We start from the raw sequence: 72,089 nt of genomic DNA, 5'->3' as shown, positions 1-72,089 counted from the left end.
ACTAGCAGGATGTGTAACTGCTAGTTACACATCCTAGGATATAAAGTTTATGTTCTATATTTGCAGGTTCTTATGAAAAGGTATATCATGAATATTGGAATGACTAGATAACATTGGTTGTAAGTTGCTTTATGGCCATCTTGTTCTTAGTAAAGGGCCATCATTCAGTTTGGATGATGATCTAGCAGTAACTAGCAGGATGTGTTACTAGCAGTTACACATCCTGGGATATAAAGTTTATGTTCTATATATTGAAGGTTCTTATGAAAAGGGATATCATAAGAAACTAAGTGGATGCGTAACTTCTAGTTACACAAGCTATATAGATAAGATAATTGTTGCTTACCTTCTAGGTACACAAACTAAGTGGATGCGTAAATTCTAATTACACAAGCTAAATAGATGTGTAATTTCTAGTTACACATGCTAATTAGATGTGTGATTTCGAGCTACACATGCTAATTAGATGTGTAACTTTTACTTACACATACTGATTTTGGGTACACATACTAATATGAATGTGTAACTCCTAATTACACATGTTATATGCATGTGTAACTCTCAGTTACATAATTCAGATGCATGTGTAACTGCAAGCTACACTAGTCAGATGCTTGTGAAACTGAATATACATTGTTGTATGCACTGTTCATTTTAATATTATAAATACTGATTGCTTGTTGTTATATTTAAGGTTTCAGATAATTTCATAAAAGCTAATTGCTTAAACGTGGTAATGGTCTCGCAGGAACTGGAGTTGACGCTGAATACACAAGTCAGATGCATGTGTAACTCTCAATTACACTAGATAGACACATATGTAACTCTCAATTACACTAGATAGATGAATGTGTATCTCCTAGCTACACTAGCCAGATGAATGTGTATCTCCTAGTTACACATGTTATATGCATGTGTAACTCTCAGTTACACAATTCAGATGCATGTGTAACCGCTAGCTACACTAGTCAGATGCTTGTGAAACTGAAATATACATTGTTTTATGTACTGTTCATTTTAATCGTATAAATACTGATTGCTTGTTGTTATATTTCAGGTTTTAGATAACTTCATAAAAGCTAATTGCTTAAACGTGGTAATGGTCTCGCTGGAACTGGAGTTGACACTGAATACACAAGTCAGATGCATGTGTAACTCTCAGTTACACTAGATAGACACATATGTAACTCTCAATTACACTAAACAGATGCGTGTGTAACTTCTAGTTACACATGCTAAGAAATTATTGTAAATGAATATTAAAGTAATAACTTTTTTTTTGTGTTTTTTTTTTATGTCTATTTATTTGCATATATATACAAGTGTAACTTTGCATTACACATATCATAAGGATGTGTAACTTCTGGTTACACATGCCATATGCATGTGTAACTTCTGTTTACACCTTCGCACTGTATTTTAATAATTTCGGGCCTAGATTTAATAATTTTGGGCCTAGATTTAAATTTTATTCAATTATGGGCTTGACAATATGCATAAGGGTATCAAGGTCTTTTAAAAACTCGGGGCCTAGATTTAAACTTTTTTTAATTAAGGGCCTCATATTATGGGTTATCCATGGGTTGGGCCTGAGCCTAATTTCCCCATTTAGTTTTTGATCTCAGTGTTTATACTTCATGGCCTAACAAACATATGTGGTATCTGTATAGGTCATCCATATAAGTGTGGGGGCAGGTCAGAAACATCTTTGGCATGCTGGGCAAGCGGAAAACTGCATCTCAAGAGCTGCTCTTGTGCGGTCCTTGCCAGTTGAGGAGCATCCGAAGCAGATTATTGTCACTCGTAAAGGAATGCTCGACTCTATGGAGGTCCACTTGCTTGATTTCCCCAATGTAGTTATCAAAGGCAGTGAGTCGCTGCTGCCGCTCCAGGCTTGCTTGAAGATTGAGAAATTAGGTGATTTAATTCTGAAGGCTACTGAGCCACAAATGCTTCAGTTTTCATGTTCAACAGGTGACATTTCCCTAGAGATAATTCCATTTTCTGTATAACAGCTGGAGAATGGGGTATCAAAATGAGTAACTCTCTCCGTCGGAATGTCCTTGAGTGAAGTATCAAAATGAGTTTGTGATCAAAATTATTCTCTTATGAAAAGAAGATCTACCTTTGTTGTTTTTAATATAATATCTAGATCAATTGTTTTGTGATGAAAATCAGTATGAGCACAGCCTACTGCAAGCTAAATCCACATGACGGTCTTGGCGAGATTACATTGCTAATCTTTTTTCCATTTCATAACCTCTCTTGCCTTCTATATCTGAGCAGAAATTAACTGTATTCACTAGAGACAATCTTATAAAAATTGGTATCAAAGAAACACAAACGTTATTGGAATCAAACATCATTCCATCTTTTGCAACAATATCTCTAACTGATAATCTGTGCAAGAGTTACAAGAAACCCAATACCAATAAACACAGCAATTTTTCAAGCCATATGAAGCAAGAAGAATAACTTCATCAATACAGGACCACAGAAAAATCGGATACTAACTAATAGGAGTGACACCTGCTTTGATTACCCATGAAAAACTCCTCCCTGTACCCCCTTCTATTTCTTCCCATCACGAAATCATCAACTATTGATCCTGCTTGAACACCCATAAAGAATTTACCGATACATGCATCATTATTTTCAGAAACGAAACTTCCAAATGATACTCTGGAACCTTTTTTTTTTTAGTGCAACTGTTGTTTGTACCCCACTGGATTCTCCTGAAACAAGCTCGATTGCAGCAACTCCTTCTGGAACTTCATAGTCTTTTGCTTGTAGTGATGTATTTCACTACTGCCCATTGGTTTAACGGCGACCGAGTTGAATTTGATTCTGCGTCAATTAGAACGCCACCAAAGGAATTGTTGGGAATTGCTGGCCCGACTTCGAACCCGCCATTCACCACCAGGTTTTTCTTTTTCTTTTGGTGATTCCTTTCCCGTTTTCGTATATCCATATCAGTACTCGTTGTCTGTGTCCAAATTAGAACTGATTAAAAACGTAACACACCGCCAACAAGAATTTATTTATTCATTCGGAAAATGGGAATTCATTAAAGAAAAAAAGGCAAACAGTAAATTATGAAGTAGTTTAGGGAGTTCAACAAAGGGTTTGCTCCGTGTGCGGAGCTAGCACACGACAAAGGTCAACGACCCCGTAGGTAGATCGGTCAATTAAGGTTGAGATGGTTATATTCCAGCTTCATTACATGCCAAAACCACATGAGTTTTACATGCCAATACAAGCATGACATCTGGAATAGAGTGTGTGACCCATATTCATGCACGCCATAATTTATGAATTTTCCAGTTTTGATCACCACAACTACTCTCCTTCTTCACTTCACACAACAATTATGGAAAAGATTGAACTAACTCAGTTTGAAAGTGGGTCGCGATTGGAAGCTCTCATTTTGTAGAATATTTGCAGTTCGTGAGCTCTATCTCCTTCCTTCCATATCTTCCAAATTTCAAATTTTTGATAAAGAAGACCCAAAACCTGCCACAGATCCATTGTTGACAAGTAAGTTTAGTAAACTCTCCATTGTTTCTACTTCTTTATTGAAATGTAAACACATTTAGGGTTCATAATGTTAAATTCCCAAGTGATTCAACATTGGAGGAGTATAAATTATGATGCTTTTGGAGTTGTATTTCGATTCCTTGTTATAATTTTGCCAATATAGTAGCACCTAGTGGTTTGATTGTCTTGTTCTGGTAGCAATTTCCACCGGAGCTCTAAGAAAATTTGTTTAGACTGGCCTAGTAAATTATTCTACATCTGGTAATTATCGGTTGTTTTGCTTGATACTTGTTTTGTTGCTAATACAAGTCACTCATAGGAATTTCGTCAAAATGGAAGTTTTGCCCTATGATCGTAACAAAGAGTTTAAGACTTTCGATGATGCGAAAGCTGGTGTTAAAGGACTGGTTGATGCTGGAATTGAAAAGGTTCCACAAATGTTTATCAGGACACTTGATGAGCTAGCACAAGATTTACCTGTTCATGATGAGGGGGTTGAGATTCCATTGATAGACATAAGTTGCATGGATAGCCGACGTGAAGATATTGTCGATGAAATTAGGCGTGCATCAATGACTTGGGGGTTCTTTCAATTGTCAAATCACGGAATCCCTCTCACCGTGACCAAGGAAATGATACAAAGTGTTCATAAATTTCATGAACAAGATATGGAAGTCAAGAAACAATTCTACACCAAAGACCAGGGTAAAAAATTTCAATGTAACATGTTTCTTGACTTTTACAAAGGAAAATCTGCTGATTGGAGGGATACCTTTCGATGTTTATTTCGAAGTCCTGAACCTGTCAATCCCCACGAATTGCCAGACATTTGCAGGGATATTATGCTCGCGTACGGGAAGTATATCATCGATCTTGGAGATGCTCTTACTGAGTTATTTTCAGAGGCTCTAGGGCTAAGAAAGAACCATCTCAAAGGCATGGACTGCAACCAGGATTTGACCATTAATGGTAATTATTATCCAGCATGCCCTGAACCTGAAGTGACCTTAGGTGCAAAGAAGCATGCAGACCCAACTTTTTTTACCATTCTCCTCCAAGATCATATCGGTGGACTGCAAGTTCGTCACCAGAATTATTGGGTTAATGTGAAGCCTATCCCAGGTGCTTTAATAGTAAACATTGGTGATTTCTTCCAGGTAATTCTTTTTCTTTTCCAACTGTGCATGATTACTCATCATTTACAAGAACTGCTAAGTTTGAGTTGACACGAATCATATGAAAACATTGTTTTGTTTCTTCTTTCTTTTGAGCAGTTTGTCAGTAATGACAAGTTTAAGAGTGTGGAGCATCGCGTACTTGCTAACCCGATCAAACCAAGAGTGTCAGTTCCATGTTTCTTCAAACCAAATAGCACCAAGTTGTATGGTCCTATCAATGATTTAATCTCTGAAGAAAATCCGCGTGTATACAGAGATGCTACATTTACAGAGTATTTCCTTCATTTCCGTTCCATAGGGGTTGGTGGTGAATCTGCCTTGAACTATTTCAAGGTGTGAAGCTACAGCAGCGTCAGCCCAAGATGCAGTAGTTAAACAGCATGAGGGAATCTGACTAGTGAGGGTATTTTCTTATGATAAGGAAAGGGTATTTGCTTTCGAATTAATCTAAATTGTAATGCACCTTAAGGTCCATCTGTATTACTATACAATCCATTTAACCTTGCCCCAAAAATATATGCACAATGAAAATTTGACAAAATTTGGCAGTGCGATTTTACTCAGTTGCAGTTTAACAATGTGCCTAGTGTCAGATATAAATGGCTGCCCAAATATACAATGTGTGTGAAGATAACCGAATCCATCCTCCTTCACTATATGGAGGATGTCCCTTTTCATCTTCTTCCTGCTTTCCTCTATCTTTCCACAGACCTAAGACCCAATCTTTCTTGGGAAAAAAACGGTTTAGTCCAAAAACGCATCAAAAAGTACAGATTAGTCCATCCCGAATTAACTAGGTACAATTTAGTCCAAAAGTCATTTAAAATAACGAAAATACACGTATAACCTTCCTCCTTTACAATTTAGTCCAAAAATTTACTATTCAGTCCAAGGTGACTCATGATGATGTCAGCAATTTTAAATAATATAAAGAAAATTTAAAAACGATTTATCTTTCGAACCGTTTGTCCAAAATTCACAAACTTTATATATTCAGAAAGTTCTTTATGAGAGCTAGAAAAAGAGTACTCATATGAGTATATAATTTTCATTTTTTATAAATCTTACTTTACACTAGTTGTATACAAAACATATACACTACAAAAGTCCAGAAAATCCAAAGACAAGACAAGGAGCACCAGCTTGTACACCGCATACAACTTGAATCGTCCACCTAAACACCACTAACAAGCATGCTATTAAAATCTAACACATAACAAGTACGTAAACACATAGCGCTATTAAAATTAGAAAATCCAGAAAATCTTCCATCTACAAAACCTTCCCATTGTTCTTCTCCACTTTCTTGAGCACCCTCGAAAAGTACCTAAACAATAGCAAGCATGTTATTAAAAACGTCTCATAACATCGAAAAACAACAACTTAGGATTTCATCAAGAATTAGTTTTTTTATATTATTGATAGAGCACAATGAAAAAATATAACATCCATACCCACACAACAGACCATATATTATTGAGATAGCATAATGGCGTACAACTATGTACACATCTAAAAATCCAAGTAATCCAACATCCATACGCTCAACACAGGTCATATATATTATTGAGATTGTATAATGATGTACATACCTACAAAAATCCAACATATATACCTACATAAAAGGACATATGATCACAAGATAGCTTAGTTGTGTACAACTATGTGCATGCTTACGAAAATCCATCATCTGTACCCACAAGATATGCATATATTGTCAGATAATACAGTGGTGTACAACTATGCACACCTATAAAAAAACCTAAAAAATGAACATCCACGCCCACAAAATAAATCATATATGTTATTGAGATTGTACATGGTGTACAACTATGTACACACCTACAAAAACCCAACAAATCCAACATACATAACAAAAAAAGACCATAAAATAATGAGAGAGCACAATGATGTACAACTAGGTATACACTTACAAAAATCCATCATTTATACCCAAAACATGCATATATGTTATTGAGATAACAATTATATTAGACAGACAAAAGTATAAAGCTGGTTTCATGATGATGGCTTATTAAATAACATGGAACTTTGTCTAGGATATTGCATTAGCTAAGTCAACTGTTTTCAATTAACAAATTATACCCTTCCCTTTGGTAACAAATCCAGCTATTTGGTTGCCATCCACTTGCTCAACCCAATCAATCTCTTTTACATTATGATCTAGTGAGTCTAAACAGCTAAACATAGCTTATGTCAACATGTATTTCCTCCAGATTATGTCAGTTGGCACACTTTTCTCATTAGGGTATATCAGTGATCCGAACAACATGCCAGGATGTACCCTTGTACTCCCGGTGCATACCTTTGCAATACAGGTGCACCAATATGTACACCCATAGAAGGATGGTAACCTAATTGCTAAGAGAGACTGTCAAGCTAAATCGGCAACTCTACAGACCTTGAACTGCTAGAATAAAGCATCCTTTATTGCATTTTGAAGATCACTAGGCTTACACATTATCATTCTTCTGAGCATTATGTAAGACTGAACTAAGATCGGACCAAGGAGACCAACATATTAGAATTACAAAACATACCTCTCTTTGTCAGTGTAGTAAAATATTCAAGTCAGGTTAGACGTGGAAGCTCACCAATTCTTTGCACGTTTGCTGTCAAACAAAAGTGGAAACAGGTTAGAATAGGATTATCTGATCAAAAGCATGACAAGTCTATATAATGATGATACCAAACATAAGCTTGTGGAGCCATTAAAACATGCATGAAATCACTCATTCATACCCACATTTGGACTTACTTTTTTCATGGAAAATACACTGGTGCACAAGTATGTACACACCTACAAAATATGGATGAAATAAAGCATTCTTACCCACAAACAGGCTACTTCTCATAGGAAATAGACTGGAGCACCAGTTTGTACACCAGTTTAGACTCTCCACGTAAAAGAGTCAGACTCCTGACTCCTCATGATAATACCAACCAATTCGACTAAAAGTATCCAAAAGAAAAAAAATCCATAACAACCCCCTTGAATGTCATAAGGTCACTGTAGTAGACAAGTCAGAATGCAAATATTAGTTTTATAGTTTCTGGTACATAATCAATGCGAAAACAAAGTGCACAACTTACATCCAGTATGATAAAACTGGTGCACTAAAAAGTACACTACGTAAAAATGGTGTACAAATAACTACACCTCGTATAATGAAGTAAACTTATTCTATTGTAAACTGGTGCACAAATAAATTTACTACCGCACACTTGTTCTATTGTAAATTGTAATCTACATTTTCCATGGCAGTAAAAGAAAAGAACCGCAAAAAACTCTATATCATCCTTTCCGTCCTAGTTCCAATCAATTACATAAAATCCAAAATTCAAAACGACATTCCAATGATCCAATCCATAATAAATGTACATGACAAAATATCTAGCCAACATTCCGATTGTTTTCTCATTTTCTTTCACTTGCCTACTAGCTCCACATACCTAATTTAGATAATTTGAAGTGTTCTAAGAAGTAATATACATTAGTGACAAACCTTGGGAAACAAATTAAGAAAACAAAACCAAACCATGCCAGGAAAAATGAAAAGACAAAAAGTCTAAATTCTCATATACAAATTCAAGCAAAAATAAAAAATAAAAAAAATCTTATTGATATGGAGAGAAATGAGCACAAACTGAAATAATCCTAAGATGTTCAACACAATAGTGTCTCGCATCTTGGCTTTCTTTGGTATCCTACATAACTTAGCAAAACATATTTCGTCAGAAAAATATTCCCTTAAACCAAAGTAGAAAACAGAAGTCCATGTATTCTTATAAGAAACAAAATATTCGAAAAATTAGAGATCAAAATCCTTACTTGGCAGCCGGTGGAGGTGCAACAGAAGCAGGTAACTTCTGAGCAGGCTCATGGAAGAAGTGATCAAAGTTAGAAATGATCTGCAAAGAACATTTTGACTGTTATGCTTAATATTGGAACAGAAAGTCTATGGACTAACTTAAGATATCTCAATGTTTTTGTAATCAACACCAAGGAAAACTACTACGTGTCAACTCATGTTTTCAGACCAGGTGGCTAAACTTCAAAAAATAGGAAATTAACATACATCAGTCTGTCCCTAATAACATGCACACAAATTGCATGTCAAATTTCAGTTGGTTCTCAAAAGATCTAAAACTTTAAATATAGAAAATGATTAATCAATTAGTTGGAGTGCAAGACTATAAGTCAAGAGTGACTGTTTAATGTTTACGGCCTGCAAGATGACACTAGTACGGCTGAAAGGCCTACTACCGTGTTAGAGTACTTTTTCATAGTTTACCAAGAGTGACTGTTTAATGTTTTTTTGGTCAAAAATTTCCCTTTGATCTGGCATATTATTTTTTCTTTTTTGTAGGCCGGATTCGTACCAATCAATACCAAACTAAAGAGTATACTTTCATTTCTCTTTTAACGACCAAAGCGCCACAATCGCAAACCTACTAAAGCTTCATATGAATGAGTATATTAAAGAGTTTGGGTGAAAATGAGTCTTTCCACTACCCACTACTATGATAGAATAGTGTGTTACTGTGTGCTCAATTATATGGATTCTTTGAATTAAGATTAAAATAAAAAAACAAAAAACAAAACTAAATGACAGATTTATCAAGATCGACAACCTAAAATAGTTCAGTAGATCAAACTTACGGCGACAATGATACTGACTGTTGTTGGCTCCATCAATAAATTCCACCTACTCTGAATTCAGCATAGAATCAAAATTAAAAGTGTACAATAATATACACATGCTATATAAACTAAAGGTTAAATACTCTATCAATTCATCTCCACTGATGAATTTCAGTGTGTTATTAAAGAAAACACACCTGATTAGCAAACATCTCATACATATGATAATTCTAAGATTTGAATCACGTACAAAAAAAATCAACATCTATTCTTAAAATAAAGCTTACAATCAAAATTAAAGAACCACAAATGAAAAATCAAAGCGACAATCAAACGAATTACCTCACCCTATTATCATAATGAATTTTTTTTTATGAAGTAATGATCATTAAATCAATCCGTTACAGATTCAAAAGCTTCAATTGAAACAAATGAATCGATCAAATAATCCTCCAACGAAAGAAAAAAATCAAACCTCAAAAGTTAAAATATGATGAAACAACAACAATATTGAATAAGAGGAACGAAAGATATGAGAATAAAATGAAAATTCGCAAGAATAAAATTATGAAAATGATTCGAAATTCCCTCTTTTCTCACCTAAAAATCTTAGATCTAAAAATGTTTTCTGAAAAACATATTTTCGAAACCACCACCACACCACCACTTATTAAGCATCCACTGTAACTGGAAATCACCATCACTATCTTCAGCAGATCTAAAAGAGGAAAAAAGACGAGGTTTGCACGATGGATGAAAAGTAGAAAAAACATATCTGGGAAGAATATTAGAATGGGTTTGATAGGAGGGTTATTTTAATCGTCATCAAAATTAGATTTGTACTGAACCGTTAGGATTTGGACTGACTCGTTCAGGATTTGCTAAATTTGGACCTCCTAATAATAGGCCTGAAAGGACAGGACTAGAATGTCTAAAGCCCAACAACTTTGGGACTAAATGTTAATTTCTACATCTTTCTTTCATTTCAGGGTTCATGGATTATTTTAAGATTATCCCTTTGGAGATTACATTAGACGTTTTAGCTCGCTTATCTGTTGATTCAGTCCTTAACTGCAAGTTATATGCTTAAATTGGAGAAATCTTGTTTCTCATCACCCATCATTCTCCAAGAAGCACTCCCAATATCTCAATCATCCTTCCGGTTCTGCTGCTGATTCCGGTAAGTTGGGTTTTCTTGCTTTGACGTATCTGAAGAGAATTTTTTGGTATATTGAATACAATGAGAATCATGATGAATTAACTAAACCAATTCAGAGGATTAGAAGGATTAATTTCACCCCTCCGTTTAAGCAATTTTACTTTCTTGGTTCCTGTAATGGGTTGATCTGTCTACTTGACCTTTACTACCCATCTGTTTGGATTTGTAACCCTGTCACCAGAGAAAATGCTATGTTTCCCAAAATCAACACATATTCTATTGGATTTGGTTATGTTTTTTCAGCAAATCAGTACAAAGTTGTAGAAATATATGTGTTGAAGACCCATATAGAAGTCTATGTGTATACTCTAGGCAGTGGAAATGGTTGGAGAAAGCTTGGAAACTTCAATTTTGAATCCAACTATGAATGGGCACAAGGTATCTTTGCTAATGAATCTCTTTATTGGCTGGACGATAAATTGGAAATGATCATCCCCTTTGATTTGGCTGAGGAACAGTTTTGTGAACATATTTAACCACCTCCTTTGCCACCAAACAGTGATTGGTGTGACGCTAGGATAAGGGTTTTGGATGGTTGTTTGTCTTTTGCTATTTATCTATGGGTCGAAAGAGACAGAGTTAATGACATATGGCTACTGAAAAACAAGAATCTCAATCAGGACATGAAAGAGGGAGAGGAACATCAGTCATTGGTTTGGAGTAAAGAGTTTAGGATTGACATAAGCAAATTGTCTGCTGTTACGAAGAGTGATCGAGTTTTAGCTTACGGATATAACTATATCAGCATTTATGACCCAAAAACTTCAACCTCGAAAAGGCTTGTGAAGTTTATGGGTTGGCTTCTTGAAGTATCCCTTCACAAGAGCACCTTAGTTTCGCTGAACGAATTAGGAGAAGAAGGTACAACAACTATGGAGACAGTTGAAATTGAAGAGACCGGAAGCCGTGATTATTCTTTCGAGCAGCTCCAGGAGGATGGTGAGCCCTGAAAATATATAAACTGGTAATCTTCGTTGAGTTTCTAGAAGTACTATTTATACCATTCTACAGACATTGAGTTTCATCTTGAAGAAATTGGATTACTATTAACCTTTGTGTGTGAACCTAACATAGTCGACCCAATAGCCGTGTTCTTTATTTTTGGGTATATTTCTTTGTTAATTCTGCATTTTGTTGGTGATTAGACATTATTTCGATGGTAGAATGTGATGTATACGTTAGTGACTTATTTCATGTACACATGGAGTTGAATAAGTATATGCAGGCAAAATCCAGGAAATGGGTGTTTTTGCAGTAGTAGGGAATACTTACTTCTTAACACTGCGTGATAGATAATTTTAGGGATCCACATATATACTTTTACATATTTTCGTCTACTGTTATGATACTGCTTCTGTTAGTTTTGTAGTTACTAGTGTCATTTTGCAGAAAGTGGTAGTTTGAATAGGAAACTTCCCTATTAATTTCTCTGTGATAACTAATATAATTTATGATTCCATTCTGTTGTTCACAACTAAGTTAATTGTTTTGTCTTCAAATACTGCTACTTTTGCGTCTCCATGAGAACGATCAGTTAGCAAGCTACCTTGTAGACTGCTATTGTAACTTTATTTTTGGTCAATATGACTACTGATGGTTTTTGGTCAATGTGACTACTGATGGCTTGAACTTAGATCAGTCTAGTTCTGGAAATTCAATGCCACATGGTTCTTTCTCTTAGTTCCAACTTTGTCTTCCCCACAGACCATGACCTTTTCAGAATGCTGTAGATATTGGCTTCAATTCTAAAATTTTTGTGGCTCATCAATTCGACTGTTGTATGGAATTCATAACTGCGTACGAAAGCCACAAGTGTTCTTAATGAGGCTTCAAAACTTGTTCCTTGTACAAAGATTGTATTTTGGTTATCTTACAGCTACAATTCTAGCATAAATTGTGACGAAATTAATAAGAATATTTCATGAAAAGATTGCAGCATTTGTAGGATCTTGCTTTATTCTGATCTTGCAGTAGTGATCATTGATTAGACAGATAATTAGTTGATACAGTAAGAGATATACTGTTCTTACAGTAAAGATCACTGAGTAGAATCATGTTCCATCTCTGTCGAACCCTACAAAATATGTTTGAATAATTAATATCTTCATAAAATGTTTTGAAGTCCGGTGAACCGGTGACGAATCTGTTTTGAAGCCCGATGAATCCCATGATATGATCATTGAAGAGTCAGTGAGCTTCAAAAACATGGAAACTGATAAATTGAAGCTCAAAACCACACTTCCATATGCAATCCTGGTTTTTGATAGTGCAAATTCGTAGAGCCTGCAAAAAAAATTCCTTCAACACCTATCAGTGAACTTGATGCTTCTGCGTCTGTGGTAAGGCTTCAGAAAGTTTATAAGAGTTGGCAATAAGCATTCCTAATCTATTTTTTTCAAATGCTAGTATTGCAGTTTTTAGATTTTTGATGCTGACTAAGTTGGTTTCCTCTGAAATGTTATAGGCGGGATGTTGGACTTTGCCACTTTCAAGCGGAGTTTGGTGTCTTTTTTCAACATTGAGAAACCCGAAATAACTGTTTCATGAAGGAAACGGGCAAGGACAAGAGCTGTTAAGGTACTCCTCGCTCGACTAACCATAAGTTGTAAGGAGTATTGTTTGTAATTGCTTAGTTTCCTTACTGATATTTTGGGACCAAGTTGGTCAAAGAGGTACCCTATTGAACTCTTTTGGTTGTATTTCCTATTTCTTTCTGTGGGACTCTGTTGTTCAAAAATCAGTTCTGGTCTAAGAATCACATAAACATCACTCTTCCTTATTAGTTGTTATTGCAAGTTATATTATGCCAGTCTAGTTTTGGAAATTCAACGCAGCATAATTCTGCATAAAGTCATCTTTTGTAAATACTCCAGATGTTTGCCTCGTGTCTAAAATTGCCGTGGCTTGTCAGTTTATCTGATATGTAAGAAGTCCTAAATTTGTGCTAAAGCCAACTTCTGACTGCTGACCTTGTTTTGGTGCAATAATACGTTGACATTTAGGTAACACAAGTAGTAGCTGTGACGGTTATCTCCTATTTTTAGTTCTAATGGAGTATAGAGTTCTACTGGCTCTCATGCTTAGAAGTAAATATTACTGTCCTCTCCTAAAAACTGATGGGAAAAGAATTTACTTCTGCAATTTATATGTATATTGGTGCTCAGCATAATGGGTCGCAGCGCAAATCTGTCTAGCTGTTTTTCCACAACCACAGCCTTTTCTTGGTAGGGAGTGAGAGAAACAGAAGAAGCATCTCCAATTGTTTGACGTCACAATTGGAGATGCTTTTATGTTGTCTACAATTTACTGCCGCGTGGTCAGGAATTTTACAAACATAACAATCACCCTTAATTAAAGTAATGCTGGATTCAGTTTTACGAAACATACCTTTCTTCTGAAGACTACGCTTATAGTTGTTTGATGTTCTCGCGTTTGTCAGCTTTGGAAGAATTGTGTTTATCCACATTCTCCTGGTATCCATGTCCCTTTCCAAAAGAAAACAATAAATTGTGTTACCCCATAAAAACTACTTTAGTTAACAACAAATTTCTGCTCGTCAGAATTTTTCAGTAACGTTTCTCTGTTTTGTAAAATATCAGAAAAATACTTTTACAACTCCAAAAATTCCAAAATTTTATGTGGGTAACTACCAATATGGCTACTACATTAGGTCAAAAGGGTTCATCGAAATTCCTTCTAGGTTAAGAGATAAATTCGAAACTCTACAACTGACCAAAAATTCGTTTTTTGTTTTTCACTTCACAATTAACATCCATGATTATTACAAATTCTAATGTCTTAAGATTGTTGGGTGCAATAATCAAAAACAAGGAAAAATTCAAATAAGCAAAAGTTATTGATACTTAGCTCCTTTATAGTGGAAGTGATTGATTTGATGAAACAGACGAGCTCCCCAAATCTCCGCAACAGCAACAAAGCAAAACTTTGGAAAAACAGAGTGAGTCACGTGTTCAACACGTTGCCCTTAAGACATTAGCGTCCGGCTACACTCAAGAGTGATGCTAAAGCCCTCACAGAACGGATATCTCCAGGATAAAACACCCTACTACACCTACTACTAGCATATGTAGTAGATGCTCAACTTGAGCTTGACAACTCCGAAAAACCCTTTAAGGAAAATCGCGAATGCATAAGAAAATAATATAAAATATTTTTCTTTGGGGTCCCTCTAAAATATAGAGCAACCCCTTTCCCATAGATTTTTACAAAAGTAGTGAATTTGTTTAATAATGGAATAATACAACCTAAAAAGATGAACTCCCCGATGTGGGACTAAAAGCTTATATAGTCTCTTAAAACAACTAAAAAGTGGAAACTCCACGGAGTGGGACTAATAAGGTTTTCATTCACAACAACAATAAATTATAATTTTTTATTAAAACTTTAAAATTCGTATTTTATTAATCGTTTTCCAACAATCCCCCACATGAATGAAAACTCAATAAAACACGAAAAACACAGATAGATCTTGGTAAATTAACAACCCAATCTCACGACCCGAACTGACTGGATAAACAGACAGATCGTGCATGTTGAAGTCATACTAGCCATTCCAACGTCATCTCCCTTACACAACAGTGTGTTAACCCCAAGGTCATACTATGGATTGCAAAAATCATATAATATAGAGAGCTTTCATCTTTAGTTCCTCACAAGTGAGACTAAAGGTTCCTTTCACCGAAGTGAAAAGGCATGAACTAGTGAACCCTTAGTGACCCTTAGGTCCTAAGTTCCAGTAATACCAAAACCATCAAAACGAAAATCACATAAAAAACGTAGGAAATACCATTTTAGGCAGAGGTGTCCATGAGGTCTTGAACCTTTTCTTAGTGAGATATTACCAGAATTACTTGCTAGAGACAGTGAACTATGTCTTAAACTGCTACCGTTTGATGTAATTCGCGATAAAAACCACAGATGATATCTCCGAGGTTGCTGCCAAGCTCGTGCCGTTTTGTCCAATTTGGCCCTGGAAATATCCTGTTTCTCAGAATGCTCTAGAGAATCAAAGCTCATATTCTCATAGGAAGCGGCCCCACTTCCTCATTCATATAGGTGAGTTTCCATAAAGAGTGTTACTGCTACACCCCACTTCAATCTTAAACTGAAACTATATAACTCATTAAGACTTCTTAAAAGTCATCTTTCACATGCAGTCACACTATCACGTCTACACCATAGGGAAGGGACAGAGAATGAAATTCTCTGATAGTGTTTACCTTTACCCACCACAAATTAGTTGTCTCATTCGAAACCTTGATCTTGGGATCTCCAGTCAGCAAGGTTGAGTATCCTTCATGGCAAGTTTAATTTATGAGCTTAAGCCCCATCCCCCTCGATGCATTTCTAACTATCTCTTTGGATAAACCTTTCGTCAAAGGTTGTGCGATATTCTCCTTGGACTTTATCCAATCAATGGAAATAACGCCGATTGAGATTAGTTATTTTTAGATTTAACTATTATAGCTTGACTAACACAATGTATAGATATAGCTGGCACATGCCTATGCTAGAGAGAAATGTCTTCTAAAAAGCATCCTAGGCACTCGGCCCCCTCTCGTGCTTTATCTAACGCAATACTCTCAGATTCCATAATGAATTGAGCAATATATGTTTGTATGAAAATCTTCCAAAAACAAACCCTCTTGCTAGAGTGAAAACATATCCACTCGTAGACTTAGACTCATCTGAGTCAACTATCCAGTTTGCATCACAAAGTCCCTCAAGGACAACAAGATACCTTTCGCAAATCGAACAAATGGTAATAAAGTATTTTAGGTACCATAATACTCTACTAAGTGCATCCCAATGATCTTGTTCTGGATTACTAGTATATATACTTAACTTACTCACAATATATGCAATGTCTGGACTCTTACAGTTCATTAAATTCATCAGACATCCTATAACTCTTGAGTATTCAAGTTAAGATACTCCATTACCCTTATTTTTCTCGAGTCTACAAGAAGAATCGTATGGATTACACGCAGGATTTCAATCAGACTGATTGTATCTCATAAGCACAAATTCAATATAATGAGAATGACTAATACTATAAATGTTTGATTATCTTCTAATCCTCATCCCTAAGATTACATCAAAAGGGCCTCAGTCTTTCTAGTCAACGTTCTCATTCAGTGCATGCTTTTAGTGGAATAAATCACATCTATGTTTGTATCAAGTATAAGCATATCATCAACATACAAGCATACAATCACACAGGCATCCTTAATAAGTTACTTGTAAATACACTTGTAAGATTCATTAACTTAAATCCACTACACATTATCACATGATCATTATTTACGTGCTTATTTGAAAACCATACAAAGATTCGTTCAATTTATAAACTTTGTCTTCATAACCTTTCTTCAAAAAGTCCTCAGGTTGGTCTATGTAAATTTCTTTATCTAATTCACGGTCTTAGATAAGCTTTCTTAACATCCATCTGATGTATCTGCAAGTTGTTTATGGAAGCAATATCAATTAGCATCTCAACAGAAGTAATTCTCTTCACAAGTTAATAAGAATCAAGGAAATCTACACCTTCTTTTAGTTTATAGCCTTTAGCTACCAACTTAGCTTAATATTTTTCCAAAGTTCCATCTACCTATCATTTCCTCCTAAAGACTCATTTACATCCCATGGTCTTACTCCATGGAGGTAAACTAGCAAGCTCCCAAGTCTGGTTCCGACGGACTGAGTCCATTTCACTAAATGAAGCTTCTTACCAGAATGGGGTTTCAATAGATATCAAGGCTTCTTTACAAGTCTGGGGCTCAGACTAAGCTAGGCATGTTATGAAGTCTGTTTCATAAGAAGTCTCAAGTCTAATTGTTTTACTTCTCTTAGGCTCAACATCCACTGCATCTTCCTTTAAAATAAGTTCTGACTATTTGAAAATAAATCTAGGGGATCAACAACACATCTCTAATGAGGTACAAGTTTAGAATAAACATGTTCAAAGAACTCAGCATCCCTAGATTCGTAATAATATTCACACCAAATTTAGAAAAAATCAGAATACACAACCGAAAATCTATATGTAGAAGTATATTCAGCATACCCTATATGAAGACACAATCAACATTTTTGGTTTCAATCTAGTTCTTTTAGGAAGAGGAATTACAATCTTAGTCAAACACCCCCACAATTTGACGCATTCATAAGAAGGTCATCTACCTTTCCATAAATCATATGGAGTTTCATCTGATCCTTAAAAGGGTACTCTATTCAGGATATATTAGTTAAGAGGACTGCCTCCCCCCATAAGGCCGCAGGTAAACCTGAACTAATCAACACGCCAATTATCATCTCCCTAAGAATACAGTTGTTATGTTCAAGGCTTCTAATTGGTTTCCAACTTCAAGTTTATACATCTTAAGGCTTCTAAGGCATCATCCTTATCCCTAAGAAAGTATACAAGATAGTACCTCGTACAATGATCTACGAAAATTATAAACCATCTTTTACCACAGTGGTTTTGGGTTGAACTCATGTAAACTAGGCCTAACTGAATTAATTCTAAAGGCTTAGAGTTACTCTGAACATTTGTGTTAAAAGGTTTTATAGCATATTTTGATTCTTCACAAATTTCACTTTTGTGTTCAAAATCCAAACTAAATTTGGGTACGCAGCCTATGTTAGCCAGTTAAGCATTGACTTATAAGTTTACGGTTCCAAGTCTACCACGTAAAATAATCAATCACACAAAGAAAGCACAAGAATCAACTATGTTCACATCATCAGTTTTTCCGTTAAGCTTATATAGACCCAAAGTCCTATAACTCTTTCTTAAAAAATCATTGCCTAGGTACAACAAGTTTTCCGGATTCAATTAAGATCTTAAATCTTTTTTTGCATCTAAAACAGAACAAGATACAAGATTCTCGTATATGCTCGGAACATGAAAACTTCATTCAATGTGAGAATATTACATATATGAGCTTCTGCTCGACCTTTTCTTTTATGCAACCTCTATTGCAGATGAGTTACTCAAAAAGAGTTTCTCGACATCCCCTACCCTCTGATAGGAGGTGAACAGGTCTTTGTTTCAACAAACATTCTTGGTGGCTCCAGAGTCCACCTACTGGTCTCTCACATTGGTTATTAAAATAACTTCCGACATCATGCCACTGAACTCGTTCTAGTTTACGAAAATATAGAGCAACCCCTTTCCATAGATTTTAGAAAAGTAGTGAATTTGTTCAATAATGGAATAATACAGCCTAAAAAGATGAACTCCCCCCCGATTTGGGACTAAAAGCTTATATAGTCTCTTAAAATAACTAAAAAGTGTAAACTCCACGGTGTGGGACTAATAATTTTTTTCATTCACAAAAGAAAATAATAAATTATAATTTTTTATTAAAACTTTAAAATTCGTATTTTATTAATCGTTTTCCAACAATCCCCACATGGATGAAAACTCAATAAAACACGAAAACACAGATAGATCTTGGTAAATTAACAACCCAATCTCACGACCCGAACTGATTGAATAAACCGACAGATTGTGCATGTTGATGTCATGCTAGCCATTCCAACGTCATCTCCCTCACTCTGTCTCAAGACTCTGTACTTAATTCAGTGTGTAAAATTGTTTTTTTTTTTTTTTATCAATGAGATCTGTCTTTGCTTGTTCTTAATTTGTATTGTGTTTTGTTCTCTAAAACTGAAATCTTTTGAGATTACCTAACCTCCCTTAGCTAATTGAAAGTCATATTTAGATCAATTTATGGCTAGAGTCACTGATAACCTTTAAATTCTGTGATGAATGTGCAAGTTGCAACATTAGTCCTTTTTTTTTCAGTTTGTGTATAAAATCAGTATGAACACAACTACTGCAAGCTCTATTACCTTCATCAGATTGATGATTTTGACGATCAATTGGACTGCTTCAGATTACTAGATATAATTGCTCTTTATTCCTCCATTGATGAATGCTCTCCCAAATCCTCAATTCAGTTTCTCAGTCATGATGTGAGGTTTTTGTTTTTAGCTCTTGTTGAAATTGCTGGTAATTCTATTACAATAGACTGAGAGAGCAAATCCTCAATAATGATACTGCTGCTTAATGATCTGGTAAAAACCAATCTCTTGAATTATTCCTGTAATTTACATTACTCGTCAGTTCATAAGCACCGGTCACTATTGGAACTCTTTAACCTGCATTAATCAGATTAGTTTGCATTCTAGTTTTTTATTTAATTCCAAGATAAAATTTCCATGATTATTATTCTCACCATAGATCATTCAGTCATTTGTCTCATCAATCATGGACGTTTTATCTTTCTTTCGAGCAATCTAAAATCATGCCTCTGTTCAATTTCCTCATCATCAAATCTTAGATCCTGTTGGTCTTTCTGGAGGTTAGTTTTGATGTGGAAAGATGGTTTGCCATGTGACATTGTGTCTTCTGATAATAATATGATTCTTGCTTTGATTCAGGATGACCGTAGCAAGCTTAAGAAAAAACAACATCGAGATTTTGTTAGTGACTTGGGTCAGAGTAGAGACTGTGTAGTTATGGATCTGTCCCATGTTTTAGATCCAGAGTTAGTTGCATTGGAAATAGAGAATGTTCACAAGGAGACAATTCATCCAAGGAAGAGTTAGAGGATGGATAGATCCTGTGCTGATATTCTTCTGTTTGCTGCCCATGGGTGGCCTGAATAGATCCCGTGCTGATATTCTTCTGTTTGCTGCCCATCACTGGCCTATGCCAAAGCCTAGTCGGCTGGTCAAATTATGTATTTAGTTTTTGATCTCAGTGTTTATACTTCATGGCCTAACAAACATATGTGGTATCTGTATAGGTCATCCATATAAGTGTGGGGGCAGGTCAGAAACATCTTTGGCATGCTGGGCAAGCGGAAAACTGCATCTCAAGAGCTGCTCTTGTGCGGTCCTTGCCAGTTGAGGAGCATCCAAAGCAGATTATTGTCACTCGTAAAGGAATGCTCGACTCTATGGAGGTCCACTTGCTTGATTTCCCCAATGTAGTTATCAAAGGCAGTGAGTCGCTGCTGCCGCTCCAGGCTTGCTTGAAGATTGAGAAATTAGGTGATTTAATTCTGAAGGCTACTGAGCCACAAATGCTTCAGTTTTCATGTTCAACAGGTGACATTTCCCTAGAGATAATTCCATTTTCTGTATAACAGCTGGAGAATGGGGTATCAAAATGAGTAACTCTCTCCGTCGGAATGTCCTTGAGTGAAGTATCAAAATGAGTTTGTGATCAAAATTATTCTCTTATGAAAAGAAGATCTACCTTTGTTGTTTTTAATATAATATCTAGATCAATTGTTTTGTGATGAAAATCAGTATGAGCACAGCCTACTGCAAGCTAAATCCACATGACGGTCTTGGCGAGATTACATTGCTAATCTTTTTTCCATTTCATAACCTCTCTTGCCTTCTATATCTGAGCAGAAATTAACTGTATTCACTAGAGACAATCTTATAAAAATTGGTATCAAAGAAACACAAACGTTATTGGAATCAAACATCATTCCATCTTTTGCAACAATATCTCTAACTGATAATCTGTGCAAGAGTTACAAGAAACCCAATACCAATAAACACAGCAATTTTTCAAGCCATATGAAGCAAGAAGAATAACTTCATCAATACAGGACCACAGAAAAATCGGATACTAACTAATAGGAGTGACACCTGCTTTGATTACCCATGAAAAACTCCTCCCTGTACCCCCTTCTATTTCTTCCCATCACGAAATCATCAACTATTGATCCTGCTTGAACACCCATAAAGAATTTACCGATACATGCATCATTATTTTCAGAAACGAAACTTCCAAATGATACTCTGGAACCTTTTTTTTTTTAGTGCAACTGTTGTTTGTACCCCACTGGATTCTCCTGAAACAAGCTCGATTGCAGCAACTCCTTCTGGAACTTCATAGTCTTTTGCTTGTAGTGATGTATTTCACTACTGCCCATTGGTTTAACGGCGACCGAGTTGAATTTGATTCTGCGTCAATTAGAACGCCACCAAAGGAATTGTTGGGAATTGCTGGCCCGACTTCGAACCCGCCATTCACCACCAGGTTTTTCTTTTTCTTTTGGTGATTCCTTTCCCGTTTTCGTATATCCATATCAGTACTCGTTGTCTGTGTCCAAATTAGAACTGATTAAAAACGTAACACACCGCCAACAAGAATTTATTTATTCATTCGGAAAATGGGAATTCATTAAAGAAAAAAAGGCAAACAGTAAATTATGAAGTAGTTTAGGGAGTTCAACAAAGGGTTTGCTCCGTGTGCGGAGCTAGCACACGACAAAGGTCAACGACCCCGTAGGTAGATCGGTCAATTAAGGTTGAGATGGTTATATTCCAGCTTCATTACATGCCAAAACCACATGAGTTTTACATGCCAATACAAGCATGACATCTGGAATAGAGTGTGTGACCCATATTCATGCACGCCATAATTTATGAATTTTCCAGTTTTGATCACCACAACTACTCTCCTTCTTCACTTCACACAACAATTATGGAAAAGATTGAACTAACTCAGTTTGAAAGTGGGTCGCGATTGGAAGCTCTCATTTTGTAGAATATTTGCAGTTCGTGAGCTCTATCTCCTTCCTTCCATATCTTCCAAATTTCAAATTTTTGATAAAGAAGACCCAAAACCTGCCACAGATCCATTGTTGACAAGTAAGTTTAGTAAACTCTCCATTGTTTCTACTTCTTTATTGAAATGTAAACACATTTAGGGTTCATAATGTTAAATTCCCAAGTGATTCAACATTGGAGGAGTATAAATTATGATGCTTTTGGAGTTGTATTTCGATTCCTTGTTATAATTTTGCCAATATAGTAGCACCTAGTGGTTTGATTGTCTTGTTCTGGTAGCAATTTCCACCGGAGCTCTAAGAAAATTTGTTTAGACTGGCCTAGTAAATTATTCTACATCTGGTAATTATCGGTTGTTTTGCTTGATACTTGTTTTGTTGCTAATACAAGTCACTCATAGGAATTTCGTCAAAATGGAAGTTTTGCCCTATGATCGTAACAAAGAGTTTAAGACTTTCGATGATGCGAAAGCTGGTGTTAAAGGACTGGTTGATGCTGGAATTGAAAAGGTTCCACAAATGTTTATCAGGACACTTGATGAGCTAGCACAAGATTTACCTGTTCATGATGAGGGGGTTGAGATTCCATTGATAGACATAAGTTGCATGGATAGCCGACGTGAAGATATTGTCGATGAAATTAGGCGTGCATCAATGACTTGGGGGTTCTTTCAATTGTCAAATCACGGAATCCCTCTCACCGTGACCAAGGAAATGATACAAAGTGTTCATAAATTTCATGAACAAGATATGGAAGTCAAGAAACAATTCTACACCAAAGACCAGGGTAAAAAATTTCAATGTAACATGTTTCTTGACTTTTACAAAGGAAAATCTGCTGATTGGAGGGATACCTTTCGATGTTTATTTCGAAGTCCTGAACCTGTCAATCCCCACGAATTGCCAGACATTTGCAGGGATATTATGCTCGCGTACGGGAAGTATATCATCGATCTTGGAGATGCTCTTACTGAGTTATTTTCAGAGGCTCTAGGGCTAAGAAAGAACCATCTCAAAGGCATGGACTGCAACCAGGATTTGACCATTAATGGTAATTATTATCCAGCATGCCCTGAACCTGAAGTGACCTTAGGTGCAAAGAAGCATGCAGACCCAACTTTTTTTACCATTCTCCTCCAAGATCATATCGGTGGACTGCAAGTTCGTCACCAGAATTATTGGGTTAATGTGAAGCCTATCCCAGGTGCTTTAATAGTAAACATTGGTGATTTCTTCCAGGTAATTCTTTTTCTTTTCCAACTGTGCATGATTACTCATCATTTACAAGAACTGCTAAGTTTGAGTTGACACGAATCATATGAAAACATTGTTTTGTTTCTTCTTTCTTTTGAGCAGTTTGTCAGTAATGACAAGTTTAAGAGTGTGGAGCATCGCGTACTTGCTAACCCGATCAAACCAAGAGTGTCAGTTCCATGTTTCTTCAAACCAAATAGCACCAAGTTGTATGGTCCTATCAATGATTTAATCTCTGAAGAAAATCCGCGTGTATACAGAGATGCTACATTTACAGAGTATTTCCTTCATTTCCGTTCCATAGGGGTTGGTGGTGAATCTGCCTTGAACTATTTCAAGGTGTGAAGCTACAGCAGCGTCAGCCCAAGATGCAGTAGTTAAACAGCATGAGGGAATCTGACTAGTGAGGGTATTTTCTTATGATAAGGAAAGGGTATTTGCTTTCGAATTAATCTAAATTGTAATGCACCTTAAGGTCCATCTGTATTACTATACAATCCATTTAACCTTGCCCCAAAAATATATGCACAATGAAAATTTGACAAAATTTGGCAGTGCGATTTTACTCAGTTGCAGTTTAACAATGTGCCTAGTGTCAGATATAAATGGCTGCCCAAATATACAATGTGTGTGAAGATAACCGAATCCATCCTCCTTCACTATATGGAGGATGTCCCTTTTCATCTTCTTCCTGCTTTCCTCTATCTTTCCACAGACCTAAGACCCAATCTTTCTTGGGAAAAAAACGGTTTAGTCCAAAAACGCATCAAAAAGTACAGATTAGTCCATCCCGAATTAACTAGGTACAATTTAGTCCAAAAGTCATTTAAAATAACGAAAATACACGTATAACCTTCCTCCTTTACAATTTAGTCCAAAAATTTACTATTCAGTCCAAGGTGACTCATGATGATGTCAGCAATTTTAAATAATATAAAGAAAATTTAAAAACGATTTATCTTTCGAACCGTTTGTCCAAAATTCACAAACTTTATATATTCAGAAAGTTCTTTATGAGAGCTAGAAAAAGAGTACCCATATGAGTATATAATTTTCATTTTTTATAAATCTTACTTTACACTAGTTGTATACAAAACATATACACTACAAAAGTCCAGAAAATCCAAAGACAAGACAAGGAGCACCAGCTTGTACACCGCATACAACTTGAATCGTCCACCTAAACACCACTAACAAGCATGCTATTAAAATCTAACACATAACAAGTACGTAAACACATAGCGCTATTAAAATTAGAAAATCCAGAAAATCTTCCATCTACAAAACCTTCCCATTGTTCTTCTCCACTTTCTTGAGCACCCTCGAAAAGTACCTAAACAATAGCAAGCATGTTATTAAAAACGTCTCATAACATCGAAAAACAACAACTTAGGATTTCATCAAGAATTAGTTTTTTTATATTATTGATAGAGCACAATGAAAAAATATAACATCCATACCCACACAACAGACCATATATTATTGAGATAGCACAATGGCGTACAACTATGTACACACCTAAAAATCCAAGTAATCCAACATCCATACGCCCAACACAGGTCATATATATTATTGAGATTGTATAATGGTGTGCATACCTACAAAAATCCAACATATATACCTACATAAAAGGACATATGATCACAAGATAGCTTAGTTGTGTACAACTATGTGCATGCTTACGAAAATCCATCATCTGTACCCACAAGATATGCATATATTGTCAGATAATACAGTGGTGTACAACTATGCAAACCTATAAAAAAACCTAAAAAATGAACATCCACACCCACAAAATAAATCATATATTTTATTGAGATTGTACATGGTGTACAACTATGTACACACCTACAAAAACCCAACAAATCCAACATACATAACAAAAAAAGACCATAAAATAATGAGAGAGCACAATGATGTACAACTAGGTATACACTTACAAAAATCCATCATTTATACCCAAAACATGCATATATGTTATTGAGATAACAATTATATTAGACAGACAAAAGTATAAAGCTGGTTTCATGATGATGGCTTATTAAATAACATGGAACTTTGTCTAGGATATTGCATTAGCTAAGTCAACTGTTTTCAATTAACAAACTATACCCTTCCCTTTGGTAACAAATCCAGCTATTTGGTTTCCATCCACATGCTCAACCCAATCAATCTCTTTTACATTATGATCTAGTGAGTCTAAACAGCTAAACATAGCTTATGTCAACATGTATTTCCTCCAGATTATGTCAGTTGGCACACTTTTCTCATTAGGGTATATTAGTGATCCGAACAACATGCCAGGATGTACCCTTGTACTCCCGGTGCATACCTTTGCAATACAGGTGCACCAATATGTACACCCATAGAAGGATGGTAACCTAATTGCTAAGAGAGACTGTCAAGCTAAATCGGCAACTCTACAGACCTTGAACTGCTAGAATAAAGCATCCTTTATTGCATTTTGAAGATCACTAGGCTTACACATTATCATTCTTCTGAGCATTATGTAAGACTGAACTAAGATCGGACCAAGGAGACCAACATATTAGAATTACAAAACATACCTCTCTTTGTCAGTGTAGTAAAATATTCAAGTCAGGTTAGACGTGGAAGCTCACCAATTCTTTGCACGTTTGCTGTCAAACAAAAGTGGAAACAGGTTAGAATAGGATTATCTGATCAAAAGCATGACAAGTCTATATAATGATGATACCAAACATAAGCTTGTGGAGCCATTATTTTCATGTGTACCACTTTGTACACGCCTATAAAACATGCATGAAATCACTCATTCATACCCACATTTGGACTTACTTTTTTCATGGAAAATACACTGGTGCACAAGTATGTACACACCTACAAAATATGGATGAAATAAAGCATTCTTACCCACAAACAGGCTACTTCTCATAGGAAATAGACTGGAGCACCAGTTTGTACACCAGTTTAGACTCTCCACGTAAAAGAGTCAGACTCCTGACTCCTCATGATAATACCAACCAATTCGACTAAAAGTATCCAAAAGAAAAAAAAATCCATAACAACCCCCTTGAATGTCATAAGGTCACTGTAGTAGACAAGTCAGAATGCAAATATTAGTTTTATATTTTCTGGTACATAATCAATGCAAAAACAAAGTGCACAACTTACATCCATTATGATAAAACTGGTGCACTAAAAAGTACACTACGTAAAAATGGTGTACAAATAACTACACCTCGTATAATGAAGTAAACTTATTCTATTGTAAACTGGTGCACAAATAAATTTACTACCGCACACTTGTTCTATTGTAAATTGTAATCTACATTTTCCATGGCAGTAAAAGAAAAGAACCGCAAAAAACTCTATATCATCCTTTCCGTCCTAGTTCCAATCAATTACATAAAATCCAAAATTCAAAACGACATTCCAATGATCCAATCCATAATAAATGTACATGACAAAATATCTAGCCAACATTCCGATTGTTTTCTCATTTTCTTTCACTTGCCTACTAGCTCCACATACCTAATTTAGATAATTTGAAGTGTTCTAAGAAGTAATATACATTAGTGACAAACCTTGGGAAACAAATTAAGAAAACAAAACCAAACCATGCCAGGAAAAATGAAAAGACAAAAAGTCTAAATTCTCATATACAAATTCAAGCAAAAATAAAAAATAAAAAAAATCTTATTGATATGGAGAGAAATGAGCACAAACTGAAATAATCCTAAGATGTTCAACACAATAGTGTCTCGCATCTTGGCTTTCTTTGGTATCCTACATAACTTAGCAAAACATATTTCGTCAGAAAAATATTCCCTTAAACCAAAGTAGAAAACAGAAGTCCATGTATTCTTATAAGAAACAAAATATTCGAAAAATTAGAGATCAAAATCCTTACTTGGCAGCCGGTGGAGGTGCAACAGAAGCAGGTAACTTCTGAGCAGGCTCATGGAAGAAGTGATCAAAGTTAGAAATGATCTGCAAAGAACATTTTGACTGTTATGCTTAATATTGGAACAGAAATTCTATGGACTAACTTAAGATATCTCAATGTTTTTGTAATCAACACCAAGGAAAACTACTACGTGTCAACTCATGTTTTCAGACCAGGTGGCTAAACTTCAAAAAATAGGAAATTAACATACATCAGTCTGTCCCTAATAACATGCACACAAATTGCATGTCAAATTTCAGTTGGTTCTCAAAAGATCTAAAACTTTAAATATAGAAAATGATTAATCAATTAGTTGGAGTGCAAGACTATAAGTCAAGAGTGACTGTTTAATGTTTACGGCCTGCAAGATGACACTAGTTCGGCTGAAAGGCCTACTACCGTGTTAGAGTACTTTTTCATAGTTTACCAAGAGTGACTGTTTAATGTTTTTTTGGTCAAAAATTTCCCTTTGATCTGGCATATTGTTTTTTCTTTTTTGTAGGCCGGATTCGTACCAATCAATACCAAACTAAAGAGTATACTTTCATTTCTCTTTTAACGACCAAAGCGCCACAATCGCAAACCTAGTAAAGCTTCATATGAATGAGTATATTAAAGAGTTTGGGTGAAAATGAGTCTTTCCACTACCCACTACTATGATAGAATAGTGTGTTACTGTGTGCTCAATTATATGGATTCTTTGAATTAAGATTAAAATAAAAAAACAAAAAACAAAACTAAATGACAGATTTATCAAGATCGACAACCTAAAATAGTTCAGTAGATCAAACTTACGGCGACAATGATACTGACTGTTGTTGGCTCCATCAATAAATTCCACCTACTCTGAATTCAGCATAGAATCAAAATTAAAAGTGTACAATAATATACACATGCTATATAAACTAAAGGTTAAATACTCTATCAATTCATCTCCACTGATGAATTTCAGTGTGTTATTAAAGAAAACACACCTGATTAGCAAACATCTCATACATATGATAATTCTAAGATTTGAATCACGTACAAAAAAAATCAACATCTATTCTTAAAATAAAGCTTACAATCAAAATTAAAGAACCACAAATGAAAAATCAAAGCGACAATCAAACGAATTACCTCACCCTATTATCACAATGAATTTTTTTTTATGAAGTAATGATCATTAAATCAATCCGTTACAGATTCAAAAGCTTCAATTGAAACAAATGAATCGATCAAATAATCCTCCAACGAAAGAAAAAAATCAAACCTCAAAAGTTAAAATATGATGAAACAACAACAATATTGAATAAGAGGAACGAAAGATATGAGAATAAAATGAAAATTCGCAAGAATAAAATTATGAAAATGATTCGAAATTCCCTCTTTTCTCACCTAAAAATCTTAGATCTAAAAATGTTTTCTGAAAAACATATTTCGAAACCACAACCACACCACCACTTATTAAGCATCCACTGCAACTGGAAATCACCATCACTATCTTCAGCAGATCTAAAAGAGGAAAAAAGACGAGGTTTGCACGATGGATGAAAAGTAGAAAAAACATATCTGGGAAGAATATTAGAATGGGTTTGATAGGAGGGTTATTTTAATCGTCATCAAAATTAGATTTGTACTGAACCGTTAGGATTTGGACTGACTCGTTCAGGATTTGCTAAATTTGGACCTCCTAATAATAGGCCTGAAAGGACAGGACTAGAATGTCTAAAGCCCAACAACTTTGGGACTAAATGTTAATTTCTACATCTTTCTTTCATTTCAGGGTTCATGGATTATTTTAAGATTATCCCTTTGGAGATTACATTAGACGTTTTAGCTCGCTTATCTGTTGATTCAGTCCTTAACTGCAAGTTATATGCTTAAATTGGAGAAATCTTATTTCTCGTCACCCATCATTCTCCAAGAAGCACTCCCAATATCTCAATCATCCTTCCGGTTCTGCTGCTGATTCCGGTAAGTTGGGTTTTCTTGCTTTGACGTATCTGAAGAGAATTTTTTGGTATATTGAATACAATGAGAATCATGATGAATTAACTAAACCAATTCAGAGGATTAGAAGGATTAATTTCACCCCTCCGTTTAAGCAATTTTACTTTCTTGGTTCCTGTAATGGGTTGATCTGTCTACTTGACCTTTACTACCCATCTATTTGGATTTGTAACCCTGTCACCAGAGAAAATGCTATGCTTCCCAAAATCAACACATATTCTATTGGATTTGGTTATGTTTTTTCAGCAAATCAGTACAAAGTTGTAGGAATATATGTGTTGAAGACCCATATAGAAGTCTATGTGTATAATCTAGGCAGTGGAAATGGTTGGAGAAAGCTTGGAAACTTCAATTTTGAATCCAACTATGAATGGGCACAAGGTATCTTTGCTAATGAAGCTCTTTATTGGCTGGACGATAAATTGGAAATGATCATCCCCTTTGATTTGGCTGAGGAACAGTTTTGTGAACATATTTCACCACCTCCTTTGCCACCAAACAGTGATTGGTGTGACGCTAGGATAGGGGTTTTGGATGGTTGTTTGTATTTTGCTATTTATCTATGGGTCGAAGGAGACAGAGTTAATGACATATGGCTACTGAAAAACAAGAATCTCAATCAGGACATGAAAGAGGGAGAGGAACATCAGTCATTGGTTTGGAGTAAAGAGTTTAGGATTGACATAAGCAAATTGTCTGCTGTTACGAAGAGTGATCGAGTTTTAGCTTACGGATATAACTATATCAGCATTTATGACCCAAAAACTTCAACCTCGAAAAGGCTTGTGAAGTTTATGGTTGGCTTCTTGAAGTATCCCTTCACAAGAGCACCTTAGTTTCGCTGAAAGAATTAGGAGAAGAAGATACAACAACTATGGAGCCAGTTGAAATTGAAGAGACCGGAAGCCGTGATTATTCTTTCGAGCAGCTCCAGGAGGATGGTGAGCCCTGAAAATATATAAACTGGTAATCTTCGTTGAGTTTCTAGAAGTACTATTTATACCATTCTACAGACATTGAGTTTCATCTTGAAGAAATTGGATTACTATTAACCTTTGTGTGTGAACCTAACATAGTCGACCCAATAGCCGTGTTCTTTATTTTTGGGTATATTTCTTTGTTAATTCTGCATTTTGTTGGTGATTAGACATTATTTCGATGGTAGACTGTGATGTATATGTTAGTGACTTATTTCATGTACACATGGAGTTGAATAAGTATATGCAGGCAAAATCCAGGAAATGGGTGTTTTTGCAGTAGTAGGGAATACTTACTTCTTAACACTGCGTGATAGATAATTTTAGGGATCCACATATATACTTTTACATATTTTCGTCTACTGTTATGATACTGCTTCTGTTAGTTTTGTAGTTACTAGTGTCATTTTGCAGAAAGTGGTAGTTTGAATAGGAAACTTCCCTATTAATTTCTCTGTGATAACTAATATAATTTATGATTCCATTCTGTTGTTCACAACTAAGTTAATTGTTTTGTCTTCAAATACTGCTACTTTTGCGTCTCCATGAGAACGATCAGTTAGCAAGCTACCTTGTAGACTGCTATTGTAACTTTATTTTTGGTCAATATGACTACTGATGGTTTTTGGTCAATGTGACTACTGATGGCTTGAACTTAGATCAGTCTAGTTCTGGAAATTCAATGCCACATGGTTCTTTCTCTTAGTTCCAACTTTGTCTTCCCCACAGACCATGACCTTTTCAGAATGCTGTAGATATTGGCTTCAATTCTAAAATTTTTGTGGCTCATCAATTCGACTGTTGTATGGAATTCATAACTGCGTACGAAAGCCACAAGTGTTCTTAATGAGGCTTCAAAACTTGTTCCTTGTACAAAGATTGTATTTTGGTTATCTTACAGCTACAATTCTAGCATAAATTGTGACGAAATTAATAAGAATATTTCATGAAAAGATTGCAGCATTTGTAGGATCTTGCTTTATTCTGATCTTGCAGTAGTGATCATTGATTAGACAGATAATTAGTTGATACAGTAAGAGATATACTGTTCTTACAGTAAAGATCACTGAGTAGAATCATGTTCCATCTCTGTCGAACCCTACAAAATATGTTTGAATAATTAATATCTTCATAAAATGTTTTGAAGTCCGGTGAACCGGTGACGAATCTGTTTTGAAGCCCGATGAATCCCATGATATGATCATTGAAGAGTCAGTGAGCTTCAAAAACATGGAAACTGATAAATTGAAGCTCAAAACCACACTTCCATATGCAATCCTGGTTTTTGATAGTGCAAATTCGTAGAGCCTGCAAAAAAAATTCCTTCAACACCTATCAGTGAACTTGATGCTTCTGCGTCTGTGGTAAGGCTTCAGAAAGTTTATAAGAGTTGGCAATAAGCATTCCTAATCTATTTTTTTCAAATGCTAGTATTGCAGTTTTTAGATTTTTGATGCTGACTAAGTTGGTTTCCTCTGAAATGTTATAGGCGGGATGTTGGACTTTGCCACTTTCAAGCGGAGTTTGGTGTCTTTTTTCAACATTGAGAAACCCGAAATAACTGTTTCATGAAGGAAACGGGCAAGGACAAGAGCTGTTAAGGTACTCCTCGCTCGACTAACCATAAGTTGTAAGGAGTATTGTTTGTAATTGATTAGTTTCCTTACTGATATTTTGGGACCAAGTTGGTCAAAGAGGCACCCTATTGAACTCTTTTGGTTGTATTTCCTCTTTCTTTCTGGGGGACTCTGTTGTTCAAAAATCAGTTCTGGTCTAAGAATCACATAAACATCACTCTTCCTTATTAGTTGTTATTGCAAGTTATATTATGCCAGTCTAGTTTTGGAAATTCAACGCAGCATAATTCTGCATAAAGTCATCTTTTGTAAATACTCCAGATGTTTGCCTCGTGTCTAAAATTGCCGTGGCTTGTCAGTTTATCTGATATGTAAGAAGTCCTAAATTTGTGCTAAAGCCAACTTCTGACTGCTGACCTTGTTTTGGTGCAATAATACGTTGACATTTAGGTAACACAAGCAGTAGCTGTGACGGTTATCTCCTATTTTTAGTTCTAATGGAGTATAGAGTTCTACTGGCTCTCATGCTTAGAAGTAAATATTACTGTCCTCTCCTAAAAACTGATGGGAAAAGAATTTACTTCTGCAATTTATATGTATATTGGTGCTCAGCATAATGGGTCGCAGCGCAAATCTGTCTAGCTGTTTTTCCACAACCACAGCCTTTTCTTGGTAGGGAGTGAGAGAAACAGAAGAAGCATCTCCAATTGTTTGACGTCACAATTGGAGATGCTTTTATGTTGTCTACAATTTACTGCCGCGTGGTCAGGAATTTTACAAACATAACAATCACCCTTAATTAAAGTAATGCTGGATTCAGTTTTACGAAACATACCTTTCTTCTGAAGACTACGCTTATAATTGTTTGATGTTCTCGCGTTTGTCAGCTTTGGAAGAGTTGTGTTTATCCACATTCTCCTGGTATCCATGTCCCTTTCCAAAAGAAAACAATAAATTGTGTTACCCCATAAAAACTACTTTAGTTAACAACAAATTTCTGCTCGTCAGAATTTTTCAGTAACGTTTCTCTGTTTTGTAAAATATCAGAAAAATACTTTTACAACTCCAAAAATTCAAAAATTTTATGTGGGTAACTACCAAGATGGCTACTACATTAGGTCAAAAGGGTTCATCGAAATTCCTTCTATGTTAAGAGATAAATTCGAAACTCTACAACTGACCAAAAATTCGTTTTTTGTTTTTCACTTCACAATTAACATCCATGATTATTACAAATTCTAATGTCTTAAGATTGTTGGGTGCAATAATCAAAAACAAGGAAAAATTCAAATAAGCAAAAGTTATTAATACTTAGCTCCTTTATAGTGGAAGTGATTGATTTGATGAAACAGACGAGCTCCCCAAATCTCCGCAACAGCAACAAAGCAAAACTTTGGAAAAACAGAGTGAGTCACGTGTTCAACACGTTGCCCTTAAGACATTAGAGTCCGGCTACACTCAAGAGTGATGCTAAAGCCCTCACAGAACGGATATCTCCAGGATAAAACACCCTACTACACCTACTACTAGCATATGTAGTAGATGCTCAACTTGAGCTTGACAACTCCGAAAAACCCTTTAAGGAAAATCGCGAATGCATAAGAAAATAATATAAAATATTTTTCTTTGGGGTCCCTCTAAAATATAGAGCAACCCCTTTCCCTTAGATTTTTACAAAAGTAGTGAATTTGTTTAATAATGGAATAATACAACCTAAAAAGATGAACTCCCCGATGTGGGACTAAAAGCTTATATAGTCTCTTAAAACAACTAAAAAGTGGAAACTCCACAGAGTGGGACTAATAAGGTTTTCATTCACAACAACAATAAATTATAATTTTTTATTAAAACTTTAAAATTCGTATTTTATTAATCGTTTTCCAACAATCCCCCACATGAATGAAAACTCAATAAAACACGAAAAACACAGATAGATCTTGGTAAATTAACAACCCAATCTCATGACCCGAACTGACTGGATAAACAGACAGATCGTGCATGTTGAAGTCATACTAGCCATTCCAACGTCATCTCCCTTACACAACAGTGTGTTAACCCCAAGGTCATACTATGGATTGCAAAAATCATATAATATAGAGAGCTTTCATCTTTAGTTCCTCACAAGTGAGACTAAAGGTTCCTTTCACCGAAGTGAAAAGGCATGAACTAGTGAACCCTTAGTGACCCTTAGGTCCTAAGTTCCAGTAATACCAAAACCATCAAAATGAAAATCACATAAAAAACGTAGGAAATACCATTTTAGGCAGAGGTGTCCATGAGGTCTTGAACCTTTGCTTAGTGAGATATTACCAGAATTACTTGCTAGAGACAGTGAACTATGTCTTAAACTGCTACCGTTTGATGTAATTCGCGATAACAACCACAGATGATATCTCCGAGGTTGCTGCCAAGCTCGTGCCGTTTTGTCCAATTTGGCCCTGGACATATCCTGTTTCTCAGAATGCTCTAGATAATCAAAGCTCATATTCTCATAGGAAGCGGCCCCACTTCCTCATTCATATAGGTGAGTTTCCATAAAGAGTGTTACTGCTACACCCCACTTCAATCTTAAACTGAAACTATATAACTCATTAAGACTTCTTAAAAGTCATCTTTCACATGCAGTCACACTATCACGTCTACACCATAGGGAAGGGACAGAGAATGAAATTCTCTGATAGTGTTTACCTTTACCCACCACAAATTAGTTGTCTCATTCGAAACCTTGATCTTGGGATCTCCAGTCAGCAAGGTTGAGTATCCTTCATGGCAAGTTTAATTTATGAGCTTAAGCCCCATCCCCCTCGATGCATTTCTAACTATCTCTTTGGATAAACCTTTCGTCAAAGGTTGTGCGATATTCTCCTTGGACTTTATACAATCAATGGAAATAACGCCGATTGAGATTAGTTATTTTAAAATTTAACTATTATAGCTTGACTAACACAATGTATAGATATATAGCTGGCACAGGCCTATGCTAGAGAGGAATGTCTTCTAAAAAGCATCCTAGGCACTCGGCCCCCTCTCGTGCTTTATCTAACGCAATACTCTCAGATTCCATAATGAATTGAGCAATATATGTTTGTATGAAAATCTTCCAAAAACAAACCCTCTTGCTAGAGTGAAAACATATCCACTCGTAGACTTAGACTCCTCTGAGTCAACTATCCAGTTTGCATCACAAAGTCCCTCAAGGACAACAAGATACCTTTCGCAAATCGAACAAATGGTAATAAAGTATTTTAGGTACCATAATACTCTACTAAGTGCATCCCAATGATCTTGTTCTGGATTACAAGTATATATACTTAACTTACTCACAATATATGCAATGTCTGGACTCTTACAGTTCATTAAATTCATCAGACATCCTATAACTCTTGAGTATTCAAGTTAAGATACTCCATTACCCTTATTTTTCTCGAGTCTACAAGAAGAATCGTATGGAGTACACGCAGGATTTCAATCAGACTGATTGTATCTCATAAGCACAAATTCAACATAATGAGAATGACTAATACTATAAATGTTTGATTATCTTCTAATCCTCATCCCTAAGATTACATCAAAAGGGCCTCAGTCTTTCTAGTCAACGTTCTCATTCAGTGCATGCTTTTAGTGGAATAAATCACATCTATGTTTGTATCAAGTATAAGCATATCATCAACATACAAGCATACAATCACACAGGCATCCTTAATAAGTTACTTGTAAATACACTTGTAAGATTCATTAACTTAAATCCACTACACATTATCACATGATCATTATTTACGTGCTTATTTGAAAACCATACAAAGATTCGTTCAATTTATAAACTTTGTCTTCATAACCTTTCTCTAAAAAGTCCTCAGGTTGGTCTATGTAAATTTCTTTATCTAATTCACGGTCTTAGATAAGCTTTCTTAACATCCATCTGATGTATCTGCAAGTTGTTTATGGAAGCAATATCAATTAGCATCTCAACAGAAGTAATTCTCTTCACAAGTTAATAAGAATCAAGGAAATCTACTTGTGTTAAAAGGTTTTATAGCATATTTTGATTCTTCACAAATTTCACTTTTGTGTTCAAAATCCAAACTAAATTTGGGTACGCAGCCTATGTTAGCCAGTTAAGCATTGACTTATAAGTTTACGGTTCCAAGTCTACCACGTAAAATAATCAATCACACAAAGAAAACACAAGAATCAACTATGTTCACATCATCATTTTCCGTTAAGCTTATATAGACCCAAAGTCCTATAACTCTTTCTTAAAAAATCATTGCCTAGTTACAACAAGTTTTCCGGATTCAATTAAGATCTTAAATCTTTTTTGCATCTAAAACAGAACAAGATACAAGATTCTCGTATATGCTCGGAACATGAAAACTTCATTCAATGTGAGAATATTACATATATGAGCTTCTGCTCGACCTTTTCTTTTATGCAACCTCTATTGCAGATGAGTTACTCAAAAAGAGTTTCTCGACATCCCCTACCCTCTGATAGGAGGTGAACAGGTCTTTGTTTCAACAAACATTCTTGGTGGCTCCAGAGTCCACCTACTGGTCTCTCACATTGGTTATTAAAAATAACTTCCGACATCATGCCACTGAACTCGTTCTAGTTTGTTTCAACTAAATTAGCATTAACTTTCTACTTATTAAGGATTTTATGTTGTCTACAATTTACTGCCGCGTGGTCAGGAATTTTACAAACATAACAATTACCCTTAATTAAAGTAATGCTGGATTCAGTTTTACGAAACATACCTTTCTTCTGAAGACTACGCTTATAGTTGTTTGATGTTCTCGCGTTTGTCATCTTTGGAAGAATTGTGTTCATCCACATTCTCCTGGTATCCATGTCCCTTTCCAAAAGAAAACAATAAATTTTGTTACCCCATAAAAACTACTTTAGTTAACAACAAATTTCTGCTCGTCAGAATTTTTCAGTAACGTTTCTCTGTTTTGTAAAATATCAGAAAAATACTTTTACAACTCCAAAAATTCCAAAATTTTATGTGGGTAACTACCAAGATGGCTACTACATTAGGTCAAAAGGGTTCATCGAAATTCCTTCTAGGTTAAGAGATAAATTCGAAACTCTACAACTGACCAAAAATTCGTTTTTTGTTTTTCACTTCACAATTAACATCCATGATTATTACAAATTCTAATGTCTTAAGATTGTTGGGTGCAATAATCAAAAACAAGGAAAAATTCAAATAAGCAAAAGTTATTGATACTTAGCTCCTTTATAGTGGAAGTGATTGATTTGATGAAACGGACGAGCTCCCCAAATCTCCGCAACAGCAACAAAGCAAAACTTTGGAAAAACAGAGTGAGTCATGTGTTCAACACGTTGCCCTTAAGACATTAGCGCCCAGCTACACTCAAGAGTGATGCTATAGCCCTCACAGAACGAATATATTCAGGATAAAACACCCTACTACACCTACTACTAGCATATGTAGTAGATGCTCAACTTGAGCTTGGCAACTCCGAAAAAACTTTTAAGGAAAATCGCGAATGCATAAGAAAACAATATAAAATATTTTTCCTTGGGGTCCCTCTAAAATATAGAGCAACCCCTTTCCATAGATTTTAGAAAAGTAGTGAATTTGTTCAATAATGGAATAATACAGCCTAAAAAGATGAACTCCCCGATTTGGGACTAAAAGCTTATATAGTCTCTTAAAATAACTAAAAAGTGTAAACTCCACGGTGTGGGACTAATAATTTTTTTCATTCACAAAAGAAAATAATAAATTATAATTTTTTATTAAAACTTTAAAATTCGTATTTTATTAATCGTTTTCCAACAATCCCCACATGGATGAAAACTCAATAAAACACGAAAACACAGATAGATCTTGGTAAATTAACAACCCAATCTCACGACCCGAACTGATTGAATAAACAGACAGATTGTGCATGTTGAAGTCATGCTAGCCATTCCAACGTCATCTCCCTCACTCTGTCTCAAGACTCTGTACTTAATTCAGTGTGTAAAATTGCTTTTTTTTTTTTTATAATGAGATCTGTCTTTGCTTGTTCTTAATTTGTATTGTGTTTTGTTCTCTAAAACTGAAATCTTTTGAGATTACCTAACCTCCCTTAGCTAATTGAAAGTCATATTTAGATCAATTTATGGCTAGAGTCACTGATAACCTTTAAATTCTGTGATGAATGTGCAAGTTGCAACATTAGTCCTTTTTTTTCAGTTTGTGTATAAAATCAGTATGAACACAACTACTGCAAGCTCTATTACCTTCATCAGATTGATGATTTTGACGATCAATTGGACTGCTTCAGATTACTAGATATAATTGCTCTTTATTCCTCCATTGATGAATGCTCTCCCAAATCCTCAATTCAGTTTCTCAGTCATGATGTGAGGTTTTTGTTTTTAGCTCTTGTTGAAATTGCTGGTAATTCTATTACAATAGACTGAGAGAGCAAATCCTCAATAATGATACTGCTGCTTAATGATCTGGTAAAAACCAATCTCTTGAATTATTCCTGTAATTTACATTACTCGTCAGTTCATAAGCACCGGTCACTATTGGAACTCTTTAACCTGCATTAATCAGATTAGTTTGCATTCTAGTTTTTTATTTAATTCCAAGATAAAATTTCCATGATTATTATTCTCACCATAGATCATTCAGTCATTTGTCTCATCAATCATGGACGTTTTATCTTTCTTTCGAGCAATCTAAAATCATGCCTCTGTTCAATTTCCTCATCATCAAATCTTAGATCCTGTTGGTCTTTCTGGAGGTTAGTTTTGATGTGGAAAGATGGTTTGCCATGTGACATTGTGTCTTCTGATAATAATATGATTCTTGCTTTGATTCAGGATGACCGTAGCAAGCTTAAGAAAAAACAACATCGAGATTTTGTTAGTGACTTGGGTCAGAGTAGAGACTGTGTAGTTATGGATCTGTCCCATGTTTTAGATCCAGAGTTAGTTGCATTGGAAATAGAGAATGTTCACAAGGAGACAATTCATCCAAGGAAGAGTTAGAGGATGGATAGATCCTGTGCTGATATTCTTCTGTTTGCTGCCCATGGGTGGCCTGAATAGATCCCGTGCTGATATTCTTCTGTTTGCTGCCCATCACTGGCCTATGCCAAAGCCTAGTCGGCTGGTCAAATTATGTATTTAGTTTTTGATCTCAGTGTTTATACTTCATGGCCTAACAAACATATGTGGTATCTGTATAGGTCATCCATATAAGTGTGGGGGCAGGTCAGAAACATCTTTGGCATGCTGGGCAAGCGGAAAACTGCATCTCAAGAGCTGCTCTTGTGCGGTCCTTGCCAGTTGAGGAGCATCCGAAGCAGATTATTGTCACTCGTAAAGGAATGCTCGACTCTATGGAGGTCCACTTGCTTGATTTCCCCAATGTAGTTATCAAAGGCAGTGAGTCGCTGCTGCCGCTCCAGGCTTGCTTGAAGATTGAGAAATTAGGTGATTTAATTCTGAAGGCTACTGAGCCACAAATGCTTCAGTTTTCATGTTCAACAGGTGACATTTCCCTAGAGATAATTCCATTTTCTGTATAACAGCTGGAGAATGGGGTATCAAAATGAGTAACTCTCTCCGTCGGAATGTCCTTGAGTGAAGTATCAAAATGAGTTTGTGATCAAAATTATTCTCTTATGAAAAGAAGATCTACCTTTGTTGTTTTTAATATAATATCTAGATCAATTGTTTTGTGATGAAAATCAGTATGAGCACAGCCTACTGCAAGCTAAATCCACATGACGGTCTTGGCGAGATTACATTGCTAATCTTTTTTCCATTTCATAACCTCTCTTGCCTTCTATATCTGAGCAGAAATTAACTGTATTCACTAGAGACAATCTTATAAAAATTGGTATCAAAGAAACACAAACGTTATTGGAATCAAACATCATTCCATCTTTTGCAACAATATCTCTAACTGATAATCTGTGCAAGAGTTACAAGAAACCCAATACCAATAAACACAGCAATTTTTCAAGCCATATGAAGCAAGAAGAATAACTTCATCAATACAGGACCACAGAAAAATCGGATACTAACTAATAGGAGTGACACCTGCTTTGATTACCCATGAAAAACTCCTCCCTGTACCCCCTTCTATTTCTTCCCATCACGAAATCATCAACTATTGATCCTGCTTGAACACCCATAAAGAATTTACCGATACATGCATCATTATTTTCAGAAACGAAACTTCCAAATGATACTCTGGAACCTTTTTTTTTTAGTGCAACTGTTGTTTGTACCCCACTGGATTCTCCTGAAACAAGCTCGATTGCAGCAACTCCTTCTGGAACTTCATAGTCTTTTGCTTGTAGTGATGTATTTCACTACTGCCCATTGGTTTAACGGCGACCGAGTTGAATTTGATTCTGCGTCAATTAGAACGCCACCAAAGGAATTGTTGGGAATTGCTGGCCCGACTTCGAACCCGCCATTCACCACCAGGTTTTTCTTTTTCTTTTGGTGATTCCTTTCCCGTTTTCGTATATCCATATCAGTACTCGTTGTCTGTGTCCAAATTAGAACTGATTTAAAAACGTAACACACCGCCAACAAGAATTTATTTATTCATTCGGAAAATGGGAATTCATTAAAGAAAAAAAGGCAAACAGTAAATTATGAAGTAGTTTAGGGAGTTCAACAAAGGGTTTGCTCCGTGTGCGGAGCTAGCACACGACAAAGGTCAACGACCCCGTAGGTAGATCGGTCAATTAAGGTTGAGATGGTTATATTCCAGCTTCATTACATGCCAAAACCACATGAGTTTTACATGCCAATACAAGCATGACATCTGGAATAGAGTGTGTGACCCATATTCATGCACGCCATAATTTATGAATTTTCCAGTTTTGATCACCACAACTACTCTCCTTCTTCACTTCACACAACAATTATGGAAAAGATTGAACTAACTCAGTTTGAAAGTGGGTCGCGATTGGAAGCTCTCATTTTGTAGAATATTTGCAGTTCGTGAGCTCTATCTCCTTCCTTCCATATCTTCCAAATTTCAAATTTTTGATAAAGAAGACCCAAAACCTGCCACAGATCCATTGTTGACAAGTAAGTTTAGTAAACTCTCCATTGTTTCTACTTCTTTATTGAAATGTAAACACATTTAGGGTTCATAATGTTAAATTCCCAAGTGATTCAACATTGGAGGAGTATAAATTATGATGCTTTTGGAGTTGTATTTCGATTCCTTGTTATAATTTTGCCAATATAGTAGCACCTAGTGGTTTGATTGTCTTGTTCTGGTAGCAATTTCCACCGGAGCTCTAAGAAAATTTGTTTAGACTGGCCTAGTAAATTATTCTACATCTGGTAATTATCGGTTGTTTTGCTTGATACTTGTTTTGTTGCTAATACAAGTCACTCATAGGAATTTCGTCAAAATGGAAGTTTTGCCCTATGATCGTAACAAAGAGTTTAAGACTTTCGATGATGCGAAAGCTGGTGTTAAAGGACTGGTTGATGCTGGAATTGAAAAGGTTCCACAAATGTTTATCAGGACACTTGATGAGCTAGCACAAGATTTACCTGTTCATGATGAGGGGGTTGAGATTCCATTGATAGACATAAGTTGCATGGATAGCCGACGTGAAGATATTGTCGATGAAATTAGGCGTGCATCAATGACTTGGGGGTTCTTTCAATTGTCAAATCACGGAATCCCTCTCACCGTGACCAAGGAAATGATACAAAGTGTTCATAAATTTCATGAACAAGATATGGAAGTCAAGAAACAATTCTACACCAAAGACCAGGGTAAAAAATTTCAATGTAACATGTTTCTTGACTTTTACAAAGGAAAATCTGCTGATTGGAGGGATACCTTTCGATGTTTATTTCGAAGTCCTGAACCTGTCAATCCCCACGAATTGCCAGACATTTGCAGGGATATTATGCTCGCGTACGGGAAGTATATCATCGATCTTGGAGATGCTCTTACTGAGTTATTTTCAGAGGCTCTAGGGCTAAGAAAGAACCATCTCAAAGGCATGGACTGCAACCAGGATTTGACCATTAATGGTAATTATTATCCAGCATGCCCTGAACCTGAAGTGACCTTAGGTGCAAAGAAGCATGCAGACCCAACTTTTTTTACCATTCTCCTCCAAGATCATATCGGTGGACTGCAAGTTCGTCACCAGAATTATTGGGTTAATGTGAAGCCTATCCCTGGTGCTTTAATAGTAAACATTGGTGATTTCTTCCAGGTAATTCTTTTTCTTTTCCAACTGTGCATGATTACTCATCATTTACAAGAACTGCTAAGTTTGAGTTGACACGAATCATATGAAAACATTGTTTTGTTTCTTCTTCTTTTGAGCAGTTTGTCAGTAATGACAAGTTTAAGAGTGTGGAGCATCGCGTACTTGCTAACCCGATCGAACCAAGAGTGTCAGTTCCATGTTTCTTCAAACCAAATAGCACCAAGTTGTATGGTCCTATCAATGATTTAATCTCTGAAGAAAATCCGCGTGTATACAGAGATGCTACATTTACAGAGTATTTCCTTCATTTCCGTTCCATAGGGGTTGGTGGTGAATCTGCCTTGAACTATTTCAAGGTGTGAAGCTACAGCAGCGTCAGCCCAAGATGCAGTAGTTAAACAGCATGAGGGAATCTGACTAGTGAGGGTATTTTCTTATGATAAGGAAAGGGTATTTGCTTTCGAATTAATCTAAATTGTAATGCACCTTAAGGTCCATCTGTATTACTATACAATCCATTTAACCTTGCCCCAAAAATATATGCACAATGAAAATTTGACAAAATTTGGCAGTGCGATTTTACTCAGTTGCAGTTTAACAATGTGCCTAGTGTCAGATATAAATGGCTGCCCAAATATACAATGTGTGTGAAGATAACCGAATCCATCCTCCTTCACTATATGGAGGATGTCCCTTTTCATCTTCTTCCTGCTTTCCTCTATCTTTCCACAGACCTAAGACCCAATCTTTCTTGGGAAAAAAACGGTTTAGTCCAAAAACGCATCAAAAAGTACAGATTAGTCCATCCCGAATTAACTAGGTACAATTTAGTCCAAAAGTCATTTAAAATAACGAAAATACACATATAACCTTCCTCCTTTACAATTTAGTCCAAAAATTTACTATTCAGTCCAAGGTGACTCATGATGATGTCAGCAATTTTAAATAATATAAAGAAAATTTAAAAACGATTTATCTTTCGAACCGTTTGTCCAAAATTCACAAACTTTATATATTCAGAAAGTTCTTTATGAGAGCTAGAAAAAGAGTACCCATATGAGTATATAATTTTCATTTTTTATAAATCTTACTTTACACTAGTTGTATACAAAACATATACACTACAAAAGTCCAGAAAATCCAAAGACAAGACAAGGAGCACCAGCATACAACTTGAATCGTCCACCTAAACACCACTAACAAGCATGCTATTAAAATCTAACACATAACAAGTACGTAAACACATAGCGCTATTAAAATTAGAAAATCCAGAAAATCTTCCATCTACAAAACCTTCCCATTGTTCTTCTCCACTTTCTTGAGCACCCTCGAAAAGTACCTAAACAATAGCAAGCATGTTATTAAAAACGTCTCATAACATCGAAAAACAACAACTTAGGATTTCATCAAGAATTAGTTTTTTTATATTATTGATAGAGCACAATGAAAAAATATAACATCCATACCCACACAACAGACCATATTATTGAGATAGCACAATGGCGTACAACTATGTACACACCTAAAAATCCAAGTAATCCAACATCCATACGCCCAACACAGGTCATATATATTATTGAGATTGTATAATGATGTACATACCTACAAAAATCCAACATATATACCTACATAAAAGGACATATGATCACAAGATAGCTTAGTTGTGTACAACTATGTGCATGCTTACGAAAATCCATCATCTGTACCCACAAGATATGCATATATTGTCAGATAATACAGTGGTGTACAACTATGCACACCTATAAAAAAACCTAAAAAATGAACATCCACGCCCACAAAATAAATCATATATGTTATTGAGATTGTACATGGTGTACAACTATGTACACACCTACAAAAACCCAACAAATCCAACATACATAACAAAAAAAGACCATAAAATAATGAGAGAGCACAATGATGTACAACTAGGTATACACTTACAAAAATCCATCATTTATACCCAAAACATGCATATATGTTATTGAGATAACAATTATATTAGACAGACAAAAGTATAAAGCTGGTTTCATGATGATGGCTTATTAAATAACATGGAACTTTGTCTAGGATATTGCATTAGCTAAGTCAACTGTTTTCAATTAACAAATTATACCCTTCCCTTTGGTAACAAATCCAGCTATTTGGTTGCCATCCACTTGCTCAACCCAATCAATCTCTTTTACATTATGATCTAGTGAGTCTAAACAGCTAAACATAGCTTATGTCAACATGTATTTCCTCCAGATTATGTCAGTTGGCACACTTTTCTCATTAGGGTATATCAGTGATCCGAACAACATGCCAGGATGTACCCTTGTACTCCCGGTGCATACCTTTGCAATACAGGTGCACCAATATGTACACCCATAGAAGGATGGTAACCTAATTGCTAAGAGAGACTGTCAAGCTAAATCGGCAACTCTACAGACCTTGAACTGCTAGAATAAAGCATCCTTTATTGCATTTTGAAGATCACTAGGCTTACACATTATCATTCTTCTGAGCATTATGTAAGACTGAACTAAGATCGGACCAAGGAGACCAACATATTAGAATTACAAAACATACCTCTCTTTGTCAGTGTAGTAAAATATTCAAGTCAGGTTAGACGTGGAAGCTCACCAATTCTTTGCACGTTTGCTGTCAAACAAAAGTGGAAACAGGTTAGAATAGGATTATCTGATCAAAAGCATGACAAGTCTATATAATGATGATACCAAACATAAGCTTGTGGAGCCATTAAAACATGCATGAAATCACTCATTCATACCCACATTTGGACTTACTTTTTTCATGGAAAATACACTGGTGCACAAGTATGTACACACCTACAAAATATGGATGAAATAAAGCATTCTTACCCACAAACAGGCTACTTCTCATAGGAAATAGACTGGAGCACCAGTTTGTACACCAGTTTAGACTCTCCACGTAAAAGAGTCAGACTCCTGACTCCTCATGATAATACCAACCAATTCGACTAAAAGTATCCAAAAGAAAAAAAATCCATAACAACCCCCTTGAATGTCATAAGGTCACTGTAGTAGACAAGTCAGAATGCAAATATTAGTTTTATAGTTTCTGGTACATAATCAATGCGAAAACAAAGTGCACAACTTACATCCAGTATGATAAAACTGGTGCACTAAAAAGTACACTACGTAAAAATGGTGTACAAATAACTACACCTCGTATAATGAAGTAAACTTATTCTATTGTAAACTGGTGCACAAATAAATTTACTACCGCACACTTGTTCTATTGTAAATTGTAATCTACATTTTCCATGGCAGTAAAAGAAAAGAACCGCAAAAAACTCTATATCATCCTTTCCGTCCTAGTTCCAATCAATTACATAAAATCCAAAATTCAAAACGACATTCCAATGATCCAATCCATAATAAATGTACATGACAAAATATCTAGCCAACATTCCGATTGTTTTCTCATTTTCTTTCACTTGCCTACTAGCTCCACATACCTAATTTAGATAATTTGAAGTGTTCTAAGAAGTAATATACATTAGTGACAAACCTTGGGAAACAAATTAAGAAAACAAAACCAAACCATGCCAGGAAAAATGAAAAGACAAAAAGTCTAAATTCTCATATACAAATTCAAGCAAAAATAAAAAATAAAAAAAATCTTATTGATATGGAGAGAAATGAGCACAAACTGAAATAATCCTAAGATGTTCAACACAATAGTGTCTCGCATCTTGGCTTTCTTTGGTATCCTACATAACTTAGCAAAACATATTTCGTCAGAAAAATATTCCCTTAAACCAAAGTAGAAAACAGAAGTCCATGTATTCTTATAAGAAACAAAATATTCGAAAAATTAGAGATCAAAATCCTTACTTGGCAGCCGGTGGAGGTGCAACAGAAGCAGGTAACTTCTGAGCAGGCTCATGGAAGAAGTGATCAAAGTTAGAAATGATCTGCAAAGAACATTTTGACTGTTATGCTTAATATTGGAACAGAAAGTCTATGGACTAACTTAAGATATCTCAATGTTTTTGTAATCAACACCAAGGAAAACTACTACGTGTCAACTCATGTTTTCAGACCAGGTGGCTAAACTTCAAAAAATAGGAAATTAACATACATCAGTCTGTCCCTAATAACATGCACACAAATTGCATGTCAAATTTCAGTTGGTTCTCAAAAGATCTAAAACTTTAAATATAGAAAATGATTAATCAATTAGTTGGAGTGCAAGACTATAAGTCAAGAGTGACTGTTTAATGTTTACGGCCTGCAAGATGACACTAGTACGGCTGAAAGGCCTACTACCGTGTTAGAGTACTTTTTCATAGTTTACCAAGAGTGACTGTTTAATGTTTTTTTGGTCAAAAATTTCCCTTTGATCTGGCATATTATTTTTTCTTTTTTGTAGGCCGGATTCGTACCAATCAATACCAAACTAAAGAGTATACTTTCATTTCTCTTTTAACGACCAAAGCGCCACAATCGCAAACCTACTAAAGCTTCATATGAATGAGTATATTAAAGAGTTTGGGTGAAAATGAGTCTTTCCACTACCCACTACTATGATAGAATAGTGTGTTACTGTGTGCTCAATTATATGGATTCTTTGAATTAAGATTAAAATAAAAAAACAAAAAACAAAACTAAATGACAGATTTATCAAGATCGACAACCTAAAATAGTTCAGTAGATCAAACTTACGGCGACAATGATACTGACTGTTGTTGGCTCCATCAATAAATTCCACCTACTCTGAATTCAGCATAGAATCAAAATTAAAAGTGTACAATAATATACACATGCTATATAAACTAAAGGTTAAATACTCTATCAATTCATCTCCACTGATGAATTTCAGTGTGTTATTAAAGAAAACACACCTGATTAGCAAACATCTCATACATATGATAATTCTAAGATTTGAATCACGTACAAAAAAAATCAACATCTATTCTTAAAATAAAGCTTACAATCAAAATTAAAGAACCACAAATGAAAAATCAAAGCGACAATCAAACGAATTACCTCACCCTATTATCATAATGAATTTTTTTTTATGAAGTAATGATCATTAAATCAATCCGTTACAGATTCAAAAGCTTCAATTGAAACAAATGAATCGATCAAATAATCCTCCAACGAAAGAAAAAAATCAAACCTCAAAAGTTAAAATATGATGAAACAACAACAATATTGAATAAGAGGAACGAAAGATATGAGAATAAAATGAAAATTCGCAAGAATAAAATTATGAAAATGATTCGAAATTCCCTCTTTTCTCACCTAAAAATCTTAGATCTAAAAATGTTTTCTGAAAAACATATTTTCGAAACCACCACCACACCACCACTTATTAAGCATCCACTGTAACTGGAAATCACCATCACTATCTTCAGCAGATCTAAAAGAGGAAAAAAGACGAGGTTTGCACGATGGATGAAAAGTAGAAAAAACATATCTGGGAAGAATATTAGAATGGGTTTGATAGGAGGGTTATTTTAATCGTCATCAAAATTAGATTTGTACTGAACCGTTAGGATTTGGACTGACTCGTTCAGGATTTGCTAAATTTGGACCTCCTAATAATAGGCCTGAAAGGACAGGACTAGAATGTCTAAAGCCCAACAACTTTGGGACTAAATGTTAATTTCTACATCTTTCTTTCATTTCAGGGTTCATGGATTATTTTAAGATTATCCCTTTGGAGATTACATTAGACGTTTTAGCTCGCTTATCTGTTGATTCAGTCCTTAACTGCAAGTTATATGCTTAAATTGGAGAAATCTTGTTTCTCATCACCCATCATTCTCCAAGAAGCACTCCCAATATCTCAATCATCCTTCCGGTTCTGCTGCTGATTCCGGTAAGTTGGGTTTTCTTGCTTTGACGTATCTGAAGAGAATTTTTTGGTATATTGAATACAATGAGAATCATGATGAATTAACTAAACCAATTCAGAGGATTAGAAGGATTAATTTCACCCCTCCGTTTAAGCAATTTTACTTTCTTGGTTCCTGTAATGGGTTGATCTGTCTACTTGACCTTTACTACCCATCTGTTTGGATTTGTAACCCTGTCACCAGAGAAAATGCTATGTTTCCCAAAATCAACACATATTCTATTGGATTTGGTTATGTTTTTTCAGCAAATCAGTACAAAGTTGTAGAAATATATGTGTTGAAGACCCATATAGAAGTCTATGTGTATACTCTAGGCAGTGGAAATGGTTGGAGAAAGCTTGGAAACTTCAATTTTGAATCCAACTATGAATGGGCACAAGGTATCTTTGCTAATGAATCTCTTTATTGGCTGGACGATAAATTGGAAATGATCATCCCCTTTGATTTGGCTGAGGAACAGTTTTGTGAACATATTTAACCACCTCCTTTGCCACCAAACAGTGATTGGTGTGACGCTAGGATAAGGGTTTTGGATGGTTGTTTGTCTTTTGCTATTTATCTATGGGTCGAAAGAGACAGAGTTAATGACATATGGCTACTGAAAAACAAGAATCTCAATCAGGACATGAAAGAGGGAGAGGAACATCAGTCATTGGTTTGGAGTAAAGAGTTTAGGATTGACATAAGCAAATTGTCTGCTGTTACGAAGAGTGATCGAGTTTTAGCTTACGGATATAACTATATCAGCATTTATGACCCAAAAACTTCAACCTCGAAAAGGCTTGTGAAGTTTATGGGTTGGCTTCTTGAAGTATCCCTTCACAAGAGCACCTTAGTTTCGCTGAACGAATTAGGAGAAGAAGGTACAACAACTATGGAGACAGTTGAAATTGAAGAGACCGGAAGCCGTGATTATTCTTTCGAGCAGCTCCAGGAGGATGGTGAGCCCTGAAAATATATAAACTGGTAATCTTCGTTGAGTTTCTAGAAGTACTATTTATACCATTCTACAGACATTGAGTTTCATCTTGAAGAAATTGGATTACTATTAACCTTTGTGTGTGAACCTAACATAGTCGACCCAATAGCCGTGTTCTTTATTTTTGGGTATATTTCTTTGTTAATTCTGCATTTTGTTGGTGATTAGACATTATTTCGATGGTAGAATGTGATGTATACGTTAGTGACTTATTTCATGTACACATGGAGTTGAATAAGTATATGCAGGCAAAATCCAGGAAATGGGTGTTTTTGCAGTAGTAGGGAATACTTACTTCTTAACACTGCGTGATAGATAATTTTAGGGATCCACATATATACTTTTACATATTTTCGTCTACTGTTATGATACTGCTTCTGTTAGTTTTGTAGTTACTAGTGTCATTTTGCAGAAAGTGGTAGTTTGAATAGGAAACTTCCCTATTAATTTCTCTGTGATAACTAATATAATTTATGATTCCATTCTGTTGTTCACAACTAAGTTAATTGTTTTGTCTTCAAATACTGCTACTTTTGCGTCTCCATGAGAACGATCAGTTAGCAAGCTACCTTGTAGACTGCTATTGTAACTTTATTTTTGGTCAATATGACTACTGATGGTTTTTGGTCAATGTGACTACTGATGGCTTGAACTTAGATCAGTCTAGTTCTGGAAATTCAATGCCACATGGTTCTTTCTCTTAGTTCCAACTTTGTCTTCCCCACAGACCATGACCTTTTCAGAATGCTGTAGATATTGGCTTCAATTCTAAAATTTTTGTGGCTCATCAATTCGACTGTTGTATGGAATTCATAACTGCGTACGAAAGCCACAAGTGTTCTTAATGAGGCTTCAAAACTTGTTCCTTGTACAAAGATTGTATTTTGGTTATCTTACAGCTACAATTCTAGCATAAATTGTGACGAAATTAATAAGAATATTTCATGAAAAGATTGCAGCATTTGTAGGATCTTGCTTTATTCTGATCTTGCAGTAGTGATCATTGATTAGACAGATAATTAGTTGATACAGTAAGAGATATACTGTTCTTACAGTAAAGATCACTGAGTAGAATCATGTTCCATCTCTGTCGAACCCTACAAAATATGTTTGAATAATTAATATCTTCATAAAATGTTTTGAAGTCCGGTGAACCGGTGACGAATCTGTTTTGAAGCCCGATGAATCCCATGATATGATCATTGAAGAGTCAGTGAGCTTCAAAAACATGGAAACTGATAAATTGAAGCTCAAAACCACACTTCCATATGCAATCCTGGTTTTTGATAGTGCAAATTCGTAGAGCCTGCAAAAAAAATTCCTTCAACACCTATCAGTGAACTTGATGCTTCTGCGTCTGTGGTAAGGCTTCAGAAAGTTTATAAGAGTTGGCAATAAGCATTCCTAATCTATTTTTTTCAAATGCTAGTATTGCAGTTTTTAGATTTTTGATGCTGACTAAGTTGGTTTCCTCTGAAATGTTATAGGCGGGATGTTGGACTTTGCCACTTTCAAGCGGAGTTTGGTGTCTTTTTTCAACATTGAGAAACCCGAAATAACTGTTTCATGAAGGAAACGGGCAAGGACAAGAGCTGTTAAGGTACTCCTCGCTCGACTAACCATAAGTTGTAAGGAGTATTGTTTGTAATTGCTTAGTTTCCTTACTGATATTTTGGGACCAAGTTGGTCAAAGAGGTACCCTATTGAACTCTTTTGGTTGTATTTCCTATTTCTTTCTGTGGGACTCTGTTGTTCAAAAATCAGTTCTGGTCTAAGAATCACATAAACATCACTCTTCCTTATTAGTTGTTATTGCAAGTTATATTATGCCAGTCTAGTTTTGGAAATTCAACGCAGCATAATTCTGCATAAAGTCATCTTTTGTAAATACTCCAGATGTTTGCCTCGTGTCTAAAATTGCCGTGGCTTGTCAGTTTATCTGATATGTAAGAAGTCCTAAATTTGTGCTAAAGCCAACTTCTGACTGCTGACCTTGTTTTGGTGCAATAATACGTTGACATTTAGGTAACACAAGTAGTAGCTGTGACGGTTATCTCCTATTTTTAGTTCTAATGGAGTATAGAGTTCTACTGGCTCTCATGCTTAGAAGTAAATATTACTGTCCTCTCCTAAAAACTGATGGGAAAAGAATTTACTTCTGCAATTTATATGTATATTGGTGCTCAGCATAATGGGTCGCAGCGCAAATCTGTCTAGCTGTTTTTCCACAACCACAGCCTTTTCTTGGTAGGGAGTGAGAGAAACAGAAGAAGCATCTCCAATTGTTTGACGTCACATTTTTCCGTTAAGCTTATATAGACCCAAAGTCCTATAACTCTTTCTTAAAAAATCATTGCCTAGTTACAACAAGTTTTCCGGATTCAATTAAGATCTTAAATCTTTTTTGCATCTAAAACAGAACAAGATACAAGATTCTCGTATATGCTCGGAACATGAAAACTTCATTCAATGTGAGAATATTACATATATGAGCTTCTGCTCGACCTTTTCTTTTATGCAACCTCTATTGCAGATGAGTTACTCAAAAAGAGTTTCTCGACATCCCCTACCCTCTGATAGGAGGTGAACAGGTCTTTGTTTCAACAAACATTCTTGGTGGCTCCAGAGTCCACCTACTGGTCTCTCACATTGGTTATTAAAATAACTTCCGACATCATGCCACTGAACTCGTTCTAGTTTGTTTCAACTAAATTAGCATTAACTTTCTACTTATTAAGGATTTTATGTTGTCTACAATTTACTGCCGCGTGGTCAGGAATTTTACAAACATAACAATTACCCTTAATTAAAGTAATGCTGGATTCAGTTTTACGAAACATACCTTTCTTCTGAAGACTACGCTTATAGTTGTTTGATGTTCTCGCGTTTGTCATCTTTGGAAGAATTGTGTTCATCCACATTCTCCTGGTATCCATGTCCCTTTCCAAAAGAAAACAATAAATTTTGTTACCCCATAAAAACTACTTTAGTTAACAACAAATTTCTGCTCGTCAGAATTTTTCAGTAACGTTTCTCTGTTTTGTAAAATATCAAAAAAATACTTTTACAACTCCAAAAATTCCAAAATTTTATGTGGGTAACTACCAAGATGGCTACTACATTAGGTCAAAAGGGTTCATCGAAATTCCTTCTAGGTTAAGAGATAAATTCGAAACTCTACAACTGACCAAAAATTCGTTTTTTGTTTTTCACTTCACAATTAACATCCATGATTATTACAAATTCTAATGTCTTAAGATTGTTGGGTGCAATAATCAAAAACAAGGAAAAATTCAAATAAGCAAAAGTTATTGATACTTAGCTCCTTTATAGTGGAAGTGATTGATTTGATGAAACGGACGAGCTCCCCAAATCTCCGCAACAGCAACAAAGCAAAACTTGGTGGCTCCAGAGTCCACCTACTGGTCTCTCACATTGGTTATTAAAATAACTTCCGACATCATGCCACTGAACTCGTTCTAGTTTACGAAAATATAGAGCAACCCCTTTCCATAGATTTTAGAAAAGTAGTGAATTTGTTCAATAATGGAATAATACAGCCTAAAAAGATGAACTCCCCCCCGATTTGGGACTAAAAGCTTATATAGTCTCTTAAAATAACTAAAAAGTGTAAACTCCACGGTGTGGGACTAATAATTTTTTTCATTCACAAAAGAAAATAATAAATTATAATTTTTTATTAAAACTTTAAAATTCGTATTTTATTAATCGTTTTCCAACAATCCCCACATGGATGAAAACTCAATAAAACACGAAAACACAGATAGATCTTGGTAAATTAACAACCCAATCTCACGACCCGAACTGATTGAATAAACAGACAGATTGTGCATGTTGAAGTCATGCTAGCCATTCCAACGTCATCTCCCTCACTCTGTCTCAAGACTCTGTACTTAATTCAGTGTGTAAAATTGTTTTTTTTTTTTTAATAATGAGATCTGTCTTTGCTTGTTCTTAATTTGTATTGTGTTTTGTTCTCTAAAACTGAAATCTTTTGAGATTACCTAACCTCCCTTAGCTAATTGAAAGTCATATTTAGATCAATTTATGGCTAGAGTCACTGATAACCTTTAAATTCTGTGATGAATGTGCAAGTTGCAACATTAGTCCTTTTTTTTCAGTTTGTGTATAAAATCAGTATGAACACAACTACTGCAAGCTCTATTACCTTCATCAGATTGATGATTTTGACGATCAATTGGACTGCTTCAGATTACTAGATATAATTGCTCTTTATTCCTCCATTGATGAATGCTCTCCCAAATCCTCAATTCAGTTTCTCAGTCATGATGTGAAGTTTTTGTTTTTAGCTCTTGTTGAAATTGCTGGTAATTCTATTACAATAGACTGAGAGAGCAAATCCTCAATAATGATACTGCTGCTTAATGATCTGGTAAAAACCAATCTCTTGAATTATTCCTGTAATTTACATTACTCGTCAGTTCATAAGCACCGGTCACTATTGGAACTCTTTAACCTGCATTAATCAGATTAGTTTGCATTCTAGTTTTTTATTTAATTCCAAGATAAAATTTCCATGATTATTATTCTCACCATAGATCATTCAGTCATTTGTCTCATCAATCATGGACGTTTTATCTTTCTTTCGAGCAATCTAAAATCATGCCTCTGTTCAATTTCCTCATCATCAAATCTTAGATCCTGTTGGTCTTTCTGGAGGTTAGTTTTGATGTGGAAAGATGGTTTGCCATGTGACATTGTGTCTTCTGATAATAATATGATTCTTGCTTTGATTCAGGATGACCGTAGCAAGCTTAAGAAAAAACAACATCGAGATTTTGTTAGTGACTTGGGTCAGAGTAGAGACTGTGTAGTTATGGATCTGTCCCATGTTTTAGATCCAGAGTTAGTTGCATTGGAAATAGAGAATGTTCACAAGGAGACAATTCATCCAAGGAAGAGTTAGAGGATGGATAGATCCTGTGCTGATATTCTTCTGTTTGCTGCCCATGGGTGGCCTGAATAGATCCCGTGCTGATATTCTTCTGTTTGCTGCCCATCACTGGCCTATGCCAAAGCCTAGTCGGCTGGTCAAATTATGTATTTAGTTTTTGATCTCAGTGTTTATACTTCATGGCCTAACAAACATATGTGGTATCTGTATAGGTCATCCATATAAGTGTGGGGGCAGGTCAGAAACATCTTTGGCATGCTGGGCAAGCGGAAAACTGCATCTCAAGAGCTGCTCTTGTGCGGTCCTTGCCAGTTGAGGAGCATCCGAAGCAGATTATTGTCACTCGTAAAGGAATGCTCGACTCTATGGAGGTCCACTTGCTTGATTTCCCCAATGTAGTTATCAAAGGCAGTGAGTCGCTGCTGCCGCTCCAGGCTTGCTTGAAGATTGAGAAATTAGGTGATTTAATTCTGAAGGCTACTGAGCCACAAATGCTTCAGTTTTCATGTTCCACAGGTGACATTTCCCTAGAGATAATTCCATTTTCTGTATAACAGCTGGAGAATGGGGTATCAAAATGAGTAACTCTCTCCGTCGGAATGTCCTTGAGTGAAGTATCAAAATGAGTTTGTGATCAAAATTATTCTCTTATGAAAAGAAGATCTACCTTTGTTGTTTTTAATATAATATCCAGATCAATTGTTTTGTGATGAAAATCAGTATGAGCACAGCCTACTGCAAGCTAAATCCACATGACGGTCTTGGCGAGATTACATTGCTAATCTTTTTTCCATTTCATAACCTCTCTTGCCTTCTATATCTGAGCAGAAATTAACTGTATTCACTAGAGACAATCTTATAAAAATTGGTATCAAAGAAACACAAACGTTATTGGAATCAAACATCATTCCATCTTTTGCAACAATATCTCTAACTGATAATCTGTGCAAGAGTTACAAGAAACCCAATACCAATAAACACAGCAATTTTTCAAGCCATATGAAGCAAGAAGAATAACTTCATCAATACAGGACCACAGAAAAATCGGATACTAACTAATAGGAGTGACACCTGCTTTGATTACCCATGAAAAACTCCTCCCTGTACCCCCTTCTATTTCTTCCCATCACGAAATCATCAACTATTGATCCTGCTTGAACACCCATAAAGAATTTACCGATACATGCATCATTATTTTCAGAAACGAAACTTCCAAATGATACTCTGGAACCTTTTTTTTTTTAGTGCAACTGTTGTTTGTACCCCACTGGATTCTCCTGAAACAAGCTCGATTGCAGCAACTCCTTCTGGAACTTCAGTCTTTTGCTTGTAGTGATGTATTTCACTACTGCCCATTGGTTTAACGGCGACCGAGTTGAATTTGATTCTGCGTCAATTAGAACGCCACCAAAGGAATTGTTGGGAATTGCTGGCCCGACTTCGAACCCGCCATTCACCACCAGGTTTTTCTTTTTCTTTTGGTGATTCCTTTCCCGTTTTCGTATATCCATATCAGTACTCGTTGTCTGTGTCCAAATTAGAACTGATTAAAAACGTAACACACCGCCAACAAGAATTTATTTATTCATTCGGAAAATGGGAATTCATTAAAGAAAAAAAGGCAAACAGTAAATTATGAAGTAGTTTAGGGAGTTCAACAAAGGGTTTGCTCCGTGTGCGGAGCTAGCACACGACAAAGGTCAACGACCCCGTAGGTAGATCGGTCAATTAAGGTTGAGATGGTTATATTCCAGCTTCATTACATGCCAAAACCACATGAGTTTTACATGCCAATACAAGCATGACATCTGGAATAGAGTGTGTGACCCATATTCATGCACGCCATAATTTATGAATTTTCCAGTTTTGATCACCACAACTACTCTCCTTCTTCACTTCACACAACAATTATGGAAAAGATTGAACTAACTCAGTTTGAAAGTGGGTCGCGATTGGAAGCTCTCATTTTGTAGAATATTTGCAGTTCGTGAGCTCTATCTCCTTCCTTCCATATCTTCCAAATTTCAAATTTTTGATAAAGAAGACCCAAAACCTGCCACAGATCCATTGTTGACAAGTAAGTTTAGTAAACTCTCCATTGTTTCTACTTCTTTATTGAAATGTAAACACATTTAGGGTTCATAATGTTAAATTCCCAAGTGATTCAACATTGGAGGAGTATAAATTATGATGCTTTTGGAGTTGTATTTCGATTCCTTGTTATAATTTTGCCAATATAGTAGCACCTAGTGGTTTGATTGTCTTGTTCTGGTAGCAATTTCCACCGGAGCTCTAAGAAAATTTGTTTAGACTGGCCTAGTAAATTATTCTACATCTGGTAATTATCGGTTGTTTTGCTTGATACTTGTTTTGTTGCTAATACAAGTCACTCATAGGAATTTCGTCAAAATGGAAGTTTTGCCCTATGATCGTAACAAAGAGTTTAAGACTTTCGATGATGCGAAAGCTGGTGTTAAAGGACTGGTTGATGCTGGAATTGAAAAGGTTCCACAAATGTTTATCAGGACACTTGATGAGCTAGCACAAGATTTACCTGTTCATGATGAGGGGGTTGAGATTCCATTGATAGACATAAGTTGCATGGATAGCCGACGTGAAGATATTGTCGATGAAATTAGGCGTGCATCAATGACTTGGGGGTTCTTTCAATTGTCAAATCACGGAATCCCTCTCACCGTGACCAAGGAAATGATACAAAGTGTTCATAAATTTCATGAACAAGATATGGAAGTCAAGAAACAATTCTACACCAAAGACCAGGGTAAAAAATTTCAATGTAACATGTTTCTTGACTTTTACAAAGGAAAATCTGCTGATTGGAGGGATACCTTTCGATGTTTATTTCGAAGTCCTGAACCTGTCAATCCCCACGAATTGCCAGACATTTGCAGGGATATTATGCTCGCGTACGGGAAGTATATCATCGATCTTGGAGATGCTCTTACTGAGTTATTTTCAGAGGCTCTAGGGCTAAGAAAGAACCATCTCAAAGGCATGGACTGCAACCAGGATTTGACCATTAATGGTAATTATTATCCAGCATGCCCTGAACCTGAAGTGACCTTAGGTGCAAAGAAGCATGCAGACCCAACTTTTTTTACCATTCTCCTCCAAGATCATATCGGTGGACTGCAAGTTCGTCACCAGAATTATTGGGTTAATGTGAAGCCTATCCCTGGTGCTTTAATAGTAAACATTGGTGATTTCTTCCAGGTAATTCTTTTTCTTTTCCAACTGTGCATGATTACTCATCATTTACAAGAACTGCTAAGTTTGAGTTGACACGAATCATATGAAAACATTGTTTTGTTTCTTCTTTCTTTTGAGCAGTTTGTCAGTAATGACAAGTTTAAGAGTGTGGAGCATCGCGTACTTGCTAACCCGATCGAACCAAGAGTGTCAGTTCCATGTTTCTTCAAACCAAATAGCACCAAGTTGTATGGTCCTATCAATGATTTAATCTCTGAAGAAAATCCGCGTGTATACAGAGATGCTACATTTACAGAGTATTTCCTTCATTTCCGTTCCATAGGGGTTGGTGGTGAATCTGCCTTGAACTATTTCAAGGTGTGAAGCTACAGCAGCGTCAGCCCAAGATGCAGTAGTTAAACAGCATGAGGGAATCTGACTAGTGAGGGTATTTTCTTATGATAAGGAAAGGGTATTTGCTTTCGAATTAATCTAAATTGTAATGCACCTTAAGGTCCATCTGTATTACTATACAATCCATTTAACCTTGCCCCAAAAATATATGCACAATGAAAATTTGACAAAATTTGGCAGTGCGATTTTACTCAGTTGCAGTTTAACAATGTGCCTAGTGTCAGATATAAATGGCTGCCCAAATATACAATGTGTGTGAAGATAACCGAATCCATCCTCCTTCACTATATGGAGGATGTCCCTTTTCATCTTCTTCCTGCTTTCCTCTATCTTTCCACAGACCTAAGACCCAATCTTTCTTGGGAAAAAAACGGTTTAGTCCAAAAACGCATCAAAAAGTACAGATTAGTCCATCCCGAATTAACTAGGTACAATTTAGTCCAAAAGTCATTTAAAATAACGAAAATACACATATAACCTTCCTCCTTTACAATTTAGTCCAAAAATTTACTATTCAGTCCAAGGTGACTCATGATGATGTCAGCAATTTTAAATAATATAAAGAAAATTTAAAAACGACTTATCTTTCGAACCATTTGTCCAAAATTCACAAACTTTATATATTCAGAAAGTTCTTTATGAGAGCTAGAAAAAGAGTACCCATATGAGTATATAATTTTCATTTTTTATAAATCTTACTTTACACTAGTTGTATACAAAACATATACACTACAAAAGTCTAGAAAATCCAAAGACAAGACAAGGAGCACCAGCTATACAACTTGAATCGTCCACCTAAACACCACTAACAAGCATGCTATTAAAATATAACACATAACAAGTACGTAAACACATAGCGCTATTAAAATTAGAAAATCCAGAAAATCTTCCATCTACAAAACCTTCCCATTGTTCTTCTCCACTTTCTTGAGCACCCTCGAAAAGTACCTAAACAATAGCAAGCATGTTATTAAAAACGTCTCATAACATCGAAAAACAACAACTTAGGATTTCATCAAGAATAAGTTTTTTTATATTATTGATAGAGCACAATGAAAAAATATAACATCCATACCCACACAACAGACCATATATTATTGAGATAGCACAATGGCGTACAACTATGTACACACCTAAAAATCCAAGTAATCCAACATCCATACGCCCAACACAGGTCATATATATTATTGAGATTGTATAATGGTGTACATACCTACAAAAATCCAACATATATACCTACATAAAAGGACATATGATCACAAGATAGCTTAGTTGTGTACAACTATGTGCATGCTTACGAAAATCCATCATCTGTACCCACAAGATATGCATATATTGTCAGATAATACAGTGGTGTACAATTATGCACACCTATAAAAAAACCTAAAAAATGAACATCCATACCCACAAAATAAATCATATATGTTATTGAGATTGTACATGGTGTACAACTATGTACACACCTACAAAAACCCAACAAATCCAACATACATAACAAAAAAAGACCATAAAATAATGAGAGAGCACAATGATGTACAACTAGGTATACACTTACAAAAATCCATCATTTATACCCAAAACATGCATATATGTTATTGAGATAACAATTATATTAGACAGACAAAAGTATAAAGATGGTTTCATGATGATGGCTTATTAAATAACATGGAACTTTGTCTAGGATATTGCATTAGCTAAGTCAACTGTTTTCAATTAACAAATTATACCCTTCCCTTTGGTAACAAATCCATCTATTTGGTTGCCATCCACATGCTCAACCCAATCAATCTCTTTTACATTATGATCTAGTGAGTCTAAACAGCTAAACATAGCTTATGTCAACATGTATTTCCTCCAGATTATGTCAGTTGGCACACTTTTCTCATTAGGGTATATCAGTGATCCGAACAACATGCCAGGATGTACCCTTGTACTCCCGGTGCATACCTTTGCAATACAGGTGCACCAATATGTACACCCATAGAAGGATGGTAACCTAATTGCTAAGAGAGACTGTCAAGCTAAATCGGCAACTCTACAGACCTTGAACTGCTAGAATAAAGCATCCTTTATTGCATTTTGAAGATCACTAGGCTTACACATTATCATTCTTCTGAGCATTATGTAAGACTGAACTAAGATCGGACCAAGGAGACCAACATATTAGAATTACAAAACATACCTCTCTTTGTCAGTGTAGTAAAATATTCAAGTCAGGTTAGACGTGGAAGCTCACCAATTCTTTGCACGTTTGCTGTCAAACAAAAGTGGAAACAGGTTAGAATAGGATTATCTGATCAAAAGCATGACAAGTCTATATAATGATGATACCAAACATAAGCTTGTGGAGCCATTATTTTCATGTGTACCACTTTGTACACGCCTATAAAACATGCATGAAATCACTCATTCATACCCACATTTGGACTTACTTTTTTCATGGAAAATACACTGGTGCACAAGTATGTACACACCTACAAAATATGGATGAAATAAAGCATTCTTACCCACAAACAGGCTACTTCTCATAGGAAATAGACTGGAGCACCAGTTTGTACACCAGTTTAGACTCTCCACGTAAAAGAGTCAGACTCCTGACTCCTCATGATAATACCAACCAATTCGACTAAAAGTATCCAAAAGAAAAAAAATCCATAACAACCCCCTTGAATGTCATAAGGTCACTGTAGTAGACAAGTCAGAATGCAAATATTAGTTTTATAGTTTCTGGTACATAATCAATGCAAAAACAAAGTGCACAACTTACATCCAGTATGATAAAACTGGTGCACTAAAGAGTACACTACGTAAAAATGGTGTACAAATAACTACACCTCGTATAATGAAGTAAACTTATTCTATTGTAAACTGGTGCACAAATAAATTTACTACCGCACACTTGTTCTATTGTAAATTGTAATCTACATTTTCCATGGCAGTAAAAGAAAAGAACCGCAAAAAACTCTATATCATCCTTTCCGTCCTAGTTCCAATCAATTACATAAAATCCAAAATTCAAAACGACATTCCAATGATCCAATCCATAATAAATGTACATGACAAAATATCTAGCCAACATTCCGATTGTTTTCTCATTTCCTTTCACTTGCCTACTAGCTCCACATACCTAATTTAGATAATTTGAAGTGTTCTAAGAAGTAATATACATTAGTGACAAACCTTGGGAAACAAATTAAGAAAACAAAACCAAACCATGCCAGGAAAAATGAAAAGACAAAAAGTCTAAATTCTCATATACAAATTCAAGCAAAAATAAAAAATAAAAAAAATCTTATTGATATGGAGAGAAATGAGCACAAACTGAAATAATCCTAAGATGTTCAACACAATAGTGTCTCGCATCTTGTCTTTCTTTGGTATCCTACATAACTTAGCAAAACATATTTCGTCAGAAAAATATTCCCTTAAACCAAAGTAGAAAACAGAAGTCCATGTATTCTTATAAGAAACAAAATACTCGAAAAATTAGAGATCAAAATCCTTACTTGGCAGCCGGTGGAGGTGCAACAGAAGCAGGTAACTTCTGAGCAGGCTCATGGAAGAAGTGATCAAAGTTAGAAATGATCTGCAAAGAACATTTTGACTGTTATGCTTAATATTGGAACAAAAAGTCGGTGGACTAACTTAAGATATCTCAATGTTTTTGTAATCAACACCAAGGAAAACTACTACGTGTCAACTCATGTTTTCAGACCAGGTGGCTAAACTTCAAAACATAGGAAATTAACATACATCAGTCTGTCCCTAATAATCCCTAATAACATGCACACAAATTGCATGTCAAATTTCAGTTGGTTCTCAAACGATCTAAAACTTTAAATATAGAAAATGATTAATCAATTAGTTGGAGTGCAAGACTATAAGTCAAGAGTGACTGTTTAATGTTTACGGCCTGCAAGATGACACTAGTTCGGCTGAAAGGCCTACTACCGTGTTAGAGTACTTTTTCATAGTTTACCAAGAGTGAATGTTTAATGTTTTTTTGGTCAAACATTTCCCTTTGATCTGGCATATTGTTTTTTCTTTTTTGTAGGCCGGATTCGTACCAATCAATACCAAACTAAAGAGTATACTTTCATTTCTCTTTTAACGACCAAAGCGCCACAATCGCAAAACTAGTAAAGCTTCATATGAATGAGTATATTAAAGAGTTTGGGTGAAAATGAGTCTTTCCACTACCCACTACTATGATAGAATAGTGTGTTACTGTGTGCTCAATTCTATGGATTCTTTGAATTAAGATTAAAATAAAAAAACAAAAAACAAAACTAAATGGCAGATTTATCAAGATCGACAACCTAAAATAGTTCAGTAGATCAAACTTACGGCGACAATGATACTGACTATTGTTGGCTCCATCAATAAATTCCACCTACTCTGAATTCAGCATAGAATCAAAATTAAAAGTGTACAATAATATACACATGCTATATAAACTAAAGGTTAAATACTCTATCAATTCATCTCCACTGATGAATTTCAGTGTGTTATTAAAGAAAACACACCTGATTAGCAAACATCTCATACATATGATAATTCTAAGATTTGAATCACGTACAAAAAAAATCAACATCTATTCTTAAAATAAAGCTTACAATCAAAATTAAAGAACCACAAATGAAAAATCAAAGCGACAATCAAACGAATTACCTCACCCTATTATCACAACGAATTTTTTTTTATGAAGTAATGATCATTAAATCAATCCTTTACAGATTCAAAAGCTTCAATTGAAACAAATGAATCGATCAAATAATTCTCCAACGAAAGAAAAAAATCAAACCTCAAAAGTTAAAATATGATGAAACAACAACAATATTAAAGAAGAGGAACGAAAGATATGAGAATAAAATGAAAATTCGCAAGAATAAAATTATGAAAATGATTCGAAATTCCCTCTTTTCTCACCTAAAAATCTTAGATCTAAAAAGGTTTTCTGAAAAACATATTTTCGAAACCACCACCACACCACCACTTATTAAGCATCCACTGTAACTGGAAATCACCATCACTATCTTCAGCAGATCTAAAAGAGGAAAAAAGACGAGGTTTGCACGATGGATGAAAAGTAGAAAAAACATATCTGGGAAGAATATTAGAATGGGTTTGATAGGAGGGTTATTTTAATCGTCATCAAAATTAGATTTGGACTGAACCGTTAGGATTTAGACTGACTCGTTCAGGATTTGGTAAATTTGGACCTCCTAATAATAGGCCTGAAAGGACAGGACTAGAATGTCTAAAGCCCAACAACTTTGGGACTAAATGTCAATTTCTACATCTTTCTTTCATTTCAGGGTTCATGGATTATTTTAAGATTATCCCTTTGGAGATTACATTAGACGTTTTAGCTCGCTTACCTGTTGATTCAGTCCTTAACTGCAAGTTATATGCTTAAATTGGAGAAATCTTGTTTCTCATCACCCATCATTCTCCAAGAAGCACTCCCAATATCTCAATCATCCTTCCGGTTCTGCTGCTGATTCCGGTAAGTTGGGTTTTCTTGCTTTGACGTATCTGAAGAGAATTTTTTGGTATATTGAATACAATGAGAATCATGATGAATTAACTAAACCAATTCAGAGGATTAGAAGGATTAATTTCACCCCTCCGTTTAAGCAATTTTACTTTCTTGGTTCCTGTAATGGGTTGATCTGTCTACTTGACCTTTACTACCCATCTGTTTGGATTTGTAACCCTGTCACCAGAGAAAATGCTATGCTTCCCAAAATCAACACATATTCTATTGGATTTGTTTATGTTTTTTCAGCAAATCAGTACAAAGTTGTAGGAATATATGTGTTGAAGACCCATATAGAAGTCTATGTGTATACTTTAGGCAGTGGAAATGGTTGGAGAAAGCTTGGAAACTTCAATTTTGAATCCAACTATGAATGGGCACAAGGTATCTTTGCTAATGAAGCTCTTTATTGGCTGGAAGATAAATTGAAATGATCATCCCCTTTGATTTGGCTGAGGAACAGTTTTGTGAACATATTTCACCACCTCCTTTGCCACCAAACAGTGATTGGTGTGACGCTAGGATAGGGGTTTTGGATGGTTGTTTGTCTTTTGCTATTTATCTATGGGTCGAAGGAGACAGAGTTAATGACATATGGCTACTGAAAAACAAGAATCTCAATCAGGACATGAAAGAGGGAGAGGAACATCAGTCATTGGTTTGGAGTAAAGAGTTTAGGATTGACATAAGCAAATTGTCTGCTGTTACGAAGAGTGATCGAGTTTTAGCTTACGGATATAACTATATCAGCATTTATGACCCAAAAACTTCAACCTCGAAAAGGCTTGTGAAGTTTATGGGTTGGCTTCTTGAAGTATCCCTTCACAAGAGCACCTTAGTTTCGCTGAAAGAATTAGGAGAAGAAGATACAACAACTATGGAGCCAGTTGAAATTGAAGAGACCGGAAGCCGTGATTATTCTTTCGAGCAGCTTCAGGAGGATGGTGAGCCCTGAAAATATATAAACTGGTAATCTTCGTTGAGTTTCTAGAAGTACTATTTATACCATTCTACAGACATTGAGTTTCATCTTGAAGAAATTGGATTACTATTAACCTTTGTGTGTGAACCTAACATGGTCGACCCAATAGCCGTGTTCTTTATTTTTGGGTATATTTCTTTGTTAATTCTGCATTTTGTTGGTGATTAGACATTATTTCGATGGTAGAATGTGATGTATACGTTAGTGACTTATTTCATGTACACATGGAGTTGAATAAGTATATGCAGGCAAAATCCAGGAAATGGGTGTTTTTGCAGTAGTAGGGAATACTTACTTCTTAACACTGCGTGATAGATAATTTTAGGGATCCACATATATACTTTTACATATTTTCGTCTACTGTTATGATACTGCTTCTGTTAGTTTTGTAGTTACTAGTGTCATTTTGCAGAAAGTGGTAGTTTGAATAGGAAACTTCCCTATTAATTTCTCTGTGATAACTAATATAATTTATGATTCCATTCTGTTGTTCACAACTAAGCTAATTGTTTTGTCTTCAAATACTGCTACTTTTGCGTCTCCATGAGAACGATGAGTTAGCAATCTACCTTGTAGACTGCTATTGTAACTTTATTTTTGGTCAATATGACTACTGATGGTTTTTGGTCAATGTGACTACTGATGGCTTGAACTTAGACCAGTCTAGTTCTGGAAATTCAATGCCACATGGTTCTTTCTCTTAGTTCCAACTTTGTCTTCCCCACAGACCATGACCTTTTCAGAATGCTGCAGATATTGGCTTCAATTCTAAAATTTCTGTGGCTCATCAATTCGACTGTTGTGTGGAATTCATAACTGCGTACGAAAGCCACAAGTGTTCTTAATGAGGCTTCAAAACTTGTTCCTTGTACAAAGATTGTATTTTGGTTATCTGGAAGCTACAATTCTAGCATAAATTGTGACGAAATTAATAAGAATATTTCATGAAAAGATTGCAGCATTTGTAGGATCTTGCTTTATTCTGATCTTGCAGTAGTGATCATTGATTAGATAGATAATTAGTTGATACAGTAAGAGATATACTGCTCTTACAGTAAAGATCACTGAGTAGAATCATTTTCCATCTCTGTCGAACCCTACAAAATATGTTTGAATAATTCATATATTCATAAAATGTTTTGAAGTCCGGTGAACCGGTGACGAATCTGTTTTGAAGCCCGATGAATCCCATGATATGATCATTGAAGAGTCAGTGAGCTTCAAAAACATGGAAACTGATAAATTGAAGCTCAAAACCACACTTCCATATACAATCCTGGTTTTTGATAGTGCAAATTCGTAGAGCCTGCAAAAAAAATTCCTTCAACACCTATCAGTGAACTTGATGCTTCTGCGTCTGTGGTAAGGCTTCAGAAAGTTTATAAGAGTTGGCAATAAGCATTCCTAATCTTTTTTTTTTCAAATGCTAGTATTGCAGTTTTTAGATTTTTGATGCTGACTAAGTTGGTTTCCTCTGAAATGTTATAGGCGGGATGTTGGACTTTGCCACTTTCAAGCGGAGTTTGGTGTCTTTTTTCAACATTGAGAAACCCGATATAACTGTTTCATTAAGGAAACGGGCAAGGACAAGAGCTGTTAAGGTACTCCTCGCTCGACTAACCATAAGTTGTAAGGAGTATTGTTTGTAATTGCTTAGTTTCCTTACTGATATTTTGGGACCAAGTTGGTCAAAGAGGCACCCTATTGAACTCTTTTGGTTGTATTTCCTCTTTCTTTTTGTGGGACTCTGTTGTTCAAAAATCAGTTCTGGTCTAAGAATCACATAAACATCACTCTTCCTTATTAGTTGTTATTGCAAGTTATATTATGCCAGTCTAGTTTTGGAAATTCAACGCAGCATAATTCTGCATAAAGTCATCTTTTGTAAATACTCCAGATGTTTGCCTCGTGTCTAAAATTGCCGTGGCTTGTCAGTTTATCTGATATGTAAGAAGTCCTAAATTTGTGCTAAAGCCAACTTCTGACTGCTGACCTTGTTTTGGTGCAATAATACGTTGACATTTAGGTAACACAAGCAGTAGCTGTGACGGTTATCTCCTATTTTTAGTTCTAATGGAGTATAGAGTTCTACTGGCTCTCATGCTTAGAAGTAAATATTATTGTCCTCTCCTAAAAACTGATGGGAAAAGAATTTACTTCTGCAATTTATATGTATATTGGTGCTCAGCATAATGGGTCGCAGCGCAAATCTGTCTAGCTGTTTTTCCACAACCACAACCTTTTCTTGGTAGGGAGTGAGAGAAACAGAAGAAGCATCTCCAATTGTTTGACGTCACACAAAAGTATAAAGCTGGTTTCATGATGATGGCTTATTAAATAACATGGAACTTTGTCTAGGAAATTGCATTAGCTAACTCAACTGTTTTCAATTAACAAATAATACCCTTCCCTTTGGTAACAAATCCAGCTATTTGGTTGCCATCCACATGCTCAACCCAATCAATCTCTCTTACATTATGATCTAGTGAGTCTAAACAGCTAAACATAGCTTATGTCAACATGTATTTCCTCCAGATTATGTCAGTTGGCCCACTTTTCTCATTAGGGTATATCAGTGATCCGAACAACATGCCAGGATGTACCCTTGTACTCCCGGTGCACTAATATGTACCTTTGCAATACAGGTGCACCAATATGTACACCCATAGAAGGATGGTAACCTAATTGCTAAGAGAGACTGTCAAGCTAAATCGGCAACTCTACAGACCTTGAACTGCTAGAATAAAGCATCCTTTATTGCATTTTGAAGATCACTAGGCTTACACATTATCATTCTTCTGAGCATTATGTAAGACTGAACTAAGATCGGACCAAGGAGACCAACATATTAGAATTACAAAACATACCTCTCTTTGTCAGTGTAGTAAAATATTCAAGTCAGGTTAGACGTGGAAGCTCACCAATTCTTTGCACGTTTGCTGTCAAACAAAAGTGGAAACAGGTTAGAATAGGATTATCTGATCAAAAGCATGACAAGTCTATATAATGATGATACCAAACATAAGCTTGTGGAGCCATTATTTTCATGTGTACCACTTTGTACACGCCTATAAAACATGCATGAAATCACTCATTCATACCCACATTTGGACTTACTTTTTTCATGGAAAATACACTGGTGCACAAGTATGTACACACCTACAAAATATGGATGAAATAAAGCATTCTTACCCACAAACAGGTTACTTCTCATAGGAAATAGACTGGAGCACCAGTTTGTACACCAGTTTAGACTCTCCACGTAAAAGAGTCAGACTCCTGACTCCTCATGATAATACCAACCAATTCGACTAAAAGTATCCAAAAGAAAAAAAAATCCATAACAACCCCCTTGAATGTCATAAGGTCACTGTAGTAGACAAGTCAGAATGCAAATATTAGTTTTATAGTTTCTGGTACATAATCAATGCAAAAACAAAGTGCACAACTTACATCCAGTATGATAAAACTGGTGCACTAAAGAGTACACTACGTAAAAATGGTGTACAAATAACTACACCTCGTATAATGAAGTAAACTTATTCTATTGTAAACTGGTGCACAAATAAATTTACTACCGCACACTTGTTCTATTGTAAATTGTAATCTACATTTTCCATGGCAATAAAAGAAAAAAACCGCAAAAAACTTTATATCATCCTTTCCGTCCTAGTTCCAATCAATTACATAAAATCCAAAATTCAAAACGATATTCCAATGATCCAATCCATAATAAATGTACATGACAAAATATCTAGCCAACATTCCGATTATTTTCTCATTTCCTTTCACTTGCCTACTAGCTCCACATACCTAATTTAGATAATTTGAAGTGTTCTAAGAAGTAATATACATTAGTGACAAACCTTGGGAAACAAATTAAGAAAACAAAACCAAACCATGCCAGGAAAAATGAAAAGAGAAAAAGTCTAAATTCTCATATACAAATTCAAGCAAAAATAAAAAATAAAAAAAATCTTATTGATATGGAGAGAAATGAGCACAAACTGAAATAATCCTAAGATGTTCAACACAATAGTGTCTCGCATCTTGGCTTTCTTTGGTATCCTACATAACTTAGCAAAACATATTTCGTCAGAAAAATATTCCCTTAAACCAAAGTAGAAAACAGAAGTCCATGTATTCTTATAAGAAAAAAAATATTCGAAAAATTGGAGATCAAAATCCTTACTTGGCAGCCGGTGGAGGTGCAACAGAAGCAGGTAACTTCTGAGCAGGCTCATGGAAGAAGTGATCAAAGTTAGAAATGATCTGCAAAGAACATTTTGACTGTTATGCTTAATATTGGAACAGAAAGTCTATTGTCTAACTTAAGATATCTCAATGTTTTTGTAATCAACACCAAGGAAAACTACTACGTGTCAACTCATGTTTTCAGACCAGGTGGCTAAACTTCAAAAAATAGGAAATTAACATACATCAGTCTGTCTCTAATAATCCCTAATAACATGCACACAAATTGCATGTCAAATTTCAGTTGGTTCTCAAAAGATCTAAAACTTTAAATATAGAAAATGATTAATCAATTAGTTGGAGTGCAAGACTATAAGTCAAGAGTGACTGTTTAATGTTTACGGCCTGCAAGATGACACTAGTTCGGCTGAAAGGCCTACTACCGTGTTAGAGTACTTTTTCATAGTTTACCAAGAGTGACTGTTTAATGTTTTTTTGGTCAAACATTTCCCTTTGATCTGGCATATTGTTTTTTCTTTTTTGTAGGCCGGATTCGTACCAATCAATACCAAACTAAAGAGTATACTTTCATTTCTCTTTTAACGACCAAAGCGCCACAATTGCAAACCTAGTAAAGCTTCATATGAATGAGTATATCAAAGAGTTTGGGTGAAAATGAGTTTTTCCACTACCCACTACTATGATAGAATAGTGTGTTACTGTGTGCTCAATTCTATGGATTCTTTGAATTAAGATTAAAATAAAAAAACAAAAAACAAAACTAAATGACAGATTTATCAAGATCGACAACCTAAAATAGTTCAGTAGATCAAACTTACGGCGACAATGATACTGACTGTTGTTGGCTCCATCAATAAATTCCACCTACTCTGAATTCAGCATAGAATCAAAATTAAAAGTGTACAATAATATACACATGCTATATAAACTAAAGGTTAAATACTCTATCAATTCATCTCCACTGATGAATTTCAGTGTGTTATTAAAGAAAACACACCTGATTAGCAAACATCTCACACAGATGATAATTCTAAGATTTGAATCACTACAAAAAAATCAACATCTATTCTTAAAATAAAGCTTACAATCAAAATTAAAGAACCACAAATGAAAAATCAAAGCGACAATCAAACAAATTACCTCACCCTATTATTACAATGAATTTTTTTTTATGAAGTAATGATCATTAAATCAATCCGTTACAGATTCAAAAGCTTCAATTGAAACAAATGAATCGATCAAATAATCCTCCAACGAAAGAAAAAAAATCAAACCTCAAAAGTTAAAATATGATGAAACAACAACAATATTGAAGAAGAGGAACGAAAGATATGAGAATAAAATGAAAATTCGCAAGAATAAAATTATGAAAATGATTCGAAATTCCCTCTTTTCTCACCTAAAAATCTTAGATCTAAAAATGTTTTCTGAAAAACATATTTTTGAAACCACCACCACACCACCACTTATTAAGCATCCACTGTAACTATCTTCAGCAGATCTAAAAGAGGAAGAAAGACGAGGTTTGCACGATGGATGAAAAGTAGAAAAAACATATCTGGGAAGAATATTAGAATGGGTTTGATATGAGGGTTATTTTAATCGTCATCAAAATTAGATTTGGATTGAACCGTTAGGATTTGGACTGACTCGTTCAGGATTTGGTAAATTTGGACCTCCTAATAATAGGCCTGAAAGGACAGGACTAGAATGTCTAAAGCCCAACAACTTTGGGACTAAATGTCAATTTCTACATCTTTCTTTCATTTCAGGGTTCATGGATTATTTTAAGATTATCCCTTTGGAGATTACATTAGACGTTTTAGCTCGCTTACCTGTTGATTCAGTCCTTAACTGCAAGTTATATGCTTAAATTGGAGAAATCTTGTTTCTCATCACCCATCATTCTCCAAGAAGCACTCCCAATATCTCAATCATCCTTCCGGTTCTGCTGCTGATTCCGGTAAGTTTGGTTTTCTTGCTTTGACGTATCTGAAGAGAATTTTTTGGTATATTGAATACAATGAGAATCATGATGAATTAACTAAACCAATTCAGAGGATTAGAAGGATTAATTCCACCCCTCCATTTAAGCAATTTTACTTTCTTGGTTCCTGTAATGGGTTGATCTGTCTACTTGACCTTTACTACCCATCTGTTTGGATTTGTAACCCTGTCACCAGAGAAAATGCTATGCTTCCCAAAAGCAACACATATTCTATTGGATTTGGTTATGTTTGTTCAGCAAATCAGTACAAAGTTGTAGGAATATATGTGTTGAAGACCCATATAGAAGTCTATGTGTATACTCTAGGCAGTGGAAATGGTTGGAGAAAGCTTGGAAACTTCAATTTTGAATCTAACTATGAATGGGCACAAGGTATCTTTGCTAATGAAGCTCTTTATTGGCTGGACGATAAATTGGAAATGATCATCCCCTTTGATTTGGCTGAGGAACAGTTTTGTGAACATATTTCACCACCTCCTTTGCCACCAAACAGTGATTGGTGTGACGCTAGGATAGGGGTTTTGGATGGTTGTTTGTCATTTGCTATTTATCTATGGGTCGAAGGAGACAGAGTTAATGACATATGGCTATTGAAAAACAAGAATCTCAATCAGGACATGAAAGAGGGAGAGGAACATCAGTCATTGGTTTGGAGTAAAGAGTTTAGGATTGACATAAGCAAATTGTCTGCTGTTATGAAGAGTGATCGAGTTTTAGCTTACGGATATAACTATATCAGCATTTATGACCCAAAAACTTCAACCTCTAAAAGGCTTGTGAAGTTTATGGGTTGGCTTCTTGAAGTATCCCTTCACAAGAGCATCTTAGTTTCGCTGAAAGAATTAGGAGAAGAAGATACGACAACTATGGAGCCAGTTGAAATTGAAGAGACCGGAAGCCGTGATTATTCTTTCGAGCAGCTCCAGGAGGATGGTGAGCCCTGAAAATATATAAACTGGTAATCTTCGTTGAGTTTCTAGAAGTACTATTTATACCATTCTACAGACATTGAGTTTCATCTTGAAGAAATTGGATTACTATTAACCTTTGTGTGTGAACCTAACATAGTCGACCCAATAGCCGTGTTCTTTATTTTTGGGTATATTTCTTTGTTAATTCTGCATTTTGTTGGTGATTAGACATTATTTCGATGGTAGAATGTGATGTATACGTTAGTGACTTATTTCATGTACACATGGAGTTGAATAAGTATATGCAGGCAAAATCCAGGAAATGGGTGTTTTTGCAGTAGTAGGGAATACTTACTTCTTAACACTGCGTGATAGATAATTTTAGGGATCCACATATATACTTTTACATATTTTCGTCTACTGTTATGATACTGCTTCTGTTAGTTTTGTAGTTACTAGTGTCATTTTGCAGAAAGTGGTAGTTTGAATAGGAAACTTCCCTATTAATTTCTCTGTGATAACTAATATAATTTATGATTCCATTCTGTTGTTCACAACTAAGCTAATTGTTGTCTTCAAATACTGCTACTTTTGCGTCTCCATGAGAACGATCAGTTAGCAAGCTACCTTGTAGACTGCTATTGTAACTTTATTTTTGGTCAATATGACTACTGATGGTTTTTGGTCAATGTGACTACTGATGGCTTGAACTTAGACCAGTATAGTTATGGAAATTCAATGCCACATGGTTCTTTCTCTTAGTTCCAACTTTGTCTTCCCCACAGACCATGACCTTTTCAGAATGCTGC

At 35.5% G+C, this 72,089-nt stretch overlaps 8 protein-coding genes across 8 annotated transcripts in view; all 8 read left to right on the top strand.

Moving 5' to 3' along the window:
• Positions 1-2,174, top strand: part of LOC113340808 (pre-mRNA-processing-splicing factor 8A-like) — a 5,095-nt gene extending 2,921 nt beyond the window's left edge. Inside the window, exon 2 of the mRNA XM_026585878.1 lies at positions 1,671-2,174. Within this exon, the coding sequence (XP_026441663.1) occupies positions 1,671-2,012 (342 nt within the window). The 3' untranslated portion in view covers positions 2,013-2,174. The remainder of the gene's footprint in view (positions 1-1,670) is intronic.
• A 1,141-nt stretch (positions 2,175-3,315) lies between these two features.
• On the top strand, positions 3,316-5,256 carry LOC113341071 (1-aminocyclopropane-1-carboxylate oxidase homolog 1-like). The gene is made up of 3 exons (XM_026586103.1): positions 3,316-3,537; positions 3,857-4,694; positions 4,812-5,256. The coding sequence occupies exons 2-3, from the start codon at positions 3,870-3,872 to the stop codon at positions 5,052-5,054; spliced, it is 1,068 nt and encodes a 355-aa protein (XP_026441888.1). The 5' UTR covers positions 3,316-3,537; positions 3,857-3,869; the 3' UTR covers positions 5,055-5,256.
• A 14,014-nt stretch (positions 5,257-19,270) lies between these two features.
• On the top strand, positions 19,271-20,943 carry LOC113340832 (pre-mRNA-processing-splicing factor 8A-like). The gene is made up of 2 exons (XM_026585892.1): positions 19,271-19,705; positions 20,440-20,943. The coding sequence occupies exons 1-2, from the start codon at positions 19,682-19,684 to the stop codon at positions 20,779-20,781; spliced, it is 366 nt and encodes a 121-aa protein (XP_026441677.1). The 5' UTR covers positions 19,271-19,681; the 3' UTR covers positions 20,782-20,943.
• Positions 20,944-22,084: 1,141 nt separating this feature from the next.
• On the top strand, positions 22,085-24,025 carry LOC113341074 (1-aminocyclopropane-1-carboxylate oxidase homolog 1-like). Its single transcript, XM_026586105.1, has 3 exons — positions 22,085-22,306; positions 22,626-23,463; positions 23,581-24,025. The coding sequence occupies exons 2-3, from the start codon at positions 22,639-22,641 to the stop codon at positions 23,821-23,823; spliced, it is 1,068 nt and encodes a 355-aa protein (XP_026441890.1). The 5' UTR covers positions 22,085-22,306; positions 22,626-22,638; the 3' UTR covers positions 23,824-24,025.
• Positions 24,026-38,016: 13,991 nt separating this feature from the next.
• LOC113340834 (pre-mRNA-processing-splicing factor 8A-like) lies at positions 38,017-39,656 on the top strand. Its single transcript, XM_026585894.1, has 2 exons — positions 38,017-38,435; positions 39,170-39,656. The coding sequence occupies exons 1-2, from the start codon at positions 38,412-38,414 to the stop codon at positions 39,509-39,511; spliced, it is 366 nt and encodes a 121-aa protein (XP_026441679.1). The 5' UTR covers positions 38,017-38,411; the 3' UTR covers positions 39,512-39,656.
• Positions 39,657-40,815: 1,159 nt separating this feature from the next.
• LOC113341060 (1-aminocyclopropane-1-carboxylate oxidase homolog 1-like) lies at positions 40,816-42,754 on the top strand. Its single transcript, XM_026586095.1, has 3 exons — positions 40,816-41,036; positions 41,356-42,193; positions 42,310-42,754. The coding sequence occupies exons 2-3, from the start codon at positions 41,369-41,371 to the stop codon at positions 42,550-42,552; spliced, it is 1,068 nt and encodes a 355-aa protein (XP_026441880.1). The 5' UTR covers positions 40,816-41,036; positions 41,356-41,368; the 3' UTR covers positions 42,553-42,754.
• A 10,627-nt stretch (positions 42,755-53,381) lies between these two features.
• On the top strand, positions 53,382-54,660 carry LOC113341095 (pre-mRNA-processing-splicing factor 8A-like). Its single transcript, XM_026586120.1, has 2 exons — positions 53,382-53,476; positions 54,211-54,660. Exons 1-2 carry the CDS (start codon positions 53,453-53,455, stop codon positions 54,550-54,552), a joined length of 366 nt encoding a protein of 121 aa, XP_026441905.1. The 5' UTR covers positions 53,382-53,452; the 3' UTR covers positions 54,553-54,660.
• Positions 54,661-55,854: 1,194 nt separating this feature from the next.
• LOC113341093 (1-aminocyclopropane-1-carboxylate oxidase homolog 1-like) lies at positions 55,855-57,794 on the top strand. The gene is made up of 3 exons (XM_026586118.1): positions 55,855-56,075; positions 56,395-57,232; positions 57,350-57,794. Exons 2-3 carry the CDS (start codon positions 56,408-56,410, stop codon positions 57,590-57,592), a joined length of 1,068 nt encoding a protein of 355 aa, XP_026441903.1. The 5' UTR covers positions 55,855-56,075; positions 56,395-56,407; the 3' UTR covers positions 57,593-57,794.
• The last annotated feature ends 14,295 nt before the right edge of the window (positions 57,795-72,089 follow it).

The sequence above is a fragment of the Papaver somniferum genome, unplaced genomic scaffold (genome assembly GCF_003573695.1).
Source record: "Papaver somniferum cultivar HN1 unplaced genomic scaffold, ASM357369v1 unplaced-scaffold_24, whole genome shotgun sequence".
Lineage (NCBI taxonomy): Eukaryota > Viridiplantae > Streptophyta > Magnoliopsida > Ranunculales > Papaveraceae > Papaver > Papaver somniferum.
Note: the sequence above shows the minus strand (reverse complement) of the source record. Positions and strands in the feature narration are given on the sequence as shown.

Coding starts and splice junctions, on each gene's coding strand:
- LOC113341095 (XM_026586120.1), top strand. CDS start 53,453: ATGATACTGCTGCTTAATGATCTG. Junction 53,477..54,210: donor TACTGCTGCTTAATGATCTG/GTAAAAACCAAT, acceptor GTATCTGTATAG/GTCATCCATATAAGTGTGGG.
- LOC113340832 (XM_026585892.1), top strand. CDS start 19,682: ATGATACTGCTGCTTAATGATCTG. Junction 19,706..20,439: donor TACTGCTGCTTAATGATCTG/GTAAAAACCAAT, acceptor GTATCTGTATAG/GTCATCCATATAAGTGTGGG.
- LOC113340834 (XM_026585894.1), top strand. CDS start 38,412: ATGATACTGCTGCTTAATGATCTG. Junction 38,436..39,169: donor TACTGCTGCTTAATGATCTG/GTAAAAACCAAT, acceptor GTATCTGTATAG/GTCATCCATATAAGTGTGGG.
- LOC113341060 (XM_026586095.1), top strand. CDS start 41,369: ATGGAAGTTTTGCCCTATGATCGTAACAAAGAGTTTAAGACTTTCGAT. Junction 42,194..42,309: donor ACATTGGTGATTTCTTCCAG/GTAATTCTTTTT, acceptor TCTTTTGAGCAG/TTTGTCAGTAATGACAAGTT.
- LOC113341074 (XM_026586105.1), top strand. CDS start 22,639: ATGGAAGTTTTGCCCTATGATCGTAACAAAGAGTTTAAGACTTTCGAT. Junction 23,464..23,580: donor ACATTGGTGATTTCTTCCAG/GTAATTCTTTTT, acceptor TCTTTTGAGCAG/TTTGTCAGTAATGACAAGTT.
- LOC113341071 (XM_026586103.1), top strand. CDS start 3,870: ATGGAAGTTTTGCCCTATGATCGTAACAAAGAGTTTAAGACTTTCGAT. Junction 4,695..4,811: donor ACATTGGTGATTTCTTCCAG/GTAATTCTTTTT, acceptor TCTTTTGAGCAG/TTTGTCAGTAATGACAAGTT.
- LOC113341093 (XM_026586118.1), top strand. CDS start 56,408: ATGGAAGTTTTGCCCTATGATCGTAACAAAGAGTTTAAGACTTTCGAT. Junction 57,233..57,349: donor ACATTGGTGATTTCTTCCAG/GTAATTCTTTTT, acceptor TCTTTTGAGCAG/TTTGTCAGTAATGACAAGTT.